The sequence below is a fragment of the Hyperoodon ampullatus genome, assembly GCF_949752795.1.
Source record: "Hyperoodon ampullatus genome assembly, chromosome: 16".
In the NCBI taxonomy this organism is placed as follows: domain Eukaryota; kingdom Metazoa; phylum Chordata; class Mammalia; order Artiodactyla; family Ziphiidae; genus Hyperoodon; species Hyperoodon ampullatus.
The window spans coordinates 30,363,349-30,435,437 of record NC_136929.1 but is presented as its reverse complement, the minus strand read 5'-3'; positions in this window follow the sequence as shown (position 1 = coordinate 30,435,437).

Genomic DNA, 72,089 nt, shown 5'->3' with positions numbered 1-72,089 from the left:
TAATAGATGTGGACTAGATGAATTGCAAGTGCTATACCAAGAAGAAGTCTTGATTCTATTCTTTTTAAAATTATTTTGTTGAAGTATAGTTAATTTACAATGTTGTGTTAAGTTCTGCTGTACAGCAAAGTGATTGTTATATATACATTCTTTTTCATATTCTTTGCCATTATGGATTATCACAGGATATTGAATGTAGTTCCCTGTGCTATACAGCAGGACCTAGTTGTTTATTGGTTCTATTCTTCATTGTCAGTACTTCTCAAACATTTTGTCTGTTCCAAAGTATTCCAAAGAGGAAAGAAGAATATCCTCCCACCATAGGTTTTTAGTGAATAGTCTGAAGTGGGCCATGGCAAGTGAAAAAATTTATTTGAAGTCTCCTTTCATATTTTTGCTTGCTACTGTGTACTCTACTGGTTTCAATACTAAAATCATATTTAAAATTTTTTGCCATCAAGTAAAATTGGATTTCCCAGAAGATGTTATCCTGAGGTGTTCAGTTCCCCTGGCACAGTGCAGGACTCCTGGGGAATGTATATTCCAGATTGAGAAGCACATCTGGGGATAGGGAACCAATGGTGGGTTTGAAGAAGGTAGTGGTAGCAACAAACTTGTGGTTAAATGTTTTAAACTTAGAAAAGGAGTGTATTACTATCACTGGAATTTGGAAAGGTCACTCTGATGGTGGCTCGGGAGATGGATTGAAGGCTTGGGGATGGAAGAGGAAAAATGGACTGTTCTGGGTTCCAACTGGATGGCGATACAAACTATTGAAGAAAATTCCCAGTTTTTGGTTTTGGTATTTGAGTAGATAGCATTACTATTTATTGCAATAGATACAAAAATAGAAGATATTCAATTTCACACATGAAAGTCTGAGATGAATTTGGGACATACAGTTGGAGACATTTGGTAGAACGCTAAACATCAGGTTTGGAGACCAGGAGATAAGTTTGCTCATTTATATCTATCTATCTGTCTGTCTATCTATCTATCTATCTATCTATCTATCATCTATCTATCTATCTACCTGTCCTTTATCTATCATTTATCTATTTACAATTGGGAATCATAAGTCTATAAGTGGAAATCAAAGTTATGGGAACTTGGGAATTTGATGAAATTGCCCAAGGAACTAATATAGGGTCAGAAGGAGAAAGTGTTTTATGGAAGGAAAAAAAAAGAGGGCCCTAAAGAAAGCAGAGCTAGTAAGGGAGAAGAAAGAAAGATCTATGAGGGAATGTTAACACTATAAACAAATTTAGAGACCTTCTAACATATTTTCTTATTTTATAAATTAAGAAGACAAGGTTTACAAAGAAAAAAGGATTGTGCTAAGAACACTTCTCACTTCTGTTTTCTTATTCCTGGTTGAGTTTTCTTATATTTTAATGATCTCAATATATCAATAAAATCTGTAGTGTTTTATGAGTCTCCCATCTACCATGGCATACAGCAAAGTGTTTCACAGAGTGTAGTTACTCAATACAGTTTTTTAAATAAATAAATTAATAACAAATTGCCTCTTGGAAATAAGAGTGGACAACAACTTTATTTGGGGAAGATTAGGTTAAAATGTAAGCTTAATAGTGGAATATTAAAAACAAATCACAGTCATGTATCTTAAAGTATCAGTGGAAAAATAAGCACCTAAGATCCATTGCAAAGGGAATTTTCAGTAACTTTTCCCCAGACACTTCTACATACAAGGTTTAGTTTGGTCCCTGTTCACCTCCCTTGGGAACTTCTTTCCTTGCTCTTAGAGTTCTCTTTTTCAAATCCTCTTTCATGTCAGTGTCTCAATCCTCTTTCTTTGACACCACACCCAGGCCTGCCTTCTCCAAATGCCCATACTTCAACATCAGCGCTAGAACCCCAGTCGTTGATAGCAGAAGAAACAGAGATTTCAGATCTGCTTCTGTTATAAGTAGATGATGCATCCTGCTTGAAGTGGACGACAACTGTGTAGTTTTCTAGGAGGGTCACCTGGTACCAGGGTTTGGCCCCATTCCGGTTGGGAGATCCAGGATGGAGTAGAGACAACACGTTCTAATACTCAAGAGGGTCAGCAGGTGGGTGGACCCCCTGGTGGAGAGCCCGTTTTCTACACGACTTTTCTGTCTTCTGGCAAAGAGAAGTGGAAGCATTTAGAATGCCGCCCAGGCTTATTCTTTAGGCATAAAAGGCAGTGGGCTGGATTCTTTTGCGATTGTTCTCCAAGTAATGATTAGGTTGAATAAGGCAGCATTTGCCTTTTTTTAAAATACAGGGAACCACTCTCTCGGCTTCGGAGAAAACTGAAAGTGGCTGCTTGCCAGAGATTTGTGCAGCTTCCTGGCTTTGTGGGTGGAAAAAATAGCACAGCCCAACATGAGGGAAACATCAAGCCTTCCTCCTTCCAACATGTGCCCACGATGCCTCCCCAGAAACACTGGACAGATGGTGAAGATCACCTTGGTGGCAATTTCTTCTGAAATTGGAGTCTAAGTGCAGGAAGCCTCCAAAGAAAGGGGGTCTCAGCTGAGGCATGCACGTCTCCATTTAGGAGTCAGAGTGCTGGGGCTGAGATTTGCATCTGTGTGTGGCAAGTTTGAGGAAGCACACCTGACACACTGCTAAGGAGGGTCAGAGGAGTTAATTACTTAGGGTAAAAATATCTAAATGCTCAGAGGAATTAACTGGTATTCCGTGATTAATTTAAGAAAAGACTCTTAGTTGAAAAATATGATCTTCATATAGACATCAGTAGTTTGAATTCCATCCATAGCTATTGCTTTCTGTGAGAATTATCTTATTGTACTAATAATGAGTTTGGAGGCAGTAAGCTATATTCTTATTCTATATTTCTTTTCAAAGAAAAGAAATTGAGAGTGCAGAAAAGACAAAGCAGAGAAAATATCTTTGATATCTTGCTTATTACACAGCAGTAAAATGGATATCACAAATGCTCTTGGTGATAAAGATGGTTTAGATTGCTTTGAATTGAAAAGCCCATATAATATAAAATCGTTTCCTTGCTGTTACAGATTTTCTGGTGTACAAGGATGACATGGATTAAATAGGAACATTTCACTGTGATGATAACACTTTGAAAAAAATATCAGAGACATATGAGCGATTTGAAGGGATCTTTGCTACCATTAATTGAATTTTTCTCTGTGATCAGTTTTCTGGCAAGTATCACGAGGTACCAGTGTTGTACCTAGGTGAAGAAGGGAGATGAAGTATCGTAAGCATCCTACCTGATTTTTCTTATCTCCCAAATTGACCTCAAGTTTTACTTGCTCCCTACTTATTCTGGAACCCTCACCGATGTCCTGTGGAGGCTGCAGAAAGGGATTCCCAAGAATTTTTAAATTTATGGTGTACAATTGAACTCTGAGAATTCACCTATGAAAACAATGAATGAAAAATCAAAGTTATGTCAAGTTATTGTAGGCAGAATGGTTTTAGGTCTACGAGACTATTGAATGAATTGATGTTATTGAATGAATTGAATGAATTTATATTATTCTAGAGAGATATTTTCATTATCACAAAAGGAGGATCACAGAGGCCAACATTGACAAGGGTTCATCCAAACACTATGTCAAGGAGAGGGAGTGGGGATCACCTGATGATGAACTTCCAGTCCTATTGGCAAGGCTATTGGTATTGTGGCACTGGAGGCCCTGGGTACCTTAAACTAATGACAACATACACTCAATTAAGGTAATTTCTCTCCCTTTGATTATAAACTCACCAGCCAAACTTCTGCTTATGATTTGGCTTCCTATATAGCAGAGGAATAGTGGTTATACTAATTTCCATGTTGCAGACTTTGTAATAGACCTATCTGTAGTTGGATTCTGGATTTATACATCTGTTTCCAAGTTTGATTACTGTGAGTTTGCACTGAGAGCTTATATTTGCTCTTGGTGACCTGAAAACATTAGGTTTTTGAGCCTGAGAGGCTGAGGGTAAACATGCTCTTGCTGTGAGGACAGGTTGCCTCCAAGTGTCAACTTGGAAAACAGGTTGCCACCGGCCTGTTTTCTTCTGATGACATTTGTGTGCAACACTGTTGGCCAGGAAAGACTATTCACACTTCTGTAGTAGCCATTTGAGTTTCTCTATTTATGAAGTTAGCGAAGGTGGGGACATTGATTCGAAAAGTAGGCTTCATATGTCACTAGAAGAACAAAGAGAGCTTAAGGAGAGTAGGAGAAATAGCCCCCATCAATTAATACAGTTTCAGCCAATGATTGGTAATCTACGTATAAGCTAGGCTTAGTCTTGGGAAGCACTTGTGAAGTTGTAGAACTTATCTCATTCAGTTGTATGTTCTGGCCAGTCATGTAGACACGTGTCGCCACAATTGTAAAAGTGCCCACCATTAAGGGCTGACTTAAGGTCTTTGTCTCACAAGAGACCAGTCCTCCTGGTTGTGTGTTTCTCTCCTGCCTTGAGCAAGCAGCTGGGAGGCAGCAGACACAGAGGAGGTGGAGGGTTGGGTCTCATGAGGGTTGGGCTTTTGCCAAGTGAGCATGCAAAGGGGACAAACCACAAAGGAACTGGAGGTGTGTGCTAAGGATGTTCATGATGACTGACGTGGGTTTTAAGCCGGGGAAGGAGGGAAGGAAGAGGTGTGAGGGAGAGTGAAAAAAATGGTAGGATCAATGGACTGTCAGTTTCAGGGAGGCTGAAGGATTGATGATGGAATAGTGGTACTAGAGGATGAATTCGAAAGATGGGAAATGGTGGTGGGCAAGTGGTCTGTTTGAGAAAATCCAGGCAAACGTGGGTCCAAAACAAAACCACTTCCTGAAATTTGCTATATGATGATGGAAGTTATTTAGTTTTTCTCTGTCTCAGGTTCTTATATTTTTAATTTCTAAAGTGCGAATAATAATATTAAAAAGCTACAAAGCTTCGGTGATGTAAAGGATGTAAATAACCTAGCACAGTGTATAGCAAATATTTGATACTTCAGTAAATGTCAACTCCTGCATTTCTACTACACAGTAAATGCTTTGAAAGGAGGGGCATTTCTTTCTCTCTCTTTCTGTCTCTCTCTCTGTCTCTCTCTTACACACACACACCACCCCAATACAATAAATGTTTGCTGAAAAGAGAACATTGAGCTGGGCCTGATGCATTGGGAGTAGGTGAGTCTGGACCATGAAGCTTCTCAGGGATTTCTCCCAACAGCTTGGGCCAGGGGTGGGTTTAGGTGGAGGTTCGAGTAGAGAAGGAGGAGTTTGAACACAGTAGGTGAGAGTTGGAAAAAACAAGCTTTCTTACTTTAAAAATTTGGTTTTCATCAACCATAATTATAGTTGGAAAACGTATGGAACATGAAAGTTCTGATAAGTTTTTTTCTTTAATACTGCATAGAAAATACTTTAATTTATTCCTCACTGTTCTTTTGAGGAGTACTTGACTGGGAAATGCTTTATGGGTTCCTTGGTTTTTTGGATGTGAATATCATAAAGAGGAGATTCTGAAATTATTCCTTGATTGGGTAGTTGGAGTCAGTAGATATTTTCTGGAAGTTCATCATTCTTGATGCATCACTGGGAGAGTCTCCCTGAGGCTGGGGGAGGGGGAGAGGGTAGGTGTTCCACCCTGGGAGGTCAAGTTCTCTCTTTGGTAATCAGGTCAGTCAACGGCCTCCAAACTTTGTAATCACAATAGCCTTGCTGGAGCTGCTGGATCTGGGGCTCAGTAATGAGACGTATCTGAGACATATTAATGACATACGTCTGAGGTACTGAGGTAAGTTTGGAGGAAAGAGGGAGAGGTCATTACACCAAGGCAAAGCAAGGGGTAGTCAGACCCAAATGAATATGAAACCAATAAACAAATGGATACACCAAACTTCCAGTTATAAAATAAATAAGTCCTGGGGACATAATGTACAGCATGATGACTATAGTTAATAACACTTGTATTGTATACTTGAAAGTCGCTAAGAAAGTAGATCTTTAAAGTTCTCATCACAAAAAGAGAAAACAATTGTAACTATGTATGATGATGGATGTTAACTAGACTTATAGTTGTGATCACTTTGCAATATATAGAAATTTGAATCATTATGTTGTGTACCTGAAACTAATATAATGTTATAGATCAATTACATCTCAATAAAATAAATAAATAAGGGAATGCATCCATGGAGGAAACCATGCTTTGAGAGAGAATGTTGACTAATGTGGGGTAGGATTAACCTGTCAAAAATGAGTATGATGAGGACAAGGAGTTTTAAAAACACAGAGCTCTGTGCCTGGAAAAAGGAGTAGACCTGTTTTCTTTGTGCTTTAGGTAGTAAGAAATTTTGGTGACAGAAATGTCAAACTATTCCAGAGAGATCTTAAAATCATGCACAGAGGTGTCTGCGAGGTTGTGAGCAGACGGACTGCAGACAAGAACCAGCAAGTGAAAGGAGGGAGGTACGCAGAAGGGAACCTTGGAGGACTTAACACGGGAAGGGAAGCTGAGGAGGGGGGGATATAGAAAAAGCAAAAGGTTAGAACCATCAGAGACCACTAAAGGAAGGGCTGACGAATGCCTTAGAGAAGAGGTGAGGGCAAAGCAGGCCACAGCTGGCTTCCCGGTGAAGGAGATGAAGCCCTTTTCTGGGAGCAGGAACTCTGGCAATTCAATTACTGGGTTATGTCTTTCAGGCATTCATTATGCTTAACACGCCAGGGACTGATGGTCTTATTCCATCAAACTTCAAAAAATATCAAGGCTGCAATAAAAAGGAACCCAGTATTGCATAGTTTTATGTTTTTCTTCTAAACATTATGTGTGTTAGTCACCACAGTGAAAAAGCAGTGAGAAGAAGATGTGCCAAAATGATAGAGAAAACATGTCAACATTCAAAGAATAATTAATGAAAAGTGTTGCTGTTTTACCACCAACGAAAGTCAGTCCCAGTCTTATCAGTTCTTCTCAACAATACCCAGGATCTCCATCTCCTGGACACAGCCACACCTGCTTCCTGTATGACCTTGCCCTAGTTACAAGTTTAATGAACGCTTCTTCACTATAGACCTGAGCCTGGCGTCTGATATATCTAGATAAATTACCCAGGTGTCCAAGTTTTCACTAAGCTGAGGACTTCCTTGCAATCTTCATCTTAGATTTTTAAATTTTTGCTTTTATGTAGTGTGTGTTTTTACTATCCAGATCTTCACCGTGACTGGGCCCCTGCCTGAAACCACAGACTGTTTGGCTAAGTTCCCAATGCATTGCTTCTGCCTTCCCACCTCCTTCTCCTTGGGGATTAAAATTCTCCTATCCTCTCCCATCTTCCTATGCTCCTCTGCCAGGTAAGAAAGGCCCAACTCCTGAATTGGCTGGCTGGTGTCCAGAATCAGGTTCCTGATTCCCCATCCTGCAGAAGATACTGTCAAGAGAAACCACACACTGCAAACTTGAACTGAAAGGCCAGGTAGTATTATTCTTTGTGGCCCAGAGGATTCTGTTGACCTCCAGGCTCTATGACTTAAGACAGCTATGGACAGCTTCCAGACCCCACTTGCAAGTGGGCAGGGGAAAGCTTCTAATTCTGCTAGGCTGAGTCAGTCCTTGGTGCCCAGATGGATACAGCTGACAACACACAAGGCAGGTGATCTTTGTGGGAGGGGGGAGGGGGCTGGGATAGGCTGAAATTGACAGCTGGGGGTTCTGGTTCACACAGGCAGGGGCCCCTTTTCTCAAGGACCATGCAAGCTACACCATAACATGCCATGTTTTGTGTGTGTTTATTTCACTTTTGTTATCCCTCAATTGTTAATAAATCATATTGAAAAATAGCATCGCTAATGCTATTTTCCAGAGGCTTATAGATATTAGCCCAAACCTTCCTTACCCTTGGATGATTCTTGTTAGACTCCTACCTCCAAGAACCCTACAGATGGGGCTGCCAGCAGGGTCAGCTGACTTCACCTGCTCTTTAGATATGAGGACGTGGGCTGTTGCTCACAACTGCAGGGTCTGCCATAGAAATGTGGTCAATCCCTCACCCTGGGCTTTGTTTCAGACACACCTCCTTTCCCCCCTGTTCTTAGACTCAACCAGGACACAACCGTCACAATAGAAGACTGACTGTATCACTGTAACTCCCTGCTTCCATGACCTTCAGCATATAACTGTGCCCGGACTCCATTTGGAAAATGAGGAAGAAGGGTTAGCTACTGAAACTAATGGAACAAAACCTCTGAGATTCTATGAGATTTAACTATTACTTTCTATGGGCATTGGATTCAGTGGCGCTTAATCAAATTATTTATTATAACGAACCATGATTTTATAGGGTAAAAATTCTTCCTTTTTAACCATCTTAAGAAAATCAGAAATATTTAACTACAACTATCAGCTCTGTTCTCTCCTTCTCACCACCCTCTCCCTCCCGCGTTGCTTCTTTCCCTTCTTCCTTTCTTTATTTCTAACTTTGAAATAAAGAAGTTAGAAGTTTGAGTCATCCACCTCCTTGCTAGGATAGATCATTCCGGCATAGAATTAGAAATCTCTAGTCTAAATTATTCCTATTCATAATTTTTCTTTTTAAAACTCTTTGGATCCAAATACTTATATCACTTATATGTGGAATCTAAAGAATGAAACAAACTAGTGAAGATTACAAAAACGAAGCAGACTCGCAGATACAGAGAACAAACCAGTGGTTACCAGTGGGAAAAGGGAGGAGGGAGGGGTGATCTAGGGGTAGCGGATTAAGAGGTACAAACTATTAGGTATAAAATAAGCTACAAGGAGATATTGTATAACACAGGGAACATAGCCAATAGTTTATAATAACTATAAATGGAGTAAAACCTTTAAAACTGTGAATCACTACTTTGTACACTTATAACGTACATAATATTGTACATCAACCGCACTTCAATTAAAAAAACTCTTGGGATCTATCTATTATCTCTCTATGTATCATCATCTCTCTAGAGAAATATCTACGTTTTTAGAGTGTGATTAGTGATTAACATTTGTAATTAGATATCTTTTCTAAATACCATTAATCTAAAACAACATTCAAAAAGCACAGTCTTACATTACCTGCCTGGAGTCATCTGAGATGCTAGCTAAAAGTGCAGGAATCTGTATTTGCGCTGAGAATCAGTATTACTGACAAGACCGCTCCCCCAGTCCCTATCAATCTTAAGCACGTTATATTTCCGGAACCCTGCAGATAAAGAATTTGTAAACCGCAGTGCATCACGCAGGGGAAAGGACTATTTCGAAGTGGGAGTGAAGTGGTAGGGAGGTGTAAACATGTGTCTGGGAGACACCTCAAATCCCTTGTGGATATTAAAATTATGAGTGAATAAAAACGGAAGGATATAAATAAGTGAATATGTAAAAACTATCTTTAAGTAGCTACGTATAAGTTTATTTATTTTTCCTCTTAATAGGAATCGAATGCTTTATCCTATCCGTTCTTCAAAGAGATTAAATCTCTTTCCCATTAGAACTTGACAGACTCTTAGAGCCCACAGAGCTGTCTGCCTTCTAGAATAATAATGCTCTTTTGAATTTACCAGTATTTCTCAATGTTCCATAGAAAACAAGTTCTTGAACTATCCCTGCCATCATAGAAAAAGACTGACATTTTTGTGAAAGTCCAGCATACATAAATTAGGGAAATAGTATGATTTATATATTCACTATTTAAGCTCCATAGCTTATTAGAGATTATGATGAACGTTGCACTAATAAACTTTTTGCCTTTTTAAAATCAGGGTTTCTGAAACTTATTTGACCAAAGAACCTATTTCAAAAGCATAACATTTATCAACACTTCTCTCTCTCTTTTGTTTATATATTTTATGTTTGCTAATTAATCACTTGGAGCCTTGAACTATCACTTACATTAATTATTGTTCATCCTTTTATGCACTTGTAACTAAATTATCTCCTATCAGTATATGTATGTGTCATGCATGATTGTGTGTTTGGTGTATTTTATTGAGTGAATCGTCCTTTTCACGCCTGTTAATATGGCTACTGCCAAGTGCAAGCATAGTTTTTTTTGATGGGAGTGGATTTTGCTGGTGCCAGTTAGTTAGGATGAGGCAGGTTCTGAGACAGAAAATGAAAATTGAGATGTCAAGCTTTAGGTAAACAGAGAGGGAAGTCCATTCACTCTGAGTCTTGCTATCTTTCATGGGTTTTAAATGATCATTATTATTTTGAAGATGATAATACTTGCCATGTATTGTGCACTTAAGCTGGGCAGTGTGCTAAGTACTTGTTATTTCTTCTAATTCCAAAAACAACCCGATGAAGAAGGCATTCTTCATGCTATTGTCCAAAAGATAATACCTATCTACTGGTTTAAATCTATGCAGGTACGGTAGCCAAACTGGGATATGAACTCATCTATTTGACCTCAAAGCTCATAATCATGATCATTCTGTTCATTGCCTGCTGATTCTAAAAGGCCTTGAGGGTGCTCCCAAGGAGGTAAAGTTTGAAAGTGGCCCCTTCCAGATGAAGAGAGAGTAAGAGTAGCAGGGAGGAAACCCCCAAGCTGAAATAAATAAATATACATTCCAGGGCACATGATCTTGTGCCATGGTGTGTGCGTGTGTGTGTTTATTTTGTCTTTTTTTGTCCCTTAACTGCTACTTAACCACATTCAAATATGCAGGCTTTACTTCAGTTATTCTATGAGTAATTAAAGAAAAGATAAGACAGCCATAACTGGGCCATCGAGCTAAATGGAGGACAGTTTCTCCACTCAGAATGCAGCAACTGGTTTGTTAGCCAGAGAAGAAGAACATCAGGAGAGAAGATTGGTGCCTGCAAGAGTTGGCTGCTTTTGCATCTATCAAGATGCTCTTGCTAACATCTAGAACTTATTTTTAGAAATTTAGCATTTTAAAAACACATCTTCTTTAACAAATATCTAGTAAACTACTTTAAGGAAGGGACACTTTTATTGTCCCTTTAAAGGACCTATAATGCTTAGCATGGTAACTCATTCCAAGTAGGTGCTCAATAAATACAGGTTAGTAAGCGAGAACGAACCTTTCTCCAAGTTGATAAGGGAGGGTGTTTGGGCACAAAGAAAAAAACTTTGCTCGGTACCTTGAGTGTTCTAGAGTGTACGTTTGAGATTAATAATGAGATATCACATCATTGTTTTTGAAGTATATTCATTTGTTTAAGGTATATAGACTAGTTGAGTTTTTAATTGCTCATCAATTATTTGGCATTTAGCTTTTTATGTTGTATCCTTTAGCAGCAGCCTACTCATCAGAATTGCATTTGGCTTTCAATTGCATGATGTTGTGAGACCCCAGATGGATATAATTTCAGGAAGGTGTTTGATCAAATTATTTTTGACCAGAGAAGAACATCCACAGAGCAATTATTTGTAGCTTCTATTATATCGAATGGCTTCTATTTAATTAAAATTGTGTCCCTAGTCTAGAAATTATTTTCTAAGAAATACTTTCTTTAATGCCATTTGCAGCAACATGGGTGGACTTAGAGATTATCATGCTAAGTGAAGTAAGTTAGAAAGAGAAAGATACATACCATATGATATCACTTATATGTGGAATCTAAAATATGACACAAATGAACTTATCTACAAAACAGAAACAGACTTCCAGACACAGAGAACAGACTTGTGGCTGCCAAGGGGGAGGGGGGGAGAGGAGGGAAGGATTGGGAGTTTGGGATGAGCAGATGCAAGCTAGTGTATGTAGAATGAATAAACAACAAGGTCCTATTGTATAGCAGAGGGAAATATATTCAATATCTTGTGATAAACCATAATGGAAAAGACTACGAAAAAGAGTGTACATATATATATGTATAACCGAATCACTTTGATGTACAGCAGAAATAATGCAACATTGTAAGTTAACTACACTTCAATAAAATAAATTAAAGAAAACAAAAGCACTATGCAAAAAAAAAAAGAAAAAGAAATAATTTCTTGCTAAATAAGATGGTTAGATATACAGGAAAAGTAACTCTATCCAGTGACTGCTGCTGCATATTGAGGAGAAACATGTATCTTCATAAATTTCAAATAAAGTTTTCTTAGTTCCAATCTAATGTCAGCATCTACTGAGAAGTTACCAAGTTCTTGTCAAGAAGTCAAGAATGAACAGTTTAAAGTACACTTGGCTTAAGTCTCTGACAATGACTAAGACTGGAATCAGCATGGCCCAGTGACTAAAAACAAGAAGAGTAAACAAAACAAAACAAAACAAACGCCACACACATGACTTAAAAAGATGCCTGAACTCTAGTCCCAGGTTCGCCACTGCCTTGCTTCATGGTTCTGGGTCCTGGACGTCACAAATCAAGAGGCTGAACCTTGCCCTTCTGACCTTTCTGTGACGATGAAAAGTTGAGGACCGATGTGGATCTGGGTGAGACTGTATTAAAGGTCAGTACAGTAAAATAATCCTATTGAAAGAATCAACAAGGGCCACTCAACCCAACGGGTAGATCACAGTGGGTGGGATGATGAGGCCCTTAGCCTCCCAGGGAATTAGCGGAGTAGACCTGGCACTTCTGCTCACTGGTAGGGGTGGAGGATGGGGAGGTGGGTTGATCAGCGCTAAGCTTCTCTTTTATCAGTGGAAGATTTTGAGGAGCGCTTTTCCCCAAGATTTTCCTAACTGTTGCCATACTGTTTTGGAAGTGGCCCAGGATTTGCAGAGAGACTCACTATCATCCAGCAGTCTCAATTTTAATCACACTTTAACTTTTATATTACACGAGAAGGCAGAATGAGGATTAAAGCTGGTGTCAGTGTCACTGGAGACATATTTTTATACATTAATTGGTGATTACTCTTCACTTTTTTGACCATAGCGCTTGTTGTTTCATGACCCTTTCTCTATTCAAGCCACTAATCCATGAAGCATCGAACAACAGAGAAAAAAAGAGTGAAAAGTTTGGCTTTTGGGATCTTCAAAAGTTAAGTTCAAAATATAAGGCAAAATTTGATAGAAGTTTTAATCACTCAGGGTTAGTTTTCCCAATTAGAGAGTCTAGATTGGGGGAGGCATGTGGCCTGGGGGAGGTGAGAGCAGTAGAGCTTGGATTGTTCCCTAGAAACCCTCCTGCCTGTATACTTTGGTCAGAGGCCCGGGATCTGGAAGAGGCTGGAAACCTGAGACAGAGCAGAGCCTGGTGCCACCTTCCCCGAGGAGGGCTTGGGAAACAGCATGGCTCGGGAGCCCAAGACATGTCACGAGTGGTGTCCAGCCAGCTGGACCTGCGTCAGCTCCCCAGGGTCCACACTCCCCAGCTGGTGTGAGGAAAGCAGACCACTTTCCCTTGATGCCCAGAGTGATGCAAACGTGCACGGAAAGCCAGCCGGCCTCGTGGAGGCTGATGTGAGTGTGAGGCAGATGCAGGAAAATGTGTGGACCAGTAACCAAGATCCAAATCTCACCAGCCACTCACTTCCAGTGATGCTCCGGTACTTTGTCAGACCCCATCCCCATTGCCCATACAAACTTAGATGCAACCCTGGCAGAAGGTCATAATTGGATGGAAATTAAGTTTTGTCACCTGGGAGGCTGTGAGCTTCATATGGAAAGCAATTTTGGTTACAGATTAACAAAAATGATGCACTTATATGTCTGATTTTGTGGACCCAAATCAGTTTCCACAGGGCGACTGTATTAACATCCATCAGACTCCAGTGCAGCACTGGGTACCTTTTTTGCCTATATATATATTTTATTTATTTATTTATTTATTTTTTTTATTTTTGGCTGCATTGGGTCTTTGCTGCTCCGCACGGGCTTTCTCTAGTTGTGGCGAGTGGGGGCTACTCTGTTGCGGTGCGCGGGCTTCTCATTGCGGTGGCTTCTCTTGTTGCGGAGCATGGGCTCTAGGCGCATGGGCTTCAGTAGTTGTGGCTTGTGGGCTCAATAGTTGTGGCTCACAGGCTCTAGAGAGCAGGCTTAGTAGTTGTGGCACATGGGCTTAGTTGCTCTGCGGCATGTGGGATCTTTCCGGACCAGGGATCAAACCCGTGTCCCCTGCATGGGCAGGCGGATTCTTAACCACTGCGCCACCAGGGAAGTCCCTGTTGCCTTTTTCTAGGTGTGTTCAGCTCGATCCCATCTTTCCCTTTTTGATTTTCATTTCTGAATTCTGGTCAGTGGTGTTTTGAGAAGTAACTAACAGCTACTCTCCGGCTTAGTTGAACAGTCTGGTTTGTATTAAATAACACAGGTCACTTAGAGATATACCTTATCATTACCTGAGGGCACTGAACTGCTTCTTTTACACGTTAACTTCTATTATCTTTCAATTCATGGGGAAAAAACCATATGCGGCAAAAGGACAAGTTTTAGAATTTCACGAATCATCATTTTTGTGTCTAAAATCTACTTTTATGAGCACTAAGAGCAACTGCCTTCAGACAGTTTGTCTAGTCCATTACCCTATATATGCTAAAATAATAGTTTCCTATTATTTTTGAAGGTTCCCCCCTGCCCACACCCCCAAATAGCAGACAGCTGTGGGGCTGCTTGACCTTGACAGAGAAACTAGATCGTATTCAACAGGCCTCCACTCACCGACCACGTGACTTTGCCGAAGACATGTCTCTTCCCTGAACCTCAGTTGCCTTACCTGTAAAATGAGTGTTCCAAGTAAGTGTCTTTTAGGTCTTTATTAATGCAGAGATGTCCTGGTTCCATGGGCGCTCATTCTCTGTGGGGTGGTAACCAAAACAACCTGAGATCAGTAACCGGGACAGAATTAGGTAAAGCACTAAACAATATACTTTTGTAAATTTGTGTAAATTAAGGATCACATCTCTTTGTCACTGTTCGCATTGGTGATCCACAACTCTACATTCGGTGGATAAACAGTGCGATTTAGAAGATCTTTGTTACTAGGAGAAAATGGAGTTGTCTGTAGGTTATGGGGATGGGCAACTAATTCATAGGTTAGATACCCAATAAGGGATTATCTCTTTATCACCATGTCCAAACACTTCTTCTTCCTCAGCCTCCTCAGTAACTGACAGCTCATTTTGGGTTCTCCCAGAAGCAGGCCATGAGATGAGGATTTGGTACAAGCAGCTTATTTGCATGGGATCCCAGGAAGACTGTAGGAGAGTGGGGAAGTAACACAGAGAAGAAAGCTACCAGAAGGTACTCAGTGTTCCCTTCTGCTGGCAGTCTGGAAGACTGAGGAGAACCTGCCCTGGAGTTGCCCCCTCTGCTGGAGCGAGAGAACCGGGGTATTGATGCACTACATTTCTATCCTGTCCTGCTTACAAGCATGAACTCCTCAAAACGTCTGGCCCGTGCCCTGGATAGGCCAGGCATGCTCCTGCGACCAGAGAAAGCCCTAGGGCAGAGTGCCACAGATGCTTGTGGTAGGTAGCAGGTGGTGTGTGTGGAGACGGGATTGGTGATGCCAGAGTGATTTGGGCAGGGCACCAGGAGCATCTGGTGCACTACCCTAATCCACGCAAGAATACTCCCATTGTTCCAAGGATTCCCCTTCTAGCCTCGAATTCTTCGTACTCATTTATTTTATATTTATCTTCTAGAGCATATTTCCTTAGATATTGAAGGAAATAGGCTCTAGAAGATATTCTGCTGACTTTCCTCATCTCAGTGCAACCTCATTTCACATTACTCCTCAACTTTCCTTGTATGATCAAGCCAATCCATACACATAATTTTGCCTTTCATTCTCTGCTAAGCTGTTCCTTCCACTTGGAATACATTCATCAGTGGTTTACATTAATCTGTGTTCTTCCTAGTACACAGAAAATTTTTATAGAGAACATAGTTAATGCTTAAAAAAATTTTTTTTCAGATTGATTTACATACTATCTCAGGGCTTATCTCTTTCCAAAAGTCTTTTCTGCACTAAATCCTTTAGTCAATACCCACTCAGCCCCTGTATTCTACTCCTTCCCCTTTACCTATCCAACATTATTAATCTTTTTAGTGTAAAAAGCATTAATTCAAGGAAGCCTTTTCTGAGCCCCGTGATTAGATTCGATTTCCATATTGCCTGCTCCCAGATCATTCAATGCTTATCTTTTGTAATTTGCAATTTCTGTTCACCACCAGCCTTCCAGGATACACTTCAAAGGCCATGAGTTCAAGTACCATGACTTTACTACATTCCTAGAATCTGGCCCAGGGACTGGTGCATAGTAGGCATTGATTAAAATTTGCTGAATCATTGTATGAATAAACTATGCCATTTGGGGCTGATCCACATTTTAAAGAAGGATTGATTTTACTTCTTCTGGGTGTTTTTCTCATGAATTTACAAATCTATTAAAAGTGGAGATTATTTCTCTTGTATCCCCTCTGGAGTGCTGTATGCAATGTAGTTCATACAGTAGGAGCTTCCAAATGTTTGTAAATAAATTAACTTGATGACTCCAAGGCCCCATACTGCATGCTTTGGTAAGAGATAACTTGGACCACCAGAGGCATGCTGCTCTCTCCAGGTGAAGTACAGCAATTCAACTAGAGTAAATTAATTGCAGGAGAGAGCCTAAGTAATAAAATCAGGTTTCAAATAGAAAAACAATGAAGAAATATATCCTGTGGTTAGGAAGGATAATGAAGTTACTGAAAATAGACACATTCTAAATGTGTAGGGAATGCTTGGAAAGATAAAAAATATTGGGATATGTGTGCCAACTGGTCTTAAGACACATTAAGAAAAACAAATTAGTTTAAGGAGCAAAAGCAAGCACAAGATTTGCAGTCATTAATTCAGAAAAAAAATAGGTGATGGGAGCAAAGCAAACTAAATGTAAAAAATGCAAAACAAGTTAATCAGTTTAGATCAATATGCATTAAAATAACAGACACAGGCCCCGGAGGAAGATGGCGGAAGAGTAAGACGCGGAGATCACCTTCCTCCCCACAGATACATCAGAAATTCATCTACATGTGGAACAACTCCTACAGAACACCTACTGAACGCTGACAGAAGACCTCAGACCCCCCAAAAGGCAAGAAACTCCCCAAATACCTGGGTAGGGCAAAAGAAAAAAAGAATAAACAGAGACAATAGGATAGGGACGGGACCTGCACCAGTGGGAGGGAGCCGTGAAGGAGGAAAGGTTTCCACACACTACAAGCCCCTTCGAGGGCGGAGACTGCAGGTGGCGGAGGGGGAAAGCTTCGGAGTAGCGGAGGAGAGCACAGCAACAGGGGTGTGGAGGGCAAAGCGGAGAGATTCCGGCACAGAGGATCGGTGCCCTCAGGCACACACCAGCCCGAGAGGCTTGTCTGCTCGGCCGCCGGGGCGGGCGGGGCTGGGAGCTGAGGCTCGGGTATCGGCTTTCAGTCGGAGCGCAGGGAGAGGTCTGGGGCTGGCGGCAGGAAGAGAGCCTGAAGGGGTTAGTGCACCACGGCTAGCCCGGAGGGAGTCCGGGGAAAGGGTCTGGAGCTGCCGAAGAGGCAAGAGGCGTTTTCTTCCCTTTTGTTTCCTGGTGCGCGAGGTGAGGGCATTAAGAGGGCTGCTTGGGGAAGCGCCGGAGACAGGCGCGGACCTCGGAGACGGGCGTGGGACGCTGGGGATGCTGCTGCCGCCGCCGCCGCGGGGCCTGTGTGCGAGCGCGGGTCACTGTCTGCCCCGCCTTCCTCCGGGAGGCCTGTGCACCCCGCCACTGCCGGGGTCCCGGGACCAGAGGACGGCTTTCCCGGGAAAGCGCACGGAGCGCCTCGGGCTGCTGCAACGTCACGCCGGCCTCTGCCGCCGCAGGCCCGCCCCACACTGCGCGCCCCTCCCTCCCCTCTGCCTGAGTGAGCCAGAGCCCCCGAATCAGCGGCTCCTTTAAACCCGTCCTGTCTGAGCGAAGAACGGACGCCCTCCGGCGACCTACGCGCAGAGACGGGGCCAGGTCCAAGGCTGAGACCCGGGAGCTGTGAGAGCAGAGAAGAGACAGGGAAATCTCTCTGTGCAGCCTCGGAGGCAGCGGATTAAAGCTCCACGGCCCATTTGATGTGCCCTGCGTCTGTGGAGTGCATAAATGGACAGCGAATCATCCCAAATTGAGGAAGTGGACTTTGAGGACAAGATTTAAGACTTTCCTCTTTTTACAACGAATTATCCCAAATTAAGGAGGTGGACTTAGAGAGCAAGATTTCAGACTTCTCGCCCTTTTCCTCTTTTTACAACGAATTATCCCAAATTGAGGAGGTGGACTTGGAGAGCAAGATTTTTGATTTTTCCCCCTGCTCTCTTTTTGTGAATGTGTATGTGTAATCTTCTGTGTAAGATTCTCTCTGTATAGCTTTGCTTCCACCATATGTCCCAGGGTTCTATCTGTCCGTTTTTTTTCAATAATTACTTTTTAATTTAAATAACGCTACTATATTTCATACTTTATTCTATTTTACTTTACCTGCTCTTTCTTTTTTTCCTCCCTTCCCTTCCTCCCTCCCTGCCTCCGCTCCTCCTTTCCTTCTTTCTTTCTCTTTCCTCCCTCCCTGCCTCCCACCCTTCTTCTTTCCACTTTCTTTTTCTTTCCTTCCTCCCTCCCTCCCTCCTGTCTTTCTTTCTTTCTTTCCTTCCTCCCTCCCTCCCTTCTTCCATTCACTCTTCCTTTTGCTTTCATTCCTCCCTCCCTCCCTCCTTTTTTTCTTTCTTTCTTTCATCCTTCCTCCCTCCCTCCCTTTCTTTCTTTCTTCCTTTCTTCCTTCCTTTCTTCCCTTCTTCCTTTCTTTCTCTCTCTCTTTCTTTCTTCTACTAATTCTTTCTTTCTACTTTTTCTCCCTGTTATTCTGAGCCGGGTGGATGAAAGGCTCTTGGTGCTGCAGCCAGGAGTCAGTGCTGTGCCTCTGAAGTGGGAGAGCCAACTTCAGGACACGGGTCCACAAGAGACCTCCCAACTCCACATAATATCAAGCAGCGAAAATCTCCCAGAGATCTCCATCTCAACACCAGCACCCAGCTTCAGTCAACGACCAGCAAGCTACAGTGCTGGTCACCCTATGCCAAGCAACTAGCAAGGCAGGAACACAACCCCACCCATTAGCAGAGAGGCTACCTAAAAACATAATAAGGCCACAGGCACCCCAAAACACACCACCAGACGTGGACCTGTCCACCAGAAAGACAAGATCGAGCTTCAACCACCAGAACACAGGCATTAGTCCCCCCCACCAGGAAGCCTACACAACCTACTGAAACAACCTTAGCCACGGGGGACAGACACCAAAAACAACGGGAACTACGAATCTGCAGCCTGCAAAAAGGAGACCCCAAACACAGTAACATAAGCAAAATGAGAAGGCAGAAAAACACACAGCAGGTGAAAGAGCAAGATAAAAACCTACCAGACCTAACAAATGAAGAGGCAATAGGCAGTCTACCTGAAAAAGAATTCAGAATAATGATAGTAAAGCTGATCCAAGATTCTATTTCCAAGATGCAAAATCTTGGAAATAGAATAGACAAAATGCAAGAAACAGTTAACAAGGACCTAGAAGAACTAAAGATAAATCAAGCATCGATTAAAAACACAATAAATGAAATGAAAAATACTCTAGATGGGATCAATAGCAGAATAACTGAGGCAGAAGAAGGGATAAGTGAGGTGGAAGATAAAATAGTGGAAATAACTGATGCAGAGAAAAATAAAGAAAAAAGAATGAAAAGAACAGAGGACAGTCTCAGAGACCTCTGGGACAACATTAAACGCACCGACATTCGAATTATAGGGGTTCCAGAAGAAGAAGAGAAAAAGAAAGGGACTGAGAAAATATTTGAAGAGATTATAGTTGAAAACTTCCCTAATATGGGAAAGGAAATAGTTGATCAAGTCCAGGAGGCACAGAGAGTCCCATACAGAATAAATCCAAGGAGAAATACGCCAAGACACATATTAATCAAACTGTCAAAAATTAAACACAAAGAAATCATATTAAAAGCAGCAAGGGAAAAACAACAAATAACACACAAGGGAATCCCCATCAGGTTAACAGCTGATCTCTCAGCAGAAACTCTACAAGCCAGAAGGGAGTGGCAGGACATAATTAAAGTGATGAAGGAGAGAAACCTGCAACCAAGATTACTCTACCCAGCAAGGATCTCATTCAGATTTGATGGAGAAATTAAAACCTTTACAGACAAGCAAAAGCTGAGAGAGTTCAGCACCACCAAACCAGCTTTACAACAAATGCTAAAGGAACTTCTCTAGGCAAGAAACACAGCAGAAGGACTATACCTACAATAACGAACCCAAAGCAATTAAGGAAATGGGAATAGGAACATACATATCAATAATTACCTTAAATGTAAATGGACTAAATGCTCCCACCAAAAGACACAGAGTGGCTGAATGGATACAAAAACAAGACCCATATATATGCTGTCTACAAGAGACCCACTTCAGACCTAGAGACACATACAGACTGAAAGTAAGGGGATGGAAAAAGATATTCCATGCAAATGGAAATCAAAAGAAAGCTGGAGTAGCAATTTTCATATCAGACAAAATAGACTTTAAAATAAAGACTATTAGAAGAGACAAAGAAGGACACTACATAACGATAAAGGGATCGATCCAAGAAGATATAACAATTGTAAATATTTATGCACCCAACATAGGAGCACCTCAATACATAAGGCAAATACTAACAGCCATAAAAGGGGAAATCGACAGTAACACACTCATAGTAGGGGACTTTAACACCCCACTTTCACCAATGGACAGATCATCCAAAATGAAAATAAATAAGGAAACACAAGCTTTAAATGATACATTAAACAAGATGGACTTAGTTGATATTTATAGGACATTCCATCCCAAAACAACAGAATACACATTTTTCTCAAGTGCTCATGGAACATCCTCCAGGATAGGTCATATCTTGGGTCACAAATCAAGCCTTGGTAAATTTAAGAAAATTGAAATTGTATCAAGTATCTTTTCCGACCACAATGCTATGAGACTAGACATCAATTACAGGAAAAGATCTGTAAAAAATACAAACACATGGAGGCTAAACAATGCACTACTCAATAACGAAGTGATCACTGAAGAAATCAAAGAGGAAATTAAAAAATACCTAGAAACAAATGACAATGGAGACACGACGACCCAAAACCTATGGGACGCAGCAAAAGCAGTTCTAAGGGGGAAGTTTATAGCAATACAATCCCACCTTAAGAAACAGGAAACATCTCAAGTAAACAACCTGACCCTGCACCTAAAGCAATTAGAGAAAGAAGAACAAAAAACCCCCAAAGTTAGCAGAAGGAAAGAAATCATAAAGATCAGATCAGAAATAAATGAAAAAGAAATGAAGGAAATGATAGCAAAGATCAACCAAACTAAAAGCTGGTTCTTTGAGAAGATAAACAAAATTGACAAACCATTAGCCAGACTCATCAAGAAAAGAAGGGAGAAGACTCAAATCAATAGAATTAGAAATGAAAAAGGAGAAGTAACAACTGACACTGCAGAAATACAAAAGATCATGAGAGATTACTACAAGCAACTCTATGCCAATAAAATGGACAACCTGGAAGAAATGGACAAATTCTTAGAAATGCACAACCTGCCAAGACTGACTCAGGAAGAAATAGAAAATATGAATAGACCAATCACAAGCACTGAAATTGAAACTGTGATTAAAAATCTTCCAACAAACAAAAGCCCAGGACCAGATGGCTTCACAGGCGAATTCTATCAAACATTTAGAGAAGAGCTAACACCCATCATTCTCAAACTCTTCCAAACAATATCAGAGGAAGGAGCACTCCCAAACTCATTCTACGAGGCCACCATCACCTTGATACCAAAACCAGGCAAGGATGTCACAAAGAAAGAAAACTACAGGCCAATATCACTGATGAACATAGGTGCAAAAATCCTCAACAAAATACTAGCAAACAGAATCCAACAGCACATTAAGAGGATCATATACCATGATCAAGTGGGGTTTATTCCAGGAATGCAAGGATTCTTCAATATACGCAAATCAATCAATGTGATACACCATATTAACAAGTTGAAGGAGAAAAACCATATGATCATCTCAATAGATGCAGAGAAAGCTTTCGACAAAATTCAACACCCATTTATGATAAAAACCCTGCAGAAAGTAGGCATAGAGGGAACTTTCCTCAACATAATAAAGGCCATATATGACAAACCCACAGCCAACATTGTCCTCAATGGTGAACAACTGAAACCATTTCCACTAAGATCAGGAACAAGACAAGGCTGCCCACTCTCACCACTCTTATTCAACCTAGTTTTGGAAGTTCTAGCCACAGCAATCAGAGAAGAAAAGGAAATAAAAGGAATCCAAATTGGAAAAGAAGAAGTAAAGCTGTCACTGTTTGCAGATGACATGATACTATACATAGAGAATCCTAAACATGCTACCAGAAAACTACTATAGCTAATCAATGAATTTGGTAAAGTAGCAGGATACAAAATTAATGCACAGAAATCTCTGGCATTCCTGTACACTAATGATGAAAAATCTGAAAATGAAATCAAGAAAACACTCCCATTTACCACTGCAACAAAAAGAATAAAATATCTAGGAATAAACCTACCTAAGGAGACAAAAGACCTGTATGCAGAAAATTATAAGACACTGATGAAAGAAATTAAAGATGATACAAATAGATGGAGAGATATACCATGCTCCTGGATTGGAAGAATCAATATTGTGAAAATGACTCTACTACCCAAAGCAATCTACAGATTCAATGCAATCCCTATCAAACTACCACTGGCATTTTTCACAGAACTAGAACAAAAAATTTCAAAATTTGTTTGGAAAAACAAAAGACCCCGAATAGCCAAAGCAATCTTGAGAACGAAAAACGGAGCTGGAGGAATCAGGCTCCCTGACTTCAGACTATACTACAAAGCTACAGTAATCAAGACAGTGTGGTACTGGCATAAAAACAGAAAGATAGATCAGTGGATCAGGATAGAAAGCCCAGAGATAAACCCACGCACATATGGTCAACTTATCTTTGATAAAGGAGGCAGGAATGTACAGTGGAGAAAGGACAGCCTCTTCAATAAGTGGTGCTGGGAAAACTGGACAGGGACATGTAAAAGTATGAGATTAGATCATTCCCTAACACCATACACAAAAATAAGCTCAAAATGGATTAAAGACCTAAATGTAAGGCCAGAAACTATCAAACTCTTAGAGGAAAACATAGGCAGAACACTCTATGACATAAATCACGGCAAGATCCTTTTGGACCCACCTCCTAGAGAAATGGAAATAAAAACAAAGATAAACAAATGGGACCTAATGAAACTTCAAAGCTTTTGCACAGCAAAGGAAACCATAAACAAGACCAAAAGACAACCCTCAGAATGGGAGAAAATATTTGCAAATGAAGCAACTGACAAAGGATTAATCTCCAAAATTTATAAACAGCTCATGCATCTCAATAGCAAAAAAACAAACAACCCAATCCAAAAATGGGCAGAAGACTTAAATAGGCATTTCTCCAAAGAAGATATACAGACTGCCAACAAACACATGAAAGAATGCTCAACATCATTAATCATTAGAGAAATGCAAATCAAAACTACAATGAGATATCATCTCACACCAGTCAGAATGGCCATCATCAAGAAATCTAGAAACATTAAATGCTGGAGAGGGTGTGGAGAAAAGGGAACACTCTTGCACTGCTGGTGGGAATGTGAATTGGTACAGCCACTATGGAGAACAGTATGGAGGTTCCTTAAAAAACTACAAATAGAACTACCATATGACCCAGCAATCCCACTACTAGGCATATACCCTGAGAAAACCATAATTCAAAAAGAGACATGTACCAAAATGTTCATTGCAGCTCTATTCACAATAGCCCGGAGCTGGAAACAACCTAAGTGTCCATCATCGGATGAATGGATAAAGAAGATGTGGCACATATATACAATGGAATATTACTCAGCCATAAAAAGAAACGAAACTGAGCTATTTGTAATGAGGTGGATAGACCTAGAGTCTGTCATATAGAGTGAAGTAAGTCAGAAAGAGAAAGACAAATACCGTATGCTAACACATATATATGGAATTTAAAAAAAAAAAATGTCATGAAGAACCTAGGGGTAAAACGGGAATAAAGACACAGACCTACTTGAGAATGGACTTGAGGATATGGGGAGGGGGAAGGGTAAGCTGTGACAAAGCGAAAGAGAGGCATGGACATGTATACACTACCAAACGTAAGGTAGATAGATAGTGGGAAGCAGCCGCAGAGCACGGGGAGATCAGCTCGGTGCTTTGTGACCGCCTGGAGGGGTGGGATGGGGAGGATGGGAGAGAGGGAGATGCATGAGGGAAGGGATGTGGGAACGGATGTATATGTATGACTGATTCACTTTGTTATAAAGCAGAAACTAAAAAAAAAAAAAAAAAAAAAAAGAACCTAGGGGCAAGACAGGAATAAAGACGCAGACCTACTAGAGAATGGACTTGAGGATATGGGGAGGGGGAAAGGTAAGCTGGGACAAAGTGAGAGAGTGGCATGGACATATGCACACTACTGAATGTAAAATAGATAGCTAGTTGGAAGCAGCCACATAGCACAGGTAGATCAGCTTGGTGCTTTGTGACCACCTAGAGGGGTGGGATAGGGCTGGTGGGAGAAGATATGTGGATATATGTATATGTATGGCTGATTCACTTTGTTGTAAAGGAGAGGCTAACACACCATTGTGGGGCAATTATACTCCAATAAAGATGTTCGAAAAAATGAAAACAAAAAATAAATAAATAAATAAAATAAAATAAAATGACAGACACTTTTGAAAAGACCTAGTGTTTAACAGAATAATATCAATAATCACCGTACAAGGAAAATTACTCTGAAATGTGTTATGTTTACCTGGTTAAAACATACAATTAGAGAATAGACAGAACACAAGAATATTATTGTCTTCACATCTACATATTTTACCTGTTTGTGGACTCAATTTCCTTAATATATATATGCACATATTTTCTAAATAGAGCCTAAAAAATTTTTTTAATCTCAAAATAAAAAGTCTTTTGGCTTAAGCATTCAATTTCATTTGCCCCTACTAGTCAAACAAGATTGGGTAGAAGCCTGCTAGCTGTTTTTGAATGCTATCTGAAAAAAAAGATAATAAAGGAAGTGATAAAGGGGCAAAATATCATGTAAGAGACTATATATAAGTCTCCATCTTTAAATAACATGTAAAGACTACATATTAACAAATATGTACATTTGTATTCTGGGCAATCAAGAGCCTTGAGTGGTATGGAATTTGTTTCCAGGAGTAGATTATTGTATCAGACCTCTGAAAAAAGAAGGAAATCTGGGATTTTTACCTGTCCTAACTGGGCTAAAATTAGTGAAAGTTCAGTCTCTGTCAGTGATAGAAAGGTGACAGATTATGGTAAGCAGTGGTGAAACAGTTCCTTTTCCTGCTGTCACTTGGAATTAAGTGCATATTGAAGATAAGGCTTTGGGTATCAACTTGTTGCTGTTACATAACAACATGAAAGAATTCAAGTGGGGCTGGGAGTGGCTGCTTTTAGCCACACTAGGTGGCTTTAAAAAAAGAGAATAACAAGATTAAATATGAAACTCTCAAGTCACCAACTTAAACCCAGGAGACTCTATCTGATGATGCTGGTAGAATCTTTTGACTCTTAACAGCTGCAGAGCTGAGGTACCCAACAAACAAAGGAAAAGGCTGGCTATGGATTGTGAAGTTAACACATTATTTAATATGCCCTCTCTCCAGGTTTCTTCTGGGAAAGTTAAAGTATTTAATGGGACAGAGTGAGCCCCAGAATATTGAAATAAGAATTATGGGAGGATTTGAAGGGCTGGGGATATCCACAAACCCCAGATTCTTTAAGCTTCCTTTACCAGTGGATGCAACCAGAGTAGCTCATGGAGATTCTTTTCTTGGTCTTAGTGGGCTAGTCCTCCCTTGCTGGAGCCAGTTCTCCTCAGGTCCTAAGCCTCTTTTCCCCAATCTTCATCTCAAATCGATAGCTAGAGTTAGATTTCAGAACATTCAACTAAGTTGTTTACCTTAGTGATAGATAAATAAATAAAATAAATAAAAACAAAATAAATATATTTAGCAATTTATATTATAACATACCTAGAGGAAAATATATGGGACTAAATTCCAAACGTACTAAAGAGAGAAAAAGTATAGTTTTAGGTTAACCTGAGTTTTTTTTTTTTTTTTTTTTTTTTTTAACATAAGTGCAATTATCTCCATTCATTGAGAAGGCAAGTTAGTTTTAATTCTTAGGCAGGATGACTGACAGAAAGCTGTACAGAATGGTGATTATGCTTAAGAAGGTTAAGATGCCATAAATGATTTGCCATAATATACAGAAAGCAATCAACAGACTAGATTTATAATATGAATCCTACATACTTTCTGTGTTCCCTAAATAGGCATAGAAAACCCTCTCCTTATTAAGGCTTGAAAAATACTTTGAAGAGGGAACCACTGGTATCTTTAAAAAGTGTGATTGTGGTTTTTCTTGTAGTTCAAGGATATTTTGGGGAGACACTAATATTGAACTGATCTGCCTGATTACAACAGAGATGGGAAGTTCTTTGGTGGAAGTGGGCAGGTGCAGAAGCAAAGTCAGGCACTTAACCTCCAGAGGCTAGATGGTTGTGCTTTCTCTAAAAGGCACATGGGTATTTCACATTGGTTTATTGATCACTGAGTCTATGGAAATGTATGGGCAACTCACAAAGTTCCTAACAGATTTGCGTTAAAAAATCCATGTCTTTTGATAGAGCTCACCAAAAGGAAGGCAGTCATTATCTCTATTTCTAGACCTGTGGTCATTTTCTGGTGTAAATATACTCTGAGGAAAGGAATATAAGTAGACCTTTCACCTATTTTTGGATAATGGATCCAAAATAACACATTCCTGGCAAAGAAAAATGGCACTGTGGTTCAACAGTCAGAGTGGAAGCTTTCGGTGGTGAGGTGATGAATGGAATCTTGAGCCAAGTACAGCACACAGTAGGCACAGCGGGGCCTGCAGACCCACCCTCTTCTTTTCCCCCCCCATTTCCTGAGTGTATTCTGGGAAAAAGATATTCTAGGCAATGGCCTGATATGGACATTTGCTTCTCGACTCAGAATAAGAATTATTATGAGGGGAAGGACCAAGGATGGAAGTCCTAGATCTCACCTTCCTCACTAAAAGAGCAAACCAAGAGCAGTGCCACATTCCTGTGGAATCCCAGAGATTAGTGTTACCATCAACAACTAGAAAGACAGGGAGTGGTCATTTCTATCACAGCTCCATTTAACTCTCCAATTAGGCTGATGGGGAAGACAGACAGATGCGTCTTGGAGAATGAGAGTGGATTAACATAAGCTTAATTAGGTGAAGCCTCCAAGTGCAGCTGCTGTTCCAGATGTTGTTTCCTTACTAACTCAGATCAATACAGCCCCTGGCAATCAGTCCAGGCTGCAGTGCAACCCAGTCTACCAGGCAGCCCAGAGGACCCAGCAGATCCAATGAAACTTGAACAGTCTGTAGCAGATTGGGGTTCCTTATGGAGTCCCAATAGTAAATTCACAGGTAAGACTCCTATTATTGTTTTTGAAATATAAGCTATGGCCTCTTCAGAGAGTAACTATTCCTATTTTGAGAAATAACTCCTGAATTGTTACTGGACCTCAGTAGAGCTTCAATGCCTGATTTTGTGAACTGAGCTTCCCATTATGAACTGGTCATTAGCTTATCCACCAAATCATAATGTGAGGCATACCCAGTGTAGTCCATCAAGTGGAGTGTACATTCAGGGATACATCCATATAAGGAATGGACCCAAGCCAATCTTGAATGCATAAGTTAAATTGTACAAGGAGGGTGTGCGTCCTCCCCAGAGGTGTCTTCCTGCTGCACTGTTGCTTTCTCTCAATACCATGGGAATGACCTCATGGAGGGGTTCCCACGACCACTTAGCAGCTTGAGAAGACAGATACGCACACACACACACACACACACACACACACACACACACACTTCCTCATTTTTTCCTGGTGTTCTGGGACCAATATTAGGTGGATCTGATGCTACCTTACTGCACCATTCATTTCAGTGGTGTTTCTAAAGGGAGGCACATCCTGTCTAATTTGCCTGGAAGAAGTCATGGATTGAGTTAAGTAATAACACAAACCAATAGTTAGTGGTTAGTGGTGTGAGCAGGTGGTCAGAAATTCAAAAGTAATAAGACTATTTGGTAGAGGTATGTAGATAAAACTTTTGGGATGGATCTAGGTGGGAAAATGTTAGTATACCATTTAAATGGTTATCAAGACTCTCTAAAAGGTCCAAATAGATAAAATGATCTACTCTCTGAATTTCAGTCAGCTTCCTCTCTCCTTCTCCTCAGTGTTGACTTAGTAGTCTCATGAGTGGTGTAGCAATGGTGATAGTGATGGAATTTATTACAGTGGGTTGAATGTTGTTCCCCTCAAATATATCCTTGTCCTAACCCCCAGAACCTGTGAATATGATTGTTTTGAGAAAGGGTCTTTGCAGATGTAATTACTTTAAGGATCTTGAGCTGAGATTACCTTGAATTATCTGAGGGGATCCTAAGTCCAATGACAGGTGTCCTTACGAGAGAGGAGAGAAGACACAGACACAGAGAAGGCCATGCGAATATAGAGGCAGAGGTGGGAGTTATACAGTCACAAGCCAAAGGACACCTGTAGTCACAAGAGGCAAGGAAGGAGTCTCCTTTAGAGATTTCAGAAGGAATAGGACCTACTGACACCCTGATTTCTAACTTCTGGTCTCTGAACTGTGAGAGATGAAGTTCTGTTTTGTAAACCATGAGGTTTGTGGTAATTTATTACGGCACTTAAGGAATGAATATACCAAGGATTGGGACTTCTCTACATTAGGCTTATTTTATTGCTGGCATTGCGGAGGGCTCAATTTTCCAGTAGACTTTGTTCACGCTGAGCAAAGGGCTTAGGACATGGGTGAGAGTCCTGGCAGGTTGATTACTTTGGACAATTTCCAATAAACATTCAGTACATGGATTTGCTTTTCTTGCCTGTTATACTTCTGAAAGCACCATTGATTGTGGACTTAACATATGCCTTTTACTTCATCAGAAGATTGTGTTCCATGTTTCTCTGGCCACACAATTGGGTTTTAGTGAGTAAAATCAGGCAATGTGCTACTGCTCATGGGATTATTGGTTTTATCATGTAGCCATCATCCTAAAGCAGCTCATTTGTAGAATGGTTGTGGGGCCCATGGAAGGCTCCCCTTGGGTCCCAGCCAGGAGATCTTGTGTGTGAGATTGGAGTGCATGTTCAGGAGAACAATATGAAGACCCGTTTATCTCATAGACGGAATAGATGAATCTAGGGAAGAGTGAATGACAGAACGCTTGGTGTGACTCAAGATTACTCATTATTACCCATAATGTACTCCAGAAAACTGTACTAACTTCCAACACTTCTGGCTTCGAGGATTTGGTAAGCAAGGGATGAACGTACCCACGAGGCATCGTAATAAGGGTTCTTTTGAGTTGGAAGCTGAGACAGCCACTGGCCTTTTAGGTTCTTCACCATGAGTCGAATATATCGAAACGAGGGATTATGGTGCTGTCTGGGGTGATTAATCCTGACACCGAAGGAAAAATGGAGTTGTTACTTCACAATGGAGACAGAAAAGAATGTGGACAGGACCAGCTAAGCTGAGGGTAGGGGTGGAGACCTTTGTATAGCCATTTCTAGAAGTAAAAAAAAGATTAAAGGTGACTTCAATCTTATACAGTAGGATCATCCAGGACACACAACTCTTAGGAATAAAGGTATGAAGTATCCTAGGGAAAAGTTACTCAACCAGCTTTTGTGCTGGCTGATGGCAAAGAGAACATGCAGTGGGTAGTGGAAGAGGTGTATTTGTTGGTATGGTTTTGCATAAACAGGGACTGTAGTCCCTTTTATATGATCTTAGTTGCTCTCTCTCTCTCCATGTGTATATGGCATTATATATTATATATACATTACATATTTAACTAATGTATATTTGGTTTCCTGCTCATTTGCACCCACTATTATATATAGGGCATATTTATTCCAGAGGCTGAACAGTATTTATGTGAGATATTTCTGAGGAATGGAGGCAAAACTAGAGAAGGAAGGGATGCTACCCAAAGATCTGAGACATGTAGTAGGATTTGTACATAATAGGACTTTGGATGGTCTCCATGTTCTAAGAGTAGAAAAGTGTGTTTTAATTACACAAGTGATAGTATTATATTTTACAGAAGCAGATTTTGGGGAAAAGAAGGGTGTATAAGGATTTTAGTTAGTGAAATAGGTGGAGTATAGGGATATTTGGCATATTTTTGCTGCCCAAGGTCTCAAGTTCCTAAGTTAGGGGATTCCTTCATTATTTGGAGATTCAAAATAAGGATTAGATACTTCCACCTTAGAAGCCCCCATAGGATAAATGTTCCTATTTCTCTGTGAGCTAGGTGTGTGCACATGACCTAAACTTTGATAGCAAAAGGCTCAAATCGAGGAGTTTTGAAACTAGAAATGATGCAAAGGAGCTAGACAATATCCATTCATTTTGAAGGTGTCATCAGTGCTGTTGGGGTGTAGTGAGTATGGTGCTGGCTGTGGCAATGTCAGTGGAGAATTCCAGGGAAGTCTGCAGCAGTGGCAGGTGTGTCCTAAGACAGCCATTCCAGTGGAGAGGTCTTGACTGTGATCCTGCTTCCTGCTGATTTCCTGAAGAAAACGTCCTGATTTTTCTCAGTGTTGTATAAAATAGAATTTGGCTGGGCTTTGTCCTGGTTACTTGGAGGGAACCTCTAAACCCTTGGAATTTCCTGAGTGATGGCGTGTCTCTGGTATTCATGGTTGGCCTTTCAGACCACACTTGGTAGTTTATACTAGCAAGGAGACTGATGGTAGACCTCTAGATGGCTTAGAATAATGCGACAGATCAGGCCCTCATACCAGAAGGACCAACCATGTGATTAGAGGTTTGGTGCTTTGAGCTACATGATATCAACCTGACCTTCACAGAGGCAAGGGAGCTGGAGATTTAGTTCAATCACACGACCAGTGATTCAACTAATCACACCTATGGAAGGAAGCCCCGGTAAAAACCCTGGACACTCTAACTCTAGTAAATTTCCCTGGTTGGTAATCATATAGACATGTGCTTGGATGTGAAACATCCCGAGGACATGAAAGCTTTGTGTTTTGGATCTTCCCAGATCCCATATACATCTGTTCATTGGGCTGGTCTGGATTTGTATTCTTTAAAATAAAATTATATTTGTAAGTAGTATATCACTTTCCTGAGTTCTGTGAGTTTTCCAGTGAATTATCTAACCTGAGGGAATAATAGGAACCTCTGAATTTGTAGCCAGCTGGGGAGAAGTGTGGGTGGCCTGAGAACCCTGGAGCTTGTGACTGGTGTCTGAAGAGAGGGGAGTCTTGTGGTGGACTGTTCCCTTAACATGAAATTTGACCTAATTCTGGGCAGTTAAGCTCAGAATTTCATTGCATTCAGCTTTCCTGTCAATTTCTTTTGGGGGTGTTCTGAGACCAATTTCCAGTGTGTGTGAGGAGGGGGACTTCCCTACACCAAAACCAAACAATTCTTAGAGACCAGCAGGGTGTCCAAGAATTCAACTCAGTTCTGCTACTATCTACTCAGAGATAGCATCAGATTCCACAGTTTAAGGGTTCAGTCCTACAAGACTGCCCACTGTGCTCATCCCCGCCAACTGGAACTTCAGATGCCAGTTGCAAGCCTAGGTTGTTACCTGTGCTTCTGACCAGCTGGCTATAAATCAGAAGTTCCCACAACTTTCTCTTTGGGTTTGATTAGATTCATTTGCTAGTGTGGCCTGTCACAGAACTCAGAGAAACATTTTACTTACTGTATTACCGGTTTATTCTAAAAAGTTATAACTCAGGAACAGCTAGATGAAAGAGAAGCTGGTCTCTTTCAAGGGCAAGGTATGACGAAAGGGCTTGGAGCTTCCATGATCTCTCCAGGTGCACCATTCTCCCCAATCTCCAAGTGTTCACCAACCAGAAACTCCCAGAACCCAGTACTTTTTGGTTTTTATGGAGGTTTCATTACATAGGCATGAGTGATTGAACCACTGGCCATTAGCGATTGATTCAAACTCCAGAGGTTGGGGGGTGGGACTGAAAGTTTGAATCCTCTAATCATATGGTCGGTTCTCCTGGCAACCAGTCCCCATCCTTAGGTGTGGTCTCCAAATCACCTCATTAGCATAACAAAAGACATCTTTATTGCTCTCATCACTTAGGAGATTCCAAGCGTTTTTGGAGCTGTGAGCCAGGAACCATGGATGAACACCAAATATACATGGGTAAAATATTTTAGTCATCTGCTGACCAAATATACATTTCTTATAAATCATGATATTGCCCACTTGTTATGATTCCAGTAAATTCCTACTTTTCTTAGGTTAGTTAAAACACCTTTCTGTTGTTTGCAATCAAACATCTTGATAGATAGAAGTAGTAATAGAGGGAAACCGTACTAAAGCTTCAGTAGGAACTAAGGGTAAGCTTTGGACATTGATCTGAAGCCTCTAATCATTCCATTTTCTTTTCTTCCCTAAGCAGACTTATAACAAATAGTAAAAAAGCCAAAAATAGTAGGAACATTTTATATTTTCATATCACAGAGAACAGACACTTGTGAAGCAGAAGAAACTCTGAAGAAAAAATAATTAATGAACTCCATTTATAATAATAATTTAAATTTTACTCCTAGGCCACTGCCTGAAATATCTTTTTGTTTAAAATTTCATATCAAACTCTTTACCAACTCTATCAGTTAAGGATGTGTTAGACTGCTGGCCCTAAGAACCTAAAAAACAGTGGCATAAAACAGAGGGGTTAAATTTTCTCTTGTGTGAAAGAAGTCTGATAGTAGGCAGGCCAAGTATGGTATACACAATGTCATCAGGGATCCAGGCTCCTTTTAACTTTTCCCCAGAATATATGCTCTCTTCCTCATTATTGCAAGATAAATCTTGCCCCCATGGGCATGGCAACCAGCATTTTGGCAAGGAAGAATGGTAAAGGGCAAGGGGCATAGAACTCATGCCAGTGGAGTCAGTTCCTTTAAAAAAGCTTTTATGGAATGCCCTCTGAGTTCCATTTATATCTTTTTGGCCAGAATTATGTTCCTTGACAAGCCTAGCTGCAAGGGGGTCTGGGAATGTAGTTCATTTATTTGCTGCATACATCGTCATCACAAATAAAAATCAGGGTCATAAAAAAAATTAGAGTGTTGTTTTCTCTACCTTTTATGAGCTACTTGTAATTATTCTTATCTAATAAATTCCTATCTAATCTGGGATTTATTTTACATCTCTACCAGTTGAACAGCTGATTAATAGATGGATACTCAATTTAGTATTTGTTTAATGGCTAAATCTTCATGTAGGATCATATTTAGACTTCCTTTATGTTCCTTTGATGGAGATTCATACCACTGGTCAATCTTATGGATTTCCACTGAAGAGCAAATTGGGAGGGCAGTGTAGGAAACCTTAAAAATAATTGTGTGGATTGAGAACCTGCAGTGCTACTGTGTCAAACTTCAGCGTTATAAGTTGTAAGTAAGATAGCTATCATATTCAAGTTTTTGAGAAGGAAATATCTCTTCACATGAGGGCCTGAAGACAAGATTGCAGGGGTTAGGTGTGAAGCTCTGGAAAAGAGGATCGGGTTTGGGTGTTAACACTGACCTAGGAAGTGACAAAGGCAGAATATTTAGGGAAGGTGGGAGTAGAGACTTGGAAGAAACAAAAGGAACTCTTTATCCAATTGGGAGGCAGGAATAAAGGATATTATGGGGACTTCCCTGGTGGTCCAGTAATAAAGAATCCACTTTCCAATGCAGAGGATGCGGGTTCGATCCCTGGTCAGGGAACTAAGATCCCACATGCCGCAAGGCAAATAAACCCGCGCGACACAACTATTGAGCTCACGCACCTCAATGAGAAAGTCTGCGTGCCGCAAACTACGGAGCCCACACACTCTGGAGCCCACGTGCCACAACTAGAGAGAGAGAAAAGCCACATGCCACAACTAGAGAGAAGCTCATGCTCCTCAACAAATATCCTGCATGCCTCACCGAAGATTCTGCATGCTGCAACTAAGACCCGATGCAGCCAAATAAATGAATGAATGAATGAATATTTTTTTAAAAAAGGAATAAAGGATATTTTGAAAAATTCAATCATAAATATTTAGAATGAAGGTATGCGTCCAGAAGGGAGAGTGAATGATTCAAGGAATATTGTCAGGTTGAATTCAGTCAATTTGAGGAGCAAAAGTTTTTTGAAGCCAAGAGAGGGGTCTGATATGTCAACAGAAAAACTTTGATATACCACGTACCTGGATTTCTGAGCAAGATAAACTAGGTGTGGCCAAGGAATAAAGGTAAAAGTGAATTTTAAAAAGGATAGACAAGCTGTAAAGGTTGGAATGTAGGGAAGGACCATATATTGCTTTAAAATAAATGAAGCAATGTGGGTCAAATAAGCCTGGGAAACCACAAACACAGTATTCTTTTTCCTTTTGGAAGGCGTGTGCTCTACTAGTATAATTTCAAATAGTGCTCATTTTAGTTTTTTCCTTCCTGCCTGGAAAAATCTAAAGATAGAAATAATCACTAGGTAGTCATTACAGAATTCCTTATTTTGTGGCATATAGCTATGATGCAACTGGAGAAATGATGTCAGATTTTGTCTGAAAAAATGAGAATATTTGAAGTTTATTAAATATGAACACATGATTCTTTAAGTTATAAATAACACAGTAATATCCCTTCTACTTCCTACATAAGCAATTTATATTCCTTCCTTCTTAGGGTCATTTTTTTCCTTGGTAAATGTATCTGTACTGCTTAAAAAATGATTACAATTGACTTACTGTTAATCTATTCCTGTAACAGTTTTGATATCCAGTTTTTCTGTTGAGTATGTACAAATCTGTTTTTCATATTTGTGAAATTTTCCCTTTATATCAGATCTTCCCAATGGTTATATCCAAATCTGTTATATTCTAATAGAATTATGTCTAATATTTGTTATAATTTTAGAGATTAGTGCTCAGTAAAAATACTATAACAGCAATAATGACAAACTTAAAGTTATGTGAACTAGAAAACTTATTCCCACTATAACTGAAAATTGGAATAATTTTGGCCTTTCAGAGGGTTGATAAATTGATTTCAGACTTACAGCTTTCTGGGAAAAGCCAAGATCACCCAAAGGATTTCAAATATTACTGAGATTATGTAATGCGTGGCAGCTGGTGGGCTGAAGACAGAGTACCCCACCCTGATTCTTACTGAGAAACCTATTTCATTTGGATAATAAGGGGTAATTCCAAGTATTATTTTAATGAGATGAGGTGACAGTTACTTTAACATGAACCCATACCACACAATGAACAATAGACCAATCAGACACTGAAATATCATTAAAAATAGAAGACTGAACATGAATTTAAACATCAAACCTGCTTCTTGTAGGCATGCACCAAAAATCATCTTAATTTGACAAAAATCTCTTCTGTGGTAAAGTCCTGGGAATGTGAATATACCGCCTCCTACTTACCCAATACCAATGTTTACAAATCTTCTTGTAAGGAAATACTTTCTTATATTTAACCTAAATCCCTATGTGAAAGCTTAAGCCCACTACTTCCTCTTCTAACTTTAGTGAAGATGCAGTACAGCTGCCACTTCCAGATGGTCCTTAGAGAAAAAAAAAAAAAAGACCTGAAGCCTATTTACATGTAATCAGCTCAGAGATCCCCTTTCTCTGCCTTCATCAACACCAACAAAAAAATTGCCTTGCCTCCTCTTACATTCCTTATTCCTTCTAAGGTGGTACATTACTGGTTTATTTCATCTTTGTAGTTAAATCTTTCCACCTGTCCCTAATTATTTCCTTATGACCAATTTCCAGGAGTGAGAGTCCTGGGTCAAAATGTAAGCACATTTTAAGTTTTTTAAAAATTCATATTGCCAACTTGCTCCTGATATAGATTGTGTTTATTTCTACATTCACTGGCTGTGTAGGAAACAAAAGTTTCTTCTTACCCTTGCCAATTATCATTCCTTTTATCTTTGACATTTTAGTGTCACACTATTTTAATTTTCACTTTTCTTATCATTGAGGTGGAATATTTTTTCATGTATGTTGGTAATTTATTATTATGTGTGTAAGAATTTTCTTTTTCATTCCTTTGCCCATTTTTGCATTGATGTTCCTCTCGTGTGTGACAGATTTTTTACAGGCAAGAAATTAACCTTTAGTTGGCACATATTATGAGTAGATTTCTTCAACTTGTTGCCTGCTATTTATTCTATTTGTCATATTTGGAACCAGCAGATGTTTTTAATTTTTAAGTAGTAAAATTTATTACCCAGTAATTTGTGAGTCTTGCTAAGGAGCCTATTCACACCCCAAGATTATGTAAATATTCACATATATTTTCTTTCTTAGAACTTTTATAATTTCAGAGAAATAAGGGAAAGCATCATGGACAAGGTGACATCTGAGCAAAGATCTGAAGCGGATGAAGAAGGAGCTATAGTCATATTTTGGGGAGAAGAATTCCAGGAGAAGAGAACCACAAATGCAAACACCTTGTAACTAGAACCTTTCTGTGTTGTTTGAGGAGCAGTAAAAAGGCCACTATGTTTGAGGCAGAATGATTAAAGGGGGGAGAGAAAAAAGAAAAGAAGTCAGGAAGAAAATACGGGCCATGTGGCCCTGTGCCTTCAAGGTCACTATGCATCTTTTACTCTGGAGGAAATGGGAAACCATTGGGGGTTTTAAGCACCAAAGTCATGTGACTTGACTGGCATTTTAACAGAATTATTTTTTATTCCATTCTAGTTTCATCAGTTGATTTCAAATTATTTACTGAATAATCTTCTTTTTTTCCCTAGAGATAGAAGCTTGTGGGGTTTTTTTGATGCAACTTGTATAAATTATTAAATTCTTATGTGTACTTAGAGTTAATATATACTTGGAACTTTCATTGTGTTTGCTTTAGTCTCTTGACTTTTTCTTGCATAAATACAATACTGTTTTACTTTTGTGACTTAACATATATTTAAAATCTAGTTGGGCAGATTCCTTTTTATTAGTATTTTCTTAAATTTTTCTTGCTTCTTTTTGGGCATTTTTTTTCTTCATATAAACTTTAATGTTGTGATCAAGTTAAAAAAAATCCATTGGCTTTGGATGTTTGAATTAACTACCCAGATTATTTTGAGCAAGAATTTAAATCTGTACAATACTGTCTTTCAGTGATTTAAGCCTCATTAAAGTCCTTTAGTAAAATTTTGTAATTTGTCACATCTAGGTCTTGCACATTTCTTAATTCTTAAATTTATTTTAGTTTTTTAAGATACCTTGCTGTTTGTCTAAACCTGATTTCAGTACTATAAAAAATAATTTTTCCTGATTAATCATTATGTGGAGGACTAGTGTTTTTCTATTTTCTTTGCTGCTTACCTTTGAACTAAAAAAAAAAAAAAAACAAAACAAGGTCTTGATTTTCGATGGCTCTGGATTTGAATCTTGGTTATGCTGTTTATATTGCCTTAAAATTTACTTAACCTGTTTGAGTCTTAGTTTCCTCAATGGTATGATGATAGTAATAATCCCTTAGAGGGCTTTTACAGAGATTAAATGAGGGAACTTATGTAGAAGATAGCACAAAATACTCATTCAGTATGTTTTTATTTCTTGACTTTTCTAGTGATTTATATTTTCCTGCTAGCCTTGGAGTCTATGTTTCATCTTCCCAGGGCAGATCCAAGATGAAAAGTAGATGATGTTTCTACCTGGTACTCAAAGACTTTTGGCTCTCCAGAGCCTTTACATTTTATTTTTTCATCTATTTTCTCAATCTTATATAAAATGATTCTCTTTAAATCATTAAAAAATGTTAATAAATAATTAACATTCTTTGAGAAGACAACTTCTCAAAAAAGGCATTCCAATGATCTCTAACATGTCACTTCATTGAAATAACTTTCTCTTTCCATCAATGGGGAGAATTGATTTCAGCACTGTGAAAAACAGCCTTGCTCTTCTCGTTTTATCTGAAGTAGCATCCATATCAGCAAGACATTAGAGTCAACCATTTGAATGAACAAAACCAAAAAGTTTATAACAGAGTTAGGGAATTCAGGGGTAATAACAAACTATATACAGAACAGATAACTGTCAATCTTATTTAACCCAGTTGGTTTGACACAGCCAAACCCATCTTTTCACTTCATTCTCTTCCCATTGGCTTCTTCTCTATACTTGAGCTGAGTCTTTTGTCCTCATGATTTTACCTTTAAATCCTGCACTTAGGGTGAGTTAATTCTCTTTTATTTGCAAAGCTGATGACTGGAGAAGCCAAGTCCTTTTATGTCTGGAGAATGAATCTGCTCTATAAACTTCAGGTAGACATTGCCCTCCTCATTGAACTTGACCCCTAATTTGGCAGCATCCTCTGGACAATGGACATAGCAGTGCCCTTGATGGGCCTCTGGTGGGTTTCCCAGTCTACTCTCTTAAAATAAGCTTCGTCTGTTTCTGTTTGGGGACCTGCCAGCAGCCTGATGGCCTCAGCCTCTCCAATCTCATTGTGGTTCTCCTCTTACTCTCTGTTCTCATTTACTATAAAGCGACTATACGCATCTTCACATTGCCATCTACAACACAGAACGCTAACTGCATTTCTTCATCTCGACACTTTTTCTCCTGCTACTGCATTTTTTCTTGAATTCTGTTGGTCTAAATGAGTACCTGGTGGAATGATATTAATCTTACATGTCATATATGACCATGTCCATGAAGTCTGCTTGATCTATCCAACAGGATGTGGTTCCTCTCTCATTCACACCCTTGTAATTCTCTTTATGTCTTCCCAGGTAGCCATGATATTCTCCCTTGTATTACCCTGCAAATACTCAGTGCTATCTGCCAGTTACTAGACTAGGTACTGAGAGTACAAAAATGACAAGTGCAAGACAGAGTCGTTGCCATCAGGGATACCAAAATGGGCAGAGAGGCATATAAAAATAATATATTAAAACAAACATGGCTCAGGGGTTGGAATTGTAAAGCCACTGTGATTTTTTTTCCTGGAGCCCCTTAAACTAAGCTCTGTAGGGTCTGTCCTCTTTTTCCTGGATGAAAATCAGGCAGGTGTTATAACTTCTAAAATCCTCTCTCAGGGCACAAAACCCTTTCTCAATTTGGTAATTAGAATATGTCCTATGGAATGTCACACACAACTTCAGCCTTGCTGTGAAGTTGAGGCATCTCTGACCACCTGATATTGAGGGATAGAGAGAAGATGGCTTCTCCTTCCCCACCTTACACCTCAACCTCTCCACCTCCTCCTATTAATAGGATTTTCTTTTTCCTTCAGAATCAGAGTTGGTGGGGGAGAAAGGTATGAGAAGAGAGAGGTTGGGGCAAGATAATCCTTAAGGTCTGTTATGTGACTACTGTTAAGGGTCATGAAGTGCTGTTCTCTGGTCTTGGTGGATGCTTAATGCTGGTACTTTCTATTACAGGTGCTCTCAAGGGTTCTTTGTTTTTGTTTAAAGATTTTTTTGATGTGGACCATTTTTAAAATCTTTATTGAATTTGTTACAATATTGCTTCTTTTTTTTATGTTTTGTTTTTGGATTTTTTTGGCTGCAAGGCATGTGGGATCTTAGCTCCCTGACCAGGGATGGAACCCACACCCTCTGCATTGGAAGGTGAAGTCTTAACTACTGGACCGCCAGGGAAGTCCCTTATGGGTTCTTTGGAACCTCTCCCTCCTCCAGCTGCCTTACTTTCCCAGCATCCCTTCCCTTGCCTCAACCAATAACTGAGGATTTCTAGTTTTCTTCGGGCTGACTATTTCCTGCTCACTCAGCCCTAGAAATCTGGTGATACTGCCAGTTTCTCTCTGGTGAGTCCGTTCTTACTTTGGGTAGCTTTCTAGGTCAAGACCTAAGATGACCCCAGATAATTGCTCTTTTGCTTATTTCACTACATCTGGTCCAATGGAAACGTTCATGCCCTCATTGCCTACTGTTCCCCCTCATCCCTGCTACCCTACGTCAATAAATTCTGGGTCTACATACTGATCTTTGTTCAGCAACAACTATTTCAGTCTTCTACAAAGGAACCTGTCAGCCCACCTCTTATACTTTAGATTTCCAAGCAAGAATCAGGCATCAGTCCACTGTATCCCCCCAATAGATAAGAACATATATTGAATCCTTCCAATTGTTGCTTTAAAACTCTGTCTCTTGACTTGAGGCAGAGGGTAATACCACACCTCCCCCTATAGATCTCTCCAAAAATTCTCCTCACTTTTCTCAACTCTTCCTAACTTTTTAAAGACGTGCTGTCATCTCAGGTGCTGTAAAATTAATTTTTTTGCCACCCTAATTTTTTAGCCCTTTTTAAAAAAATGAAACCTTCACAACTTAGCCTTTTATTTTATTTATTTAAATTATTATTTATTTTTTGCTGCTTTGGGTCTTCATTGCTGCATGCAGGCTTTCTCTAGTTGTGGCAGGTGGGGGCCTCTCATTGCAGTGGCTTCTCATTATGGGGCACGGGCTCTAGGAGCACAGGCTTCAGTAGTTGCAGCACACAGGCTCAGTAGTTGTGGCTCACAGGCTCTAGAGCGCAGGCTCAGTGGTTGTGGCGCACGGGCTTAGTTGCTCTGCGGCATGAGGGATCTTCCCCGACCAGGGATCGAACCTGTGTCTCCTGCATTGGCAGGCGGGATTCCTAACTGGGAAGTCCGCCATCCTAATTTTTTCAAGTCTCACTTTGAATTGTAGCATCTATTATTTTCATGCTTTAGTCAAAATAGAGATAGAGAATCCCATTTTCATATCCAGTTACATATCTATAATATAACAATGTTTAAGTAGGAATGCTTATTCTTTGGATCATTATATTGTTATAGTGGGGAGATCACTTTAGCTGCTTTCCCCAGAAAGGGGCAGTACATCTTTTCCCACTACTACCCAAGAAGCTATGGTGGTATCAACACTGATTGGTGAAACTGAAGACAGCTCATACCCTTTGTGCCACTTCCCATGTATTGGTGGGTCAGGGTTCTCTGCCTAAACAACTTCTAGACTAAACTCTTTTCCTCTTGGACATACATGTCCTTAAAAATCCCCGTGGGGAGGGACTTCCCTGGTGGCACAGGGGTTAAGCATCCGCCTGTCAATGCAGGGGACATGGGTTCAAGCCCTGGTCCGGGAAGACCTCACATGCCGTGGAGCAACTAAGCCTATGCGCCACAACTACCGAGCCTGCACTCTAGAGCCCGTGAGCCACAACTACTGAGCCCACATGCCACAACTACGGAAGCCCGCATGCCTAGAGCCCATGCTCCGCAAAAGAGAAGCCACCGCAATGAGAAGCTCGCGCACTGCAACAAAGAGTAGCCCCTGCTCACTGCAACTAGAAAAAGCCCACACGCAGCAACGAAGACCCAAAGCAGCTAAAAAAATAATCAATAAAATAAATAAATAAATTTATTTAAAAAAAAATTCCCCTTGGAGAGAGTTTCTTTTATCACTGTGTTAGGTTGTTAAACCATAATAGGAGATAGGAAGTCCCACTGTGCTCTTTAATTTAGTTGCTACTAGACAGCTCTATCTAAAGGAATATATTTGTGCTTAGGTTCTTGGCTAGGACTCTGCATGGAAGAAATATTAACTAACATTCTGAAACAAACTCTTCACATTGATAGAGTGTGGTCTAGCTTTTGGTGGGTAAGACAAATATTTTTTTCTGCACAATAATTCAGTATCTCTCACAATAGTTTGAAATAAGTAGAAATTCTGTTGACATTTTCTTTGGACACCAGTGCTCTTTCAGGAATACAATCAAAGTGCTGAACAAGCACAGAGATGGGAACATCAAGTCCGTAACCAATGAACAAAAGGGTGGATAGCATTACAGTTGGAGAGTTTAGCTGGAACAAAAACACATCACACAGGGAAATACATCAGAGGGCTGTTTCACGGTGGGCTCAATAGAAAAAGAGCACAGAGTACATAATGGGCATTGTCAAGTGTTGTTAAGCTTGTTTGGGCTGAGATTTTAAGGACCCTTAAATTCCATGTTAAGAAGCTTGAACTAATTCTCATGGGTAAAGAGAATCTAAGGCTTGGGCAAATATATGGAAACAAATGGGAGTCTCTGAAAGGAGTGATGTGTACAAGGATGTTATCTTAATCTCAGAACACCGGAAGGGTTGAATGTCATCAGTGTGGAAAACAGAACAAGGAATGGATTTTAGCAGTAATGTTTCTTGCTACAGTCCACTGCGGGACACCCCTAGGGTTGAAAATACGCATGAGAATCTTTTTAAAATTTATCCTGTGTGGTTGATGAGCAGATTAGTAATTGTTACCATTTATTACATTCCTACCGTGTGTCACAGAAATAATTACCAATCCTCACAAAGCTATATGTCATTCTCATGTTTCCTTTATAGATGAGGAAACAGGTACTCAGAGCAGTTAAGAAAGGAGTCCAAGTTTCCAGAACCAGGACTGCAACCTGGTATGGTCTAATGTTCTTTCTGGGTAGACAGACTGATGAACTGCTTCCTCCCTGCTCCCCTCAATTTTGAAGTCACTGAAACAATTGGAAACAGACTTAACTTAATTCTGTCCCTTAGAATGCTAATAAAGGTGCGGTTAGGGAAGTGGGCTTGCACTATTACCGGATTACTCTGTAGTACAATAAAACGCACACTGTAAGTTTACAAGTCTGTATAGATTGTATCCCATGGTAGCGAAACTGCACGGCTCTGAGCGTGGTGGGAGAAACTAATGAAAGAGACACAGTGAGGAAATGGATGTTGGGTCAAAACACCATCTCTGGCCACATTCCCTAGATTTCTGCAAGTTGATGGCAGAAAGTGCCCTAGTGGATGGGGTCGGACCTAACAGTCTGACATAACAGAGAATCATAGGAAATGCTGTTTTGTGAACACTTCTATCTACTCTTTTTCCTAACTGACTTTTGAGAAAAATATCTAGCTGTGTATAGAAATCACACTCACATTTTCTAGCCAAAAACTGTCCCATAAAAACTGAGAAAAAGAGAGAAAATAAATTCAAGAACATATTAACTTTCTCTGAAACCAAGATCAGATAGTCACTACTTTTTGTCTATCTGGTATTCTCTCCCGTGACTAATTGACAGTGAGTAAAATCTGTAATTTATTACTAATTGGTCATCATGCTTCTCTTAGACTTCTACCTCCCCCATTCTTGGCTGTCCATACTTTGCTATATTTTATTTTTCTGCCCAGTTTTCCTTCTTTTAACCTTCTCCTTTTAAAGGATGATGTTCACAACTTTCCTCTTTATTTATTTGTGTATTTATTTTGTACCAAGTCTCTTCTGGAGAAGCCCACACACAATTCTCACTACACTTCATAAGTTGTTCAGGTAGAAATGTCACTTGCTAGGGGCGCTCTTTGCCCTCCACGCTGGGATGCTAAAGTACTTTTGCAGTGACTGTCATCAGAGGAAAAGTTGAAAAGTTATTCTAGTCCCTCTTCCCCTCAAAACCTTGAGACAACAAGAATTAGGGCCTATGGAATATGAAAGTATTTTGGCATGACAAGTAGGGATGAAAGGTATTTAAATATTGGATATGAATATAATTATTAGTAAAAAAATCAGTTCCTGTTTTAGATAAATATGAATAAAAGCACAAGGTTATATATTTTGTTGCAAAATACATTAAACCTCTTTTAACTATATAAAAACTGTAAATGCATTTACCAAATTAGCTAGACTCTAAGTTAGAAGCGGATGAGAGTTTTCTTCTGTCAAGGTAATAGGATAAGACTATAAAAGTGAATAGGGTCAAAATATGTACAAACTCAGTGGCTCACATAAATCACTTTTTGATCTATGTGCTTGGTTACAAGACATTCCCCATTTTGGAAGATTGTTGCAATCTTCTCGGTGGGTACGGAAAATATTTTTTCCTGCTCAATAATTCAATATCTCTCACAACAGGCTGAAATAGATGAAAACTTTGTTGATATTTTCTTCAGGCAGATGTAAAATTGCTTCTGCTAAGCACTGCTAGCTTCTGCAACTGAAAGCTTTCCTTGGAAATTCTTGTCAGCGAGGGCTCCCTTCTGCCATCAAAACGATGTCCTTTCCATGCACCTTGAGAAGCGCAGCTCAGCCACTGGACACCTGGGACCGTTTCAAAGTTCAGCCCAGTCAACCTTAGGAAGGTCAGTCAATGATTGGAGGATGCTGGCGCAAGGTGAGGGCAGGGTTTGCAATTTGACCACAGCCCTGGCGAGTATGACTCAGTTTCTAATGGCAACAAGCTCAGCGCGTATCTGTGGGGCAGCTTCATAATTAAACGTTAAAATCAAAGTGCTTTTCTATGAAGGAGCACACTCTCCTTTCCAAATCGTACTTTAATATTCGTCTTCAGAGCTCACAGCTTAGTAGAAAAGTCAGCCTTAAGATTCTGCACACTTAAGCAGGTGGTATGTGATTAAGATGCTGCCTTGATGGCAGGACTGAAATTCAGTGCTTTTGTTTGCCATATATGTGGTTTATGAATCTGGGCAATCGGATCTCTGTATTCCCTCCATGTTAACACTACACATTATCGTCAGTGTTTCCTGTGGAGTCATCCTGCAGGAGTTGGTTGAAGCATGCTGATGGTCTGAGGTTCCCTAGGGCTACAGGGTGACAGTGTTAAGATCTTGGCACCTCAGTGTGATGGAGGTGACTCTCCTGAGAGGCAGTGTGATACAAACTGACATCTCTGGGTGACTGAACAACAGCATGTGCAGAAAAGGAAATATGAGAAAAATGACTTCATGGTGGAGGAGAAAAAGTGAACCAAAGAATAGAAATGAACCGAAGAATCAAAAATGAGTAGGAAGGGTAATGACACAGCGGTGAGCTCCAGAGGTTGGGGACCTTCATGGTTTGAATTCAGTTCCTGAATTCTGTGTGACTGAGGGTGAGGAACTTAATTTCCCTGGGTCACAGTTTCCCTCCTGGGTGTGTTTTGATTGTGTGATTCATGTGGTATTTTATAATTCTAACATCCTATTATTCTATTGTCTCTACACTCATATTTTGACTTTCAGTATGTTCATAGAGTTTATTACGGCAAAACACAAGTATGCTTGATTCTTGATGACGTATTATAATGACTTAACAAGAACATTAGTTTAAAAGTGGCCAAAAAAAGACTTAAAATTCACAAAGTTCTACCTTAAAAACGAACAATATGCACATCAGTTCCCAACCTAACCTACTGGAGATTCCAGAGGAAACACAGATTACAACCTGCACAGAAAAATCCTATCTGTGTAAATCATCTAAGCCAGCTAGAAAGTATCTTCCAAAAACTCAAGACTATATTGTTTCAATACTTACTATTTCCAATGGTTACTTCATGGATATTATACCATTAACAAGATGTTTTCCTTTGATTAATAAAACTACTAGGAAGATATTATTGGCATAATCCAAAACTTTTGTGAAAGCCTTGTAGCTTTTACCTGCTGAGCCATAATTTGGAAAAGAACAAAACAAGTAAAAACGCAAATAAGTCCAATGGAATAACCCAAGAGTCTTGCATTAATAAATTAGAAAAACCAATGCTTCCAGACAAGGCATAAACTAAAGAGTCACACTACATTTCCATGCAGACACTCCTTCACAGGGTGTTTTGAGTTTTTATTAATTAAAAAGAGAGCATATGTTAATGCGTAGACCAAGCATTAGGCTAGAAGTCAGGGGAATTTGGATTTTATTTTGGATTCTTCCTTTTTTTTTTTTTTTTTTTTTACTCTATGACTTTCTCCGCTCTTAAGCCTTGTGCCTCTGTTTCCATATCTGTTAAAATGAGGATAATGATATTCCCTTGATCAATGTGAGATTAAATTATAGACTTTAGAAGTGCTAAAGACTATGTATTCCCAGTAAAAATACATGATTCTTGGTATTTCAATGAGACTGAAGGCTTTCAGCAAAAATATAATCTTTAAGCATCCCTGAAAGTCTTGTTAGTTTCTCAGAGCCCATAAAAATGCTCATGTCTAAAAAAAAAAAAAAAAAAAAAAATGCTCATGTCTGCCTATGATCTTGTTGCAGATAGACTTACCCTTTATGCCTCCGGGTCATCCAGCTGACCTGGGCCTTTTGGTCACTCAAAGAGGCTGAATGCCAGGTGAGAAAATCCGGGGTTGGCAAATCGTTAAAACAGACTCAGAAAGAAAAAGTCTTAGAAGAGGATGTGAGAGTGTTGTGATTCCAAATGTAACCCTCAGGCACTGTGGAATCAGCCTCTTTTCTCAGAGAACAAATGTAAAGTAGTGGGATGCTTCTTGTGGAACACAGAGGTCCCAGGATGGTGAGGCAATTGACTCACTCTGCTAAGGGGATCCCTTTGTTAGCGGGCAGAACTCCATCCTCACCTTGAAGATGATGGGATCACAGCCCAGTCTTCCTTTTCCATTTATGGGATAAGAGACTCACAGACCGAGGCTCTGTTCCTTCTGGCTGTGAAGGAATTAGAAGTTCCTTCTAATTCATCCCTCCCCAACAAAAGAGTGATCCTATATCTCTGAGCCTGGTAAGCAACGGCAGCTTTGGAGGCCAGGGGAGGGCCTTTCGGAGGGAATATGATTGAAGGCAGGACATGGGTGAGGAGGCTTTGCCGCACTCCTGTGGTCTCAGCTCTCAGATATGCTATGAAGCCCATGAGAATGATGGGCTTCACAGTATATTTAGAATATGTCATAGAATTACCCAACATCCAACATCCGTACTTGAAAGTGTAAATATGTTTATTTTCACCCATTATGAATATGACCTTTCAGGCAAGCCCAAACTCCCTGAAATGTGACATACTACATTCATTCATTCCATTGTCATGGTCATGAGATCAGAGGTTTACGAAAGTCCCTCTCAACTCATCAACTTTCTCCTCTATGGAGGAGGACAAGTTACCACATACATCAATCTTCGTGGGGTTCACGATTTTTCTTGTGGGCATGTGAGGTCCACTTCTGACCCCCTTAACACTTTTATAAGATCAAACATGTGTCGCCAGCCCAACCTGATATTTTTCACACCATGGAGAATGTGGCTTCTTGTTAATTGCATCTGCAGTCTCAAATCTCTTTATAGAATCTTCCCTAAGTGATATTAATAGCAATGGTGGTCCTTTGTTAATAGTGCATAATAACAATAGCTCTCATTAAAACAACATCAGTTAAGTTAGAGAATGGTTAGAGTTGTGGTTAGAAGATGGGCCTGTAGACATCAATACTGCTAAAGTCATTTATTCTTTCCCTCATAAAACAGAAGTAAATATAATGACTGGCTAAGACGGTAATGAAATTCCATTCCAATTGCATAACTGCAGACTGGTGTTTTTATTCCTGGGAGAGTCTTCTTGGCGATATTGTGTGATGGGGCATCCCCAGGAGAAAGAACAGAAAACAAAGGATTTCTTCATGATGTCCCTGCATGTCCTGTGGTTTTGTTTCATTCTTCCCAGGCTGGAGTTAGCATCAGTTAGCAGAAATGTGAGCAGGGGGCTGGTTCCTTGTCCTGACTCTGTTACCTAATGCCCTGGACTACATGACAACTTCCTTGAACCTTAGTTTTTCTCATCTGTGACATGGGTGGGATTATATCTATGTGGCAGAAATTTCATTTAGCTTTCAAGTAAAACTGCACTTAATGATGCTTTTTAAAGTGCTCAAAAAGAATTATAAACACTCCCTGATAATGCTCAGCCAAGCCCTGAAGCAGGTTACTTCCTTGGTGCGTTCACACCTCTGCTCCCAATTCAGATGCCCAGAGTCCGTAAGTTTTCTTCTTAGGCACAGGGAGACTCCTGTGCACATTCAAGCTCACCTTCTAAAAGGTAACTGAAGATGAATGTGATTTAACAGGTTCATCATAAGATGTTGAGTGTTGACAACGGAGTCGTGTTATTGCTTCTCTTTTTTTTTTTTTTTTTTTTGCGGTATGCGGACCTCTCACCGTTGTGGCCTCTCCCGTTGCGGAGCACAGGCTCAGGACGCGCAGGCTCAGCGGCCATGGCTCACGGGCCCAGCCGCTCCACGGCATGTGGGATCTTCCCGGACCGGGGCACGAACCCGCGTCCCCTGCATCGGCAGGCGGACTCTCAACCACTGCGCCACCAGGGAAGCCCGATTTCTTCCCTTTCCTCTCTCCCTCCTCTCTCTTCTCCTTCCCTTCTGTCTAAGTGGGTATGTCACACCAAAATGGATGTGAGTTGATATACACAGTGAAAAGTACAGATACGTTAAGACTATAAACTGATTAAAACAAGGTAGGAAGCCATTATTTGAGTGTAAAATAAATGGAGGAGAAGTTATACAAGAAAATCTAAGCTTGGGAAGCTGCTGAAATTCATGATGAAATGTAATAGTGAGCTTCCAGGCAGACAAAGACAAAGAGGAAACAGCAAAAAAGTATTCAGGGGAGACAAATTTTCCCCACTCTTAATTCTTAGAAAAAAAGTGATCATATGCATATTCCAAGTTGCCTAAATTAAGAGGTGGATAACATCTTATATGCAGTTTTTTAAAAGTAGAGATAGTCTTCATATGGCTTTGTTAACAAATATTAACCATTGACAAAATACAAACTGACCTCATGTATACAGTGACTCCTGGGGGCATTTGCATTTTTACAGTGAACTCTGATCTAAACCCTGAGATTACTCACAGAATCAACATCTATGGTGTTAGGACATGGAAGCTGATTTTGTAAGTGGGACTCTACCGTAATAATGATTTTCTGCACTTGCTTTCGCTTTGCCTGTTTAATTTCCCCACTGTGTTGGATTCAGTGTGTTTTACGGCCATGTCTGGTTTTTGGAATGGGGGCTCGGAAATGGAGATAGAGACTTGGAGAGAATGGTCCAGAAATCATTTAAACCAAGTTGTAGCTCTCGTTTTAACCTCCCTTGGAAGGAGAACTCCTTGGAATTATTTCACAGCCCATCTCTCAAAAATATTTTAAAGTAAGCTTCATTAATCATTACTCGGCTGTTTCCTAGGCCTTGTCCCAAAGGCCTGGTAAGCTTTAAATCCCTAGTGACACCTGCTGGGCAGACCTCAGCTCACTGCTGCAGGCTCCACCCACCTACCTCTTCTTTAACATGCAAAGCTGCAGGCCAAGAGGTAAGGGGCTGGCTCCCAGCCAGTCTGCTGATTTCTCCTGCAGGTGACCTTTGCCAGGACTGTACTGCACTCAGTCTCCGTAGTACTCTCTCGGGGGGGTTGATTTCCAACCTGTCCAGCCCCCAGGAAACAAGCAGGGATGCATCAAAGTTAGAGAGAAGCCAGAGAGAGGAGAGAACCAATAGCATCCGCCCCTACTCCCTGCCCCAAGTTACTACATGCTGCTTCTTTGTCTGAAAACTCCGAGGTGAAAGATGCTACTTGAGCCGTATGTTTTGTTCCAGCACAAACCCAATTATGCTATACTTGCTTATATCTGAACATATTGGTTTATCTTACATAGAGTTTAATTGATGCAAACTTGAACTTCAGTATGTTAGCTTTTCTGAGAAAACACCATCCCTGCGATTTAGATTGCTATGTTTTTCTTTGAACAAAAGCAAAGAGGAGCAAGGCAATTACACCTCAGGTCTGTTTATTTCTTCGGTATTCGCCAACCATTTCAAAAATAGTGTTTAACCTCTTGTCGGATTACCTCTCGTGCCCTTTGCTGTCCAATGGCAAAATCGCTCTCAGAACCAACATCTGCATCCTTGGACAGATCAACTAGTATGCAAAGTCCATGTTAGCTGATCAAGCATGGCTTTGTTTGCGCTTATTCACGGCGCATCCAGCACTGCGAAAGTGGTTTTGCATATTAACTAAGTGCACGGTAACCTTCCTTTCCCTCCTCAGAGCTCCACCCCCTCCCACCGGGCCTCCTCGGGAAATCAACACTGTTACTCACTGAGGAAGCTGCCAAGAGGTTGCCATAGCAACTGTTCTGCTTTCAGCAGCTACTTTTCTGGTTTGAAGTGGGGGGTGGCGGGAGGAAGAAAACCTGAGGAGAACTAGGCAGCTTTCTGATCAGAGTTCAGATAAAGAGGGTCACAGTCATTTGCGGGCACTGCCTAAAAGAACCCAGTGGATTTGACAGTTAAAGTAAAAGAAGCAAATAGACAAACTAAAAAGGTAAATACAGTGGAAGGGCAATCATCCAATTATTTGGTAGTGGTCTTAAGGTGAAGCATTGCCAGCTGATATCAGTTCATCTCATCTAGGATGCTATTTTATGAGTTTTTTTCATTTTTGTCCAGAGCCAAACAAAGGTGGTGAGTTTTATGCGATTATAAACAGCAAGGAGGTAAAACAGCCCCAGAATGGGAATGTAACATCTGAAAGTCATTTTCTGAAACTTCATTCAGCAGGGGAACAATGCTGCATTCAGGCAGCGTAAGCTGAGGACGCGTGGTGCGCCAGGTCAAGCTGGCGACCTCTGAGCTCCTCTCTTGGGGTGGTTTGCCAAGGTTGGCCGTGGAACGGTCTCCTTTCAAAGGAAGGGTTGGGATCAGGCAGGGCAAGGTGCAAAAAGTCAAAAACTGGAAAGCTGGGCACACAGGAGTGCTGGATTTCAAGGACGTACAGAGAGCTGTGCTGAAAACTGCTCCAGACACCTGGTTCCTGGGATTTCAGCAGCTCCCCGTGAAAGAGCCCATAGTTGTCAGTGGTTCCTGGCAGAAAACTGGCAGGGCTTGGGCAGGGCCAGTTCGTAAGGGTGACAGTGACTTAGTCTACGCCCCATCCTTCCTGCCTCGTTTCCGCCCCTCGCCTCAGCACACACCTGCTCCCCACCGGTCAACCAGCTTCCCAGCGGTCCTTCGGTTCACCTTCTCTTGCATTATTTATTCACCAGTGATGAAATCGGAGTGCTCTTACCTTCCTCACACAAGCTACTATTTTCTAAATCTGTACAGTTTTGTTCAGAACACAGTAACAGCTACAAGACTCAGATAAATGTAAAAGAATTATAAGTTACAGAGGCAAAACAAGTACAGACAGTCCAAATGAGATTGTAACATGTGGTATCATGCTGGTGCCATTGTCATTTACATTTGATGACGAGATTATTAATATTTTTAGGGAAGTAGCAAGGGAAGATCTCAGAGGTTAACACCTCTTTAAGGACACGCAATAGTGCAGCATGTTTGGAGCAATGGGAACTAGCTCTTTGCCTGTAGCAACTTATTTCTGACCTGAAATACAACCATTTTTGCCTAATGTTTGGTCTGAATATTTGCATCTCCCCCGACCCCCAAATACATATGTTGAAATCCTAACCCCCAAAGATGATGGTATTCCCAGGTGGTGATGCTTAAGTCATGAGGGTGGGGCCCTGAATGGTATTAGTGCCCTTGTAAAAGAGACCCACAGAGCTCCCTAGCCCCTTCCACCGTGTGAGGACCCAAGGAGGAGACAAGGAGAAATCTGCACTTAGTGAGGTCCCTCACCTCACCCTGATCTCAGGCTTCCGGCCTCCCAAACTGTGAGAAATACATTTCTGCCATTTATAAGCCACTCAGTCTGTGGCAGTTTGTTATGAGTGCCCAGACAGAGTGACAACCCATATTGTGGTAGAGATCACAGGTTGATTGTCAACTTTCTGGAGACCTTTGTCACTTGCGTTTTAAAATTTGTCTTTGACAAGTAGAGGTATTTTGAGGTAGGAAGGAAGAGGCGACAAGGGAAGGGAAGAAACTAGAAATATCAGAAACACGAAATTACCAAAGCAGGTTTACTCTAAAGCAGGATTCAAAATTTTACATGGTTTGTATCCTGAATGGTCTTCATAGATGACAAGAGAGAGTGAAACTGAAATTTGAAGTTGTAAAAGAAATAAAGCCAAAGACACAAAGCGTTTCATTTGAGCAAAGTTGTACCAAGTACTAGAAGCCGATCTAGACGGAGACCAGACATAGGGACTGCCCCCTGCATCGGAGCGCTCCTAAATTAAAGCAAAGAACTAAGTCGAAAACAGAGTGGGCTCTCCTGTGTATCACAGATATAGCTGGAGGCCCTATGTTATATAACAGGGATAGGATGGAAAATGACAGTTCCTCGCTGACTACAGTAAATGTGACTAAATTACCTCATCAGCTTCATACTCCTGAGTATTTCTATCACACCAGAGAACTATCCGTTAATCTGAACTGTCTGCTAGACAGCACAGGCTGGAGGTATTAGTATTCAAAGAAATCCCTCTCTCGAATGGCTGATTGGAGGGATACCAAGTTTAGTCTATGTAGCAATTGAGTCCAGGAATGAGACACGGAGAAATAATAAGTGGGGGGAAGGAATAAAAGGGAAGGGAAAATTCAGAAATTTGTTTGAACTCTGCAACAGCTTCTATTCCATTCCTTTTCACTGACCTGATCTAATTCAAGCAGCTATTATCCCTGTGAAACACTGCCACAGCTGAATTTATTTTTATTTTGCCTGCTCACAGGCAATGTAAAGTGAATTTGAGAGCACATCACCTTCAGGGAAAAGACTGCAGCGTATTTACTCACCACCTCCCTCCTCCCCTCTGCCTGAAAAGGTTAATTTGAATAAGGCTGCTGCTTCCACAAATAGAACAGTAACCAGCCCACAGAGGAACCGCCAATGAGAGTGTTTTTCAATGATGTCATACTTATACCTGCTCCTTATTATTTGCTGAGTTGTGACAATGTTTTCCTTGAATCTCACATTTTATTGGTTAAGAGCCCTGTCATTCTGAGTGCTTCTGGAGAGTTTTAGACACTGCAGTTTCTTTACAAGCCCAGAATTTCTTCAGCTTCTGCGCTTCAACCAACTGTTGGAGCACCTAGAGTATTTTAAACACTGTCGTCCTGAAAATAAGTAAAAACCTTTTATAATTTATACCTGATTTACATGGCCTCTGATATCAGGTCTATTTTCAGTATAAAATCAGCATAAGAAAAGACTGCTTTTTGCTTAAAAAAGAACTACATGAACAGAACTTTTACTGAAGTGTTCATAGAAAGGCCCTGCTAAGCTTAATTTTGTCACCACTGACCTAATGGAAAACAAAATTACACCAACTGTCTTAGAAAAACTTATTGCCCCATGGAGCAGAACTTCCTAAAAAGAACTAGCTCTAAAACTTAGCAGTTTGTAGGAGAGAAGGTATTGGAGGAAAGGAGACCTACCTGGATTATTTTTATCCTAAGTGGATTTTATTTTTTAAAATCAAGTAGGTTTTTGTGTCGTTAAAATGTGTGTCCAGGTCACTCAGATTCTAGGGCTTTTCCGAGGAAAACACCTGCAAATAGGTTTGAAAACCACACTACGTTTTAGGGAAGGTGACAATCAGATAAATCAGTTCTGTATGAATTAGGAATTATTCAACTAACCACAAGAGTCAAATAAATATTCTGGTCAACGGAAGATACAAGTGTGGTTGGGAGGCCAGAAATAAAGGTGGTTGTTCCAAAAGTCTCATAATCTATGAATGGGCAACGTCAGGCCCTCAGAGACTTAGAAGACAAAGTCAAGCCACCCGCCCATGGCCAGTTGTTGAAGCAGAATGTATTTAAGGAAGGTTAATCCATCACACAGGCAGGGCAGTGTGTTAAATGCACCAGCGAGAAGGGCAGGGCATGAAAGGAATAGGCAGATTTTAATGGGCAGAGAGGAGGGAACGAGTTCTAAGAACAAGAGTTCTGGTTGGGAGAATGAGACAGGGAAGGGTGGGTACATACAGAACAGACCTACTCGAGTGGATATATGTATTGTGAGATTAAATTTAGAAAAGCAGGTGCACAAATTAGCAATGATGATGTAAATTAGGAAGAAGTAGAAACTACTATATATTTTGAACATCCGTCTCTCAAATTCAGTACCCAATATCAAATATTTTTGAAATGAAAATGTCTTCACAGCTGTGTATGATGGCTTACTGTCTGCTGAGTCCGATGAGAGGTTAACTAGATGTTATAAAGACTTGATTATCTTATAACTTAAATAAACGCTTGTACAAAATTATTGTGGACTTTGATCATTCAGTGAGAATCCTACTGTGTTAAGAGCATGAAAAACGTGGCCAAAAAATAAAATTTAATTGTGGTCAAGACTAGAGCATATAATTCTACCCTTTCATTAAACTTAGCAGGATCACAGCCATGTCTATGTTACTTGAATTTCACAGTATTTCCATCCATTAACTGCATGTAAATTTTGATTCCAGAGATCCAGCTGTCATAACAGCATTGTGGAAAGTATAATGGCCTCTGGTATCAGACAGGCCTGGGTTCAAATCCCAGCTCCAACACTCAGTAGCTGTCTGACCTTGGTCATGTTGATTAATCTTTCTAAATCTCATTTTTCTTGAGGGATAATGATGATACCCACATATAGGATTATCGTGAGGATTAGACTAACATATATATGTCTTACTAGTGTAGTGCCTGTCTCAGTAAATGAAAGATTTTTTTTTGTCTGCTTGTTTTTGTTTTAACTCTATTATGACCTTCCATGTCCTTCAAGGGCCTACCTGATGGCACCTGGCTGAACATTTTCTCTCACTCTTCTTCCCTCTCCCTCTGCTCCAGCCATGTTCACCCTCTGGCCATTTCCCAAACATGCCTAACGTGCTTCCGCCCAAAGGTCTTTGCCTCTGCAGCTCCTTTAGCCTGGAACTCCTCTCCTCCCAAGTCTGACCTCTTTACTTTATTCAGGTCTCAGCTCCCCAGAGAAATCTGACTCAACACCCTGTCTAAAACAGCATCCCTATTGCTCTCTTCCTCACGACACCACATTTATGCTTTTTCTGTTGTCACTTATCACTACTAAACATGACCTTATGGTTGTATTTTCCATTTGTTCATTATCTGTTTTGCTCACCTGGATGTCAGGTGTGTGTGAGCAGTGGCTTTGGTCACCTCTGTGGCCCAGAGCCTAGAACAGTGCTTGATCATAGTTCTCAGAAAAGTTTGTTAACAAACAACAGTGACGATGAAAAGAACAGTGGAACTCTACTCTCTTCAGGATACTGCCATTACAGGGATAAGGATGCACGGACCAGAGAGGAAACATCGCATTGGCCACTTGCCAATGTTTAAATTGTATACAAACATTTCTTACTGAGCCAAGACAAAATAGTTAAATTTGCCCATCACAGCTAAAGGATCAAATTATAAGACAAGGAGAATATATAGTCCCAATATTCTTTACAAAGGATACAAGTGCTCATCAGGGTAGATGGAATGGGAGAAAGCTGGTACAAATCACTGGGCCAGTGGTTTAGAAGAGATTCCAGGGCAAATCGTGGGTGAAGAATTTTAGCTGGTGTACCTTTCTGAGTTGTATTATTTTTTTCCCTTCCAGGCTCCACCGAACCTATCTGTCTTGGCTCTGGTTCTCTTTAATCATTGTGTACAATCTACAGACTTTGGATCCATAACAGTTGGAGAGAAAAACAAATTTAGGATGGCGTTCAACACTTTCTCAACATTACACACACAGACACACACTCTAATACACACATGTATTGAATGAACGGACTGAAAGTTCAGAAAATATTTTAAGATCCCTCTGTTCTGCCTCCCTTTCAGTCAGTCATGATAATAAAATATACTCTTTGGATTTCTCTTTTTCCAGTAACTGAAGGACAATATAAGACAGCACAGAGCTGATGTAAGCATTATCCCTGCTGACATTCCAAATGAACAAATCAAATGCCACCTAATCATTTGGTTACAGCTTGGATTTGGCAGTCTTTTATAAAATACTGAATTGCATGAGCATCTGCCTTTTACATCTTGGCTATGTCAGCACCTGTGGCTGCTTCTTCTAGAAACTTCTTAACATAATAAATGTAATAGGAAATAAGATCACTGCTAACCAGAATGCTTTTGAAAGATTATAGATTCATGGTCAAAATTCAGGGTTTAGAGCCTATTTTTAAAGAAAATTACCTCTCTTCTCTGATACCTTCCTCCTCTATTACCCTCAATTTTAGATCTTTTAGTTTAGTGCTGCTTTTACATGGTGATCTTGTTAAAATGCAGATTATTTCAAAAGGTCCTGAGCAGGGCATGAAATCTGGCATTTCCGACAAACTTCTGGGTGTAGCGATGTGCTGGCCTGTGGACTACACTTTGGATAGGACGGGTTTAGATGACCTAATGCCGCGTGTTTGACTCTGCTCTTCCAAATTAACATACCGTTTTAAAATAAAGTAGTTCACTATTCTCCCTTGCGTACATTCTATCATAAAGTTCAGAGATTTTATTCTAGGTATATTCACATCCAGTTGGTTCCCAAGCCTTTTGGAGTCTCTCTAAGAAGTGTTTCTTTCCTCTCCATCTGCACAGGAGCTGGCTCGCTGAAACCTCCCTCATCCTTCCCCTGCAAAGCTGCAATAACCTCGACCTAATCTCCAGCCTTCTCTTCCTCCAGTCCGTCATCTTATATTCTGTCACCATATTTTCATTTCAAAAACATTTTTCTGATGAGGTCACTTCCTTTTTTAAAGACCCCCACTGGTTCCCCTTGCTTAAAATAGAGGTTGGCATCATCTCTGTGGTTCAACAAACCTGGGCTGGAATCCAAATTTCTTCCATTTCTTTTTCTGTAACTTTGAGCAACTTGCTTAACTTCTGAGAGCCACACTTTCCTCATCTGCACAATGGAGAGAATGCTGCTTATCTCAGAGTGTTGTCCTATGATTTAGATGCAAAATTGTACGTGAAGCATCTGATACGATGCCAGCCATAGTAGGTGTTCAGTAACTTAATTACCATTTTTTCCTTTTCCTTTCCGGTCTGACCACTTTTGGCTTTTTAAGCCCCTTATATGAACACCCTTGAAACTCTTTCTTCTTGTCCTTCCTCCACTCCCTACAAGCCACATATAGGCACTCTCTAGCTCCACTGAACGTATCATTTTCCGATGCATCTGCTGAAAGACCCATCCCATTCTTCCACCTGGCAAATCCCCTTGGTCCTTCAAGGCCCAGCTTCTCTTCTTTCTTCCCTAAGAAGACAGAGCCTGCATACTTGGGCAGAGCTTGCCACTCTCTTCCTGTCTTCCAACAGCACTGTGATCACACCTCTCCCATTATGCACTTGCTGTGATACGCTGCCAGGATTTGGGCCTCAGCTGTCTCTTGATTCGATGGTGACCTCTCAGTGGCCAGGACTTTCTCTTATCTCCTGATCCTTCGTGACTTGAGCATTTGTTTAATAAAGGAAGGGAATTGATGTGGTACATAGTTTAAAGAAATGGATGCTTGAATATTATGTTCCAGAAACTACATAGAAAAAAATAATTCTGAAAGTTCTCTTAGACCAAAATAATAGTTTAGAGTAACAATCCCCATTTGCTAGCATATTTTAACATATTTTACTGTTTTCCAGGCCTGATTTTAAATGCTTTACATACACTGTCTTATCGGATTCTCTTGACTATCTTTTGTTGTAGGGTGCTGTGATATCCATTTCACAGATAGAGAAATTGACATTCAGAAAAGGTAAATATCCTGTATGGTTACACAGTTTACAATTGTTAGAGTAGGGATTTGAACCTATGTCTTTCTGACTTCAGTTTGTCTTCTACACAGTACTATCTCATGCGATCTGCTTCCATAGCCTGGTTTCAACTTCTTCTTAAATATAGATTAAAGGCATGGATAGAAATTCTTCCTAGAGAAGAATTTAGACACAGATAAAAGCACTCTCTATGAGAGTCATATATTTAAGTGGTTTGGAGATAGTAATTATTAGGTAGATAAAACATAACTCAGAACTGTAAAATTCTAAAATCTGGACACCTCGTAAATCCTTTCCTTTTCACTTATTATTTGTTTTGAAGAAGCCGTTAAGCAGTCTTATTCCTGAGGGAAAACCATTTTAATGATGCCTTTTTGACTTTCAAAGATTCTTTTCATTTTCACCACACAGTAGTTTCATAGGCAGTCCTCACACAGATAATTTTCTAAACTAAATTCTGTACGAGAGCTCCTTCCTGTTGTCTCAAAGACAACAAGCTAAAGCTAAGGCAAGTCATAAAAACTACTGTGTGTTATCTGGTCTGGGGAACTGCTATTTGTAACAGGCCCTCTAGGTATTTTCAGTAGAGGAAATCTTGTCTATAAGAGCCTGCTTATAGGCAATAATCATGCAGTCAGTTGCATCTACAATTAATGACAAATCTGTAGCTTGAAGAGCAATTGTGATCCCAGATATGTTTGAAGCCTCCTGGCAAAGCAACTGTAAACTGTCAGAGAAGTTCTCGGTGTGGACTCTAGGAATACACAGTGGACGTTATTTATTAGTTTATTTATTTATCTAATGGTCTTATCGATCTCTTGGAAACCTCTTAACCTGGCATTCTGTTGAACTGATAGGGTTTCTGAACCTGTTGAATGTATATAGATCTAGAATAAGCCAGAATATTTGGAAACAGGAAATTGATGCTTAGAAATACCTTAAGGCCTAGTGTCTTCCCTGGAACATTAGTTCCATAGGCTATTAAGAGACGTCAGGTGAGAAGATAAAGTGTTCAAAGGTTAAAGTCACAGAAAAGCACTGAGTTTGAAAAAAAAAAGCCAATAGGTTTCTTTGCTACTGGACTTTCCAGAATCTTTATGTCAATGTTTATCATGGCTCTCCTGGGATAGTATAGTTGCTGTCTTTTTGATTTGTTTTGTTTAGAGGTTATCTAAAAAATACTGATCTGCAGAGTAGGCACTGTGGCACTCAGGGAAGTGTTTTTTGCCCCTGGATTTTCAATATATTTTGTGTGGCTGGGAGCTAAGCTCCTACTCACTGGTGTGGCACCACTGTAGCATCTCAGTGCAGACTTGATGTCTAGAGAGCAATAAAAAAGATATCCCGTGTAAAAACTCAAAGAGGCAAAGATAAAGAGAACTTTGGTATGACCCATGATATAGAAGGGCTCTCTAATTATAGATTGAAGATTTAAGAATCAAATGAATCCTCTATAGTATCATAAACACATCTTAAGTTGAATGAGTTCATTTGGATAAGCCTGAAATTTTATGTTTTAAAACCACAGTATTGCAAAGAACACTGTTAATTTTCAACTAATGTCAAAACTGTCATAGGTAATAATAGTGAATTGACAAAAATGGGGGAATTTAAATGTTATATAATCAAACATCTGCGATATTTCAGAAGTCTTGTTTCGAGGTTTTGATGTCACTTTCTCTTTCTGTTCTGAATTTTGCCATCTGGAAATCATGGCCTATAACTACCTGTACAGTGTGGTCAACAGGAATGAAATGAAGTATAGTCTACAATTGCAGTAGCAGAGTCAATGCACAAGATTTTAAACCCAAAGTTAATGTGAAGTCCTGGCTTCATTTTATTATTGATAACTGTACTGTCTCATTACAGATACCTGAGGGTTGACTGTCAAAGTAGTTTTGCAGTTTTATTTTTCCTAAGAAATTTGCCTGAAAACTATTGGGAGTAATAAAGTGTGTGACCGAGAGAAGATAAGGATATGGGGTTTGCAGGTGACTAGAGATGTAGATTGTAAATTGGCTGCGTGTCATCCACTATTTCCATGTTTGGTAGTGAAATTTATCTTCATTAAAGATGCCTCTGGAAGTTAAAAACTCAGTTCCCCAGTTGCACTAGCCACGTTTAAATGCTCTAGCCACATGTGGCTAGTGGTTAGTGTATTGAACACTGCAGATTTAGAACGTTTCCATCACTGCAGAAAGTTCAGCAATATTTTTACACAAATTCAGGTCCATGTGAGAGTTGGGCATAGGGAAAAAGAAGAGAGGCTAAAATGGAAGGATTTTATTGGCAAGTGTTACTTTGTGAAGTTATGTAAGATGGAAAAGTATAATGTCCTAAATTCTTTTGCAGTTTAGAACACTATAAAGAGTTTTATACTAAGCTCATAGATACAGAGAAGAGATTAATGATTGCAGAGGTGGGGTTGGGGGCTGGAAGAAATGGATGAGGGGGTCAAAAGGTACAAACTTCCAGTTATAAGATGAATAAGTCCTAGGGGTGTAATGTACAGCATGGTGACTATAGTTAATAATCCTGTATTGCATGTTTGAAAGTTGCTTAAGAAAGTTCTCAACATAAGAAAAAAAATGTTTTGTAATTATGTACGGTGACAATGTTACCTAGACTATTGTGGTGATCATTTCACAATCTACACAAGTATGAAATCATTATGTTGTACACATGAAACTAATATAATTTTGTATGTCAGTTATACGTCAATGTAAAAAATTTAAAAAACAAAAAATTAAAATATTCAGAGGAAAGTAAATAGAAAAAGAAATTTTTATGCTGATGAGTTAAAAAAATAAAAAAAAGAAATGCAGAAACACAGGATAAAAATTATGTTAACTTTTAGCTGTTTATTTAACATGTTTCTCCTTCTCAACTTATTACTATTAAGGAAGGGAACAAGCCAGCTTGTTTTGAAGCCCATCTTTTACATGACTCATTGAAATCAGGGATTACTTTCCTCAAAAGCTTCATGAGAATTCAATTCCATGAGAGCTCTCAGTCCACTGTATTTGCCCAAAGATGATAGTCAGAGGAACCCCAAAGAGCAGAGTTCCCAGCAGGGAAAGACAAGGCAATGTAGTGGGTAAGGCGAGGACCGCGGTAGAAGGAAATTTAAAAAATTAATTGAGAGAGAATAGTTTCATAGTTCACAGTTTCGAGGGCTTCAGAGACATGGACAGGAATGGAGGGAACGTTAGGAATGAAAAGAAGGTGGACGAGAGCTTTCTGAGCCGGAGCCAAATGAAACACATAATCAAGGAAATTATTGTGTGAGAATTTACTGGGAAGACAAGTGAGCACTACTGTTTTAGTTTTTTGTTTTTGTTTTTGTTTTTGTTTTTTGCAGTACACGGGCCTCTCACTGCTGTGGCCTTTCCTGTTGTGGAGCACAGGCTCTGGACGCACAGGCTCAGCGGCCATGGCTCACGGGCCCAGCCGCTCTGCGGCATGTGGGATCTTCCCGGACCAGGGCACGAACCCATGGCCCCTGCATTGTCAGGCGGACTCTCAACCACGGTGCCACCAGGGAAGCCCCTGTTTTCATTTTTAAGCAAGGAAAGAAGAGAAAAGGCAATATGTATAACAGTGAAGGAACAAAAGAGGATTATATTAGAAAGAAATGCCACTAACTTCAAGTATAATTTTAAATATGAAAAAAAACTGAGTTTATATTTTAATGGTAAACATGTCTAATTCCAACGTCACTGATTTAAGCTTTAGCAACAAAGAGAAGTATGATTTTGCTGCAAAGACACAAAAATAAAGAGGTCTTAGAAATATGGTATTATCTCAGTATTTCAAAGTTGGAAGTTCATTCATTCTTCATTCATTTATTCAACAAATATTTGCTAAGTCCCTTCTCTGTGCTGGGCATTGTTGTCAACACCAGGGAACAAAGCCAAGTCCGTGCTCTAATGGAACTTGCCTTCCAAAGGGGTAGGGTAGATCATAAACAGATCAACAAATACATAGAATGTCAGATGTTTATATGTGCTCTGGAAAAAACAAAGAAGGCTACAGGGGATCAGGATACTGGAAGTATCAAGTACTGTTGACGGATAATGTGGTCGGGGAAAGTCTAATGGAAAGGATGGCATTGGAGCAGAGATCTGAAGGAAACGCAGGAGCTAGCGCGTGGCCATCTGGATGAACGTTGCTCCAGGCACAGGAATTAGTTGATACAAAGGTCCTGAAGCTGACATATGTTTGGACTGTCCAATAAACAAGAAGCTTAGTGTGGCTGGAATTGAGGAATGAGAAGGAGAGGGGAGAAGTTGAGGTTAGACAGGAAGGAGGGGCGGAGTGCAGAAGGAGATCAAGGCCTTTGCAAGGGCACTGGGCTTTTTCAGAAAGAGATGAGAAGCCATGGAAAGTTCTGAACAGAAGAGCCATAGCATCCGACTAGTGCTTCTCTGGTGATCTTCTGTCCTTGCACCCCATATATGCCTCTCACAATACCTTTTGACTCACCTGCCTTAGACACTGTAGTAGAACATATACACGATGATGTCAGCATCATGGGGTTCTTTTCTATAAAACTTTGGGTAAATTTAATTAGTGGTAGAATTTCCATTGTATTCTAAATACCATCAACTTGTCTTAGGTTACACAAAAATTATCAGCAAAAGCAAATTAAATTTAAGTTTCTTCACATCTCCTAAAACTTCCTCCCTTTTTATAAACTCTCAGTTTTAAGTGCTAGTAAGATATATTTTGAAAGGAAATTCCAATAGCATGTGCATGCCAGGGAGAGACTTCAAAGCAGAGAGAGTAGAACTTAGAAACTGTCAAGTGTCCTTCCTGTTTTCTACTTCTTCTTAAAAAAAATTTTTTTTAAAAAAAATTTTAAGGCTCAGGTGACTTTAGGCCAAAGGAGAGCAAGAGCAGCCACTATGGCTCTAAGTCTCTAGCTCTGTGTTTTCAGCTCCAGCAGTTCAGGGGAGATGAAAGAAAGACAAAATGAGAAAGAGGAAGAGAGGTACTAGAAGGTCAGAAAGAGAGAAATGCTAGAAAGTTCTTTCTTCTCCTTTTCCCAGACTGGGAAGAATAAAGCAGAATTCCTATATGTACAAAGTATCTCTAGTAGGAAAAATGATTACAGCAAGAGGAAGCCACTTTTAGTTCCATAAGAAGACCTAGTTGGGTTTTTTTTTTTTTAAGCGGAAACAATTTCAGTCGAATGGAGAAAATGATGCAGAAAAAAAATATTGTTAAAATTTTCTTTCAGAATGAGAGGGAAATTTTGAAGAGGAGGGCAATGGAAATAAATAAATGGTATCATCCTTAATAATAAAGAAATGTTTATTTAATCAGATAGTCTATTGCATTTCCTGACTAGTAAATGTAACTCTAGTTAGAGATTGTTTCTGATTGCTGGTATACGACTTTATTTGGGTCTACACAGTAGCCATCATTTGATTCATAATGGCATAAATAAGAGTGGGGTTCTCAAAGATGACCTCTAGGCTTTGAAGGTCAAAGGAGTATATGCAGAACCGAGAACAGAGATTAAAATTAATATTCAAGGGGGAGGACAGGGGTGTATGTATGGACTTGTTTCTCCATTTCTCCTTAAGATTCTCCCTAGGCTGGTTTCATTTCTGAGAGAAAGGCAGCCATCATATTGCCCCTACTTCCTAAAAGAATCACCGTTAAGTTTGAGGGTGTATGGTGTCAAACCTCAGTTCAGAAGTCACTAAATGTAATTTTTAACCTAAAATTCATCTTTGTACTTTGAGATTCATTTCTTGTTTGCCATTTCATCATAATATTGAAGAAAATGGAACTAAAAAGATTTTAATAGTCTGCTCAACAAAGAAAAGCAGTTTCCAGAATTAGCTGCGGGAACTGGTTTTAGGAAGGTGAACAGTAGGGTCTGGATTTGGGGATGGAATTGAGAAAACCAGGTAGGCTTCAAGCCTTGGTGGGTTCTCACTGTTCTTGCCCATTCACTTGCTCCTACAGGACAGACACTGACCAAATAGGGAGCTTCCTGGGACATCCTTTGGCTAAAGACAGTGATTAAACAAATGTTTTCTTGGTGAGAAAATGTCCATCGCATTTTGATATGTTGATGATTCACTATTACATTTCTAGTTGTCTAGCTTCTGAAGATGAAAATACCATGCTCTGAAAGTCAGCTATCTCTGCTGTGTTTTAAAAAACTTTTGAACTTGCATGTCTTTTATTTTTTTGTAGAATTCTGCAGCGAGGAACAGTATTTCAGTAGAGCTCTTACCTGACCACCGTCACTATAACAGATCCCTGATTACTTTTGCAGCTAACAGTTGTAGAATTCTGCAACGAGGTACAGTATTTCAGTATAGCTCTTAACTGACTACCGTAACTATAACAGATCCCTGATTACTGTTGCAGCTAACAGTGCAAACTCAGAATAATCCTTACATGGAAATCCTGCCCCTCCAAGCCACCCACACCACACACTGTATGATGAAGGCCATCCAAAATAAATCGGTGCCATAATTTCCATGATGACAGTGCCCCAAACAGCATTTTGTTATTGTTTCCTTCAAATCCCTAGAATTCTTCCCATGTGCTGTCATGTCTCTAGATAACAGTGCACGGAGATGAAATGTGAGTTTAAATGAACTTTTACATGCCTCTCTATTTTCTTCTTGGATTTGATTATTTTTAGAGGCAAGTGATGAAAGGTTATTCCTTCCAAGATTTAGCCAGTGAAACGTGCAGCATCAAAACCTGAAGCCCTGCAGTCAGACACATACAGAGCAAAGGGGAAAATGAGAAAACGTTCCACTGGGGCTGCAGCGTTTCAGAGTATGCAGAAATGATGTCATTTGTTTTTACAAAATCCAGTTTAAATTTGTTCTTGCCTTTCAAGAACTGTAGCACAGTGCCTCTGTGGAGACATCCTGCATCCCATATTTCAGGACGTTAGAGTGTTGGCTGCATCAAAATCCAACCAATCGCAGTGTGTAGTCTGGCCCTCCCCAATTTTCATTTGTTCCCCTACCTGAAGCAAGTGTGCGCTGCCCGAGTTAGATCACGGCTCAGCACCCTCCAGCCACGTTAGACCGCAGAGGCAACACTCCGTGCCTCGAATGGTTTAAAGGAGAACAGTGCCAAAATAAAAATTTCCTTCAGGTCACCCATGCGCATTCGTTTCATTGACAAATAACCTCCGGGAAGAGGTCTGTTTCAGAAGTATGTTTTGTTTGTTTTAAGTGAAATCCTAGCGTTTTGTTTTTGCAGCCCCTGCGGAAGTACTGGAACCATCACAGGAGGTAAGGAAACAAATTCTGGGCTAGTGGACCCTCAGTAGCAGAGGTAAGATCTTCAGATTCAATACTAACAATAATCTTTTTACGAAGCACACCCCATCCCATTTGTGTATATATACGTAGGTAATAGAAAATAAGCAATGAAGTAGATAGAGCATTTTACAGTGATACAGTGAGAGAGGGAGATTATGGTACGGCATTCACTTACCAACGTAATGGTTAAGAGACAGAGTGAAAAAGAAAAGTGCTGGCTAGTGAGTGTATCACTTTTCCTTCCCTCCTCCCCTCCAACTGTCAGTACAGCCTCTTGACAACACCGGGATGGGTGTGGATTCATTTGTTGTGAGTAGCAGAGACCGAACTCTGGCTACTTTAAACCCAAAAGATATTGATTGGAGGCTACGAGGAAACTCACAGAATGAAAGAAAGGCTGAAGAAACTGACTCCCAGACCACAGGGCCCATGCCATTCTGGGGGTCTCTGCAGCAGGAACCACATGGGGAGACCGAGTCCGTGCACTGCTGTGAGGTTGCACACTCTCCAAGCTCCGCCTCACCACTGGTCTTCTCTCATCTCCTCATTCTGCGCAAGGGGCACAGTTCCAGGAGAGGGTGTCCCATTGGCTCACTGGTCTCATGCCACCCCTTGGCTTGGAGAGAGCAGAGTGCCCTTAATTTACATAAAGGGACAGGAGACAGTCTCCCAGAGGAGGTGGGGATGCTGCTTCTAAAAGAAGGAGAAATGGATGCTGTTTGCTCCGCTCCATCACCATGACCACTGCCCTGGGTCAGGGCCTCTGAATATCTCCCCTGGGTTAACGGTCCCCCTCCTTTAACACATATTTTAAATCTCTTAATGGTTCCTCATCTGTTAGTGACAAGTCAGGGAACATTTGAAAATGCACAGAAGTGCGGTTGATAATTATGCCAGGACAAGAGGCATACACTGGGACCATCTTTGGCAAACTGGGATGTATGGCCATCCTCATGTTATCACACACTTCTACTTTTCTGGGCTTGATGAAAAACTATTTTATTCTTTAACACTTAACAATTCAAGGACAACGGAAAGCTCTTGGAGTATAGGAAAGGTGTCTCCACCTTTGTGTACTCAGCATCTAATTTCATGCTTGGCACATGGTAGGTGCCCCGTGGACCTTCACTGTGTAATTATAACTGAGCATGACTATTAAATTCTTTATCCTTCCTCCTCACGTACGCTCCCACATTTAAATTTTCCGTGTATTTAGGAAGTTCTCTAGTTCCCAATATTCATACGGGGAAGGTATAGCTAACTCCTTTCCTCCTTGCTCATCATCATTCTTTTCTTCTGACAGTGGCACCAATGTGCCTCCCTCTCCATTGTACAGATGGGTAAGGTAAAAAACTAAATAAGCCTAGACCATTTCTATTTATGGAAGATGCTATTACTTAATGAAATAATGCTTTTAGGGTGAAATGGAAAGTAAGGTATTTTAAGAGATAGTTCTTAAAATCAAATGGCACCTACTTTATTATATATGGTGGAGTATTATGGTAGTTTTAGTGGTTTTTCCCAACAAAACTTCCTTTCTGAGTTACCTGACTTTGGGAACTTACAAATCCTCTAGGCTGTCTTTCAAATAGATAAAACCTTCTGATTCTAGGAATGCTGGAATTGGACTGAAACCTTCTGATCTTATGAGCACAAAGAGATCTACCCTGGATAGTCTTTTCCAAGGTCCACTCTGTCCTCAAAATGAATCACAAGGGCATGTTCTTGGCCCCTGTCTGGGCTCAGATCACATCCTAAAGTCTTCCCTGAAGCAATATCTTCCTTATGAGACAGAGTTTAAAAATTCTTGATTTTTTCTGCATGGTTACATCTCGGAGTGAGGATCAAAGAGTTTCCCTAGATCAAGCAGAACCCCAGGCAGATTCCTTCTGGGCCTCTCCAAAGGCCCACTTGACAACTAATGAGCCTGCTTTACTCCACATGGATGCCCTTTCTGCTTCCAGCTGGGTGCTGGGAGACTTGGGAGCCCAAGTCAAATGAGCTAAGCCTGCCACACCAAAACTCTGTGATAAAGGCCTGGGATTTCAGCATAGACCAAGGCCCCCAAACCAAATAAATTCTGTATAAGAAGCCAGGTCATCTCCTGTTGTTCTCATCATTCATTCTCCACCTTATCCATTCTGTTTCTCTTTCTTGGAAATATTTTCTCCTTCTATCAGTCCTTCTAAAGCACCTCTCATTCTCTCAGTTCTAGAGCAGGACTCTGTACCCCTTCTTGTTGCCATATTGGCTCCCTGTTCAGAACGGATGGTGCAGAAAACAAAGCATAAGATGCTACTGATGTATGGAATTTCATCTATTAAGTCCCACGTGTCAGTACCAAGTACTGTACCAGAGCAATAATATGGAAAATTATGGTTAACAAAGGAAAATGAGTCACTTAACATTATGCTGATTAATACATTTTAAAATTTATACAATGCTTACTTTATAATAACAAATATTTGGGATTTCAGTTATTAAGTGGAGAGAAAAATGAGTTAACCATGGAACAAAAGAGAAGAGGATAATTTAATGTAAGGGGTGAGTATCTCTTAATGATTTAGGAAGTATGGTAGAGAGATGACAAGTTCTTTACAAGAAAACTGAATGAAAATTCAGTGCAAAGTGATGTGTAATTGATAAACTCAGCTGAAAGTAGAGTAGCTTTCAGACTAGATAGTTGAGAAGTTTTTAATAAAAGAAAACATGCAACAGTACCCATCAGACATCAGTTTCTACAAAACAAGAAAAAATACTTTTCCTGTTAGAAATTCTACAACATTTTCTGCCCTTCCTCATGGCTGAGGATAATTCTTTTCCACACTTTTATTTTAGAGGCTCTTCTCAGAGTCTGTGTCTATATGATCAGAGTTAAGGTGAAAGATGACTAATTATCTGGATAATTCAATCAGTGTCTCTCGTAACACACTGTTAAACTCCTACCCTCCCCGGGGCTTTCTCCCCCAACTCATTCTCTTTTTCCCCACTAGCACTCTTGAATTTTTTTTTTAAATCTTGAATTATCTGGATAATTGTTTTTTGTAATTCACGTTACTTGAACATACGTAGCTTGACTGGTATCAGTAAGAGTTCTTTTAAAAGCTCCACATTTGCAGAGGGTATCATGGAAAGAAAATAAAGAACTACATTTTAATTGGTTGTGCTGGTTACCCAGTTCAAATTTTTGAAATATTCCAAATTTTAAAATGGTGCTTACATATAAAAGTATCTGCACAGTCATTTATTGGAATTGGCTTATTTATTTAGAGTTAACTTTTCTCCATTTAACTTCATATAACTATTAGGCTATTACAGGTCACTAATCTGCAGCTTTTTTTTTTCTTTTTAAATTGTTTTAACTTCATTAAAAATTGAGAAAAAATAGTGTGCTGCCTCTCTCTCTCTCTCTCTCTCTCTAGGCTTTAAACTTTGTGAGGGCAGAACCTATATATTCTCTACTTAGAATAAACATTGAAACTTTATTCTTTGCTTACAGTTCTATGGGGCTCACTTAATAATATAAGTCAAATTCAGTTTGGATCCTTAAAAAGAAATCTTTTCCATCTCCCTGAAAACATCTTTCTAGTAAAACATGTTTGTTAAATGACTAGGATTCCCTTAACAAATAAAACATAACACTGTTTGCTGCTCTATCCCTCCAAGGTGATGATAAATTGCTGAGGAGTTAAAAGCCTTCATACTAATAACAGAGGAAAATTGACTCAAAGATCCCATCATTTTGTTTACCAGCTGTCTTTACAATCCTATAATCACCCTAGCCCACATTAAAAAAATTGTTCAGAGATAGCAAAATAGAAGAGAAACAAATGATCTCTGCTGAAATTAGTTTAAGCAGGGGTACAGGCTGGAAAGAAAGATTTGATCCAGAAACTTACCTATATCTCAGGCATGGTATCCGGTGACCACACACTCGGTGCTGAAACACAACTCAGGAGCATTACATCATCATGACAAACTTTCATTGGCTGCAGAAACCCCAAGGATAAGACAGGCTTTTAAGGTGCTGAGTGAAAACCCCTGTTGGTTCTTTCTCAGGCTTTTGCCAAAATATTGACAGACAGACTTTTCCTAGTTAATGTTATCGTGACTGAACTTACAAAACATTATTAACCATTTCTTAGGCTTGTTTGGCTCCACTTTAGTCACTAATTTTATATTTAACTCTAACTTGTTGGGAGATGTTTTTCTTTAAAAATTTTTTTTTTTGTTTTTCTTTAGCTTATTTTTATTGAAGGTGCTCTTGTTTCCCCTGTTAACTCTTCAGGCTATCTTTCTTAGTTTTAAACTATGTTTGACTCAGTAAATCCATTTTTCTCTCTATTACTTCTGTCCTTATTCTCTCTAGCAAAAAGGGCCAGCACCCACAGATTCAAGAAAGCACAAGTGCTTTACTTATTCTGAGCAGTGTAGTTGGAACTAGTGCACAAAGCCCTTACTTCATCATTCATTTTCATCATTAGTGTTTTTCTGATTGAACTCTATGAGTTATTTGTGTCGTGCTTATTACCATGGTGATTTATAAACCAAAATCATGTGCGTAATTTGAGGAAGTGAGGAGATTTCGGTGACAGAGAAAAAGGAATAGGGCGATGTTTAGAGTTCCTGAATCCCCTCTGCATCCATTTCTACTGCCTGAGGCAGAAACTTTTGATGTAGGGGAAGGTGATGTTTTTGTAAAAAGAGGAACGTTTTCACGATTAGATTTGTCATTCAGGAAATGACAATAATATCACATTACTAATGAGTGTCAACCTCTCCGTCTGTCTGCCTTTCTTTGGCTGTCAGTTTGTCTGTCTGTGTCTCTCTATCTCCTTCTCTTAAATTTAGGACTACAAACAAGGACCAGGATGATGACAGGTGTGACTGTCTTTTTAAGAATCTCGTGTCAGCTCTCCGTAGAACTTGACTCTCTGGTCTCTTAAAGACAAGCAAATCCAAACACAAAAAAATACGCGATAAATTCCCATAGGGAGGAAATGGGAAATCCATGTCCAGTGCAAAGCCTGCTCAGCTGGGATTGCCTTCCTAGTCCTCCCAGACTCCCATTCTTAGCCATGTTCCTTGGAAGGAGGCTAATCGATCCATTGCAAGAGAAGGAGTGGCTGCTGAGAATATGATCCCCAGAGAGATTCCTTTATTATTATTTCTCAGACTCTGGTCTGGGAAGAATAACTAGTGATCGTTTTCCTATTATGTAGAGTAATACTGAGGATTCAAGGCCCTAGATTAGAGTTTTGAGAGATTTAGGAGCATTTTTAACAGCGATCAGAAATGAGAGAGAGAGAAAGGAGAGAGAACCCTTTCTTATTTTGTCTCTGCTAAGGGGAGGGACATACCACTCAAGGGTTTCAACACCGAGTGTGTGGTCACTGGGCACATGCCTGAGTTATAGGTCAGTTTCTGGATCAAATCTTTCTAGGATCTACAAGGTAAAAGAAGCCACATACCCTGCCCTCAAGATGTTTCATACGCGGGAAGGGGAGACAACATTAATCCATAATTACTACTGAAGTCAGATAAAAATATGATATATATATATATATAATATATATATTTTTTATATATTATATATAATATATATATAATATATATATATTTATATATTATATATATTATATATATTATATATATATATATATATATATATATATATACACATTGGTGGGCATCTTGATGAGACTGGAAGATCCCAGGGGGCATTTGAACTGAAGTTTTACAAAATAGAATTTAGCTAGCTGAAGAGAGAGAAAGAATTCTATTAAAAGAAAACAGAAAGGAAAGAAAAGGAGGAATGACTAGCATGGTTTGCTTGAGGAAAAGCATATAGTTTTCCATAATGGAAGGAAGGAGCAGTGTGGAAGATAAGGCTAGATCATAGATATGATCAAATCATGGAGGGCTTTGTGGGCTAAGCCAAGGGATATGGACTTTAACTTGAACACCACTATAGGTCATTGAGGAACTATCATCAGATTTGTGACAAAGCTCTATTAGTCTAGTGGTAGCATAGGATGGGTGGGAATGGACTGGAACCGGGGATATGAGTTAGCCCAAGTTTCAGTTAGAATCTTGGCAGGAAAGAGATGGCACTTTCAAAGGCCTTAACTGTAGAGAGATTACTGAGGGACTGTTTACAGGGGTGTGAGCAGGGTTAAGGGAATTAACAAAGGATGGTGAAGCACCTGGGGAACCACAATGGTAGGAAGCTGTTCCTGACTTATTCCTATTACCAGAAGCTGAACCCAATGGGAAGCCACAGAGGAGGAAAGCTGGGAGTTGCAGTAAGTAGAGGTTAGCCTCTTGGGGCATAGAGGAGGGTGGAGAAATGGAGAGAAAGTATCTTGAGGTGGGAAGATGATGGGAAAAAAAAGTACCCAGCATGGCTGGCTAGCATAATAGTCCAGGACAGAAACAACCGAGACCTAAACTCAGGTAGTGGGGCTGGGGAAAAGTAAATAGATATGAGAAATTTTAAGGAGATATAGACTCAACAGTACTGGCAAGTGGTAAGTGTGTGTGTGTGTGTGTGTGTGTGTGAGAGAGAGAGAGAGAGAGAGAGAGAGATTGAGAGTGTGAGCAAAGGGAAAATGGAAACCTCTAGGTAGGGCAATTTGTGGATTGCTTTCTGGTCCCAGTAGATGGATGAATTGTTGATTGATGAAAAAGGTTTCATGGATATATGCTAGTTTTAGTCTAGCAAAAGTTACATTTGAATGCTCCTGAAATATCTAGACAGAAAAGACAAGTATACCTCCATCTAAAGGTCAGAAGAGAAATCAAGGATAAAAGATGGGGCTGCACACGGGAAGATGTGGGTTTCTGCACTGTTGTTGAGGCCATGAATGTGGATGAGATCATCCAATGAAAGAGTGAATATAATAATGTGAAGAGAAGGGAGCTGACTGTGAGCCTGGGGAACACTGACATTTAAGGGGCAGCTGGAGTGGAGGGGTCCAGAAAGGAAAAGAGAGAAAAAAAATGTTCAGACAGAAGAAAAATAAAACGTAGAGAAGAGTAGTGTTACAAAATATGGGGAAGAGAAGCGCTTCCAGAAGAAGGAGTCAT